Genomic DNA, 69,098 nt, shown 5'->3' with positions numbered 1-69,098 from the left:
CTGTGCAAGGACAGAAGTTGGAACTCTCTGTCCTGGAGGAGGGACGCCTCCTCTTTATCGCTCGCTGAAACCTATGGATAGAGGACAAACTGCACAGATTATCATAATCTTACAGAACAAATGTATGGTATTTTTCACTTTGAATAAAATTGATCTGACAAATAGAGAAAAGCAGATGAGGTGTGAGAGAACAAGGATGTAGATTCAGTGAAGAGGCGCCTGTACAGGACGAGGAAAAGAAATATCATGTGTGTATGTTCTGCTCTGACAGGACTTTCTCCTCCTTCTCGCCACCTGTTCCTCTTTAGTCAATCTAATTAGCAGCATAATGTTAACAGCTTCGATCGTGTCATTTTAATTTGCCTCATGTGCATGTCTCCTTTTCTTTAGCATCAGCTAATACTGTGCGCAGGCATTGTGCAGTGATATTTGATTTAATTTGATCTGAATGCATTGATTTAAGGACGTAAGTAATTGGATATTTTTATAAATATTTACGCACACACACAGAGGGAGAGAGAGAAAGATGGGCGAGGCAGACCGGGCGAAAATGACTCATCCTTGAACTGGGTTGAAATTGATTGTGTCAAACCAAGAGGAAAATGTGCTCTCCCTCAGGAAAGGAGAAGGGCAGAGAGATGAGGCTGGAGGGTCAAAAAGAAGAAAGTTTGAGAGTTCTTACAGAACAAAAGCACAAAAAGGTGCTCAACAATTCAGACACAAAGAAAGACTATAAATATGAGGTGTGTATGGTTTGCATTTACTGCAAGCAGAGAGGTCACAACCTTTACCTCCTGGGGTGAAGAGCTGAGACATGACTTCATGTCTAGTTTTCAGAGAGCAGACGTGCAGCCCAGCCAAGACTCATCCTTTAAGGTCAGTCTGGTTTTTTTTTTTTAGCTCTTCTTTGACCCTTTTCTCTGATAATTTCCAAGATCTGTTTTGCCGACGCTTTCCTCAAAAAGACTGCAAAGAAACAAGAGTCTCATTCAGAAGTTAGCTGTGTCCTCACGCCAACTTTGACTTGCAGTCTCCACCAAACTGTGAAAGCTGATGTCTGAACTGCTGTGAAATCAGCAAATGCTAGAGTGCTTTCACTGATTTTTCTTTTTCCGGCCCTTTCACACACTTAGAGTTAGATTGCAATGATTTAGAGTGTACTCAAGGGAATCTGTGACTCTCTTAGTTTGAAAATGAAGGATGTTTGAAGTTTAAAGGACGGGTCAGAACAATATAAGCACAGAGGTTTTCTCCTTGATAGCTTCATGCAACATGTAGTAGACGGGTGTCACATCATCAGCAAAAAATAAGTAACTACAGTCGACTGCGAGTGTACCCTTCATGGCTGAGGCCAGCTGTCAATCACCGCTACAGCACCAGATGATTGAAAGACGAAGAGACATGTTGACGAGAGCACAAAATAGGAAACACTACCTTACAGTTACCCGACTCCTGAGGCGGAGTTATGATGCCTCTCTTTAGGAAACTGATTACGATCGCAGCAGAAACATTGAACTTTCATACAGCCAAGACATATGTCGTACCTGAGTGGAATATCTGATGTTGGCATTAAAAGATTCCTTTAAAATGTGTGTGTGTGTGTGTTGCTATGTGACTTAAAAGCTGATGAAGTTATGCCCTTTGCTTGACCTGTCATCCATCCAATGGCTTGCAGGTTGTTAATTTTGGTATTTATACACAGATGACATAAGGGCTTCATTCAGACATGTGACCATTTTTTGCTCCTGCAGTGATGTATGTGTGTACTTCACTCAGAACACAAGCTTAAACAAGCCTTATTAACTGAAGGTGAGACCAACCTGCTGGGACACAGCTATTAATGGAAAGCCTTTAGGTAGTGCAGAAGTCAAACCCTTGACCTATCACATATAGGGTGCTGTCTCCTGACGCTGCATCCTGATGCAATAACCTCGGAGGGCATCATTAGCTTTAAAGAGACATATCTTCAGGCCTGGTGTTAATGATTGACAGAGCAGGGATCTGGCCATGGTGGAAGAGGAGAGTGACATTGGCTTTGCTGTATTCGTCCCATTTGAAACCATGATAATGATTCCCCTCTTAGTTTGCTTAATTATAACAGGATTCTCCTCTAAAGGTTTAATTAAAAATCATATGGAAGGAGGGTGGACTGAAAAATCTCAGTTAATGCTCCAACCTTACCTCTGCAGCAATCTTTAATTGTTAACTGGAGAAAGTGTTAGTTTGTTTATCACATCTTTATACGATTAAACAAAGTAAATCATCATTTATCAAAATCTGCAGCTTGATCAGTGGGTCAACAAATCAAAATACAGTGCTTCATTTTGTCAGTCCACTTGCTTATTGTTTGCGTTGAAGTCACGTAAGATAGGAAAGAGCTCAGTGTTGTGGTGAATGGATTGGTTACACTTCCACCAAGCGGCAACCTCCGGCCGCGAGAATTGAAGCCAATGCTGAAGTGTAAAAAACTGCAGTTTCTCTAGTGTCCACTAGAGGCTGGCTATCGGAAGTACCAGAAACCACATACACACCAATTCAAAAAAGCTGATCTTTACAGCAGAAATAAACACGTTTACAACCTGGTAAAAAAATGAGTGTAGTCTGAGTAGCTCATTTTAGATCGGCACACACTGTACGGAGGGTGCATTTTCTCATAACGCAGCAGTTTTGAAGATATTAAGATTACAAGTTTTTCATTATGAGAGGCACAGCTGACTTGATTGACAGGCGGGAACACTGTAACTATTGGCTAGGAGGCTCAAAGCTCGCCTCTTTGACTCCCACCCATTATCTGGGGTTCCATTTCCCTGTTAATTCAGTTTACTGGCACCTAATTTGAAGTCCCTGTATGCCCAAAAAAAAGTCCCAGTATTGCCTGTGTATTGGGAGCAGCCGTCCCACTTAAAGCACTCGTTGTAACAAAACAATCTCAAGTTACATGAGTGGCATGTGCAAGTTAGTACTTATTTAAACTCCAATAAAGATATATTTCCCCCCTGAAGCTCATCAAGTAGCTTTGGTACCCAAACATTGTCAAACTGCTACAGTTGTCTTCCATTTAATACTTGTAAAAATATGTCATATATTTCAAATTGAACACTTTTTCAAGAAACCTCTCTTTAGAAGTTTAATTCAGACATTCTTTTTTTACCTGATGAGCCCTGTACATGCCTGACTAATGCTTAAACCATGCCTAGATGTTCATATTTTGAAGGCAGAGGCCACAGACCAAGACATATTATCAGTTGGAAAAGAGGACTTATTTGGTAATAAAAAAAGAAAAGACAAGATTAGGAAGATGGGTTCACAACATAAAACCTTGTTAATATATTCGTCTTATTAACTCCAAATATAGTAATTTATACATAACCAAGCAAGTGCTTTAAAACATGGAAGTTTAAGTTTTAACTAAGTAAGTTTTAACCAGTCTTCCTCTTTAAAGGAAGAGGAAGACTGTTATATGTGCAATATTAAAGTAAATGCAGGTACCTCAATGGGTTTTCAAAGAAAACAAAACAAAGAAATATAGAATCTAAGAGGCCCCCTAAGATAAGACCTTTGATGATTGATTTCACAGACTGCGGTTTTATCAGGCTAGACTAAACAGTGGTGGTGCGTGCAAATCTTCCTGACAGAAGCCTGAAGTGACCACAACTCCTGAAAGAGGAGAGAGAAAACTTAGACCAACTTGAGAAGATTTTCAGAGCAACTAAGATCTCTGTTTCTTACAGTTTTGGCATCTTGCATCAAGAATCCCTAATTTTTTAAAAAGTTTTTCTGATCTAGAAAAACTGTTAAAATCACTGGGATAAAGAACAAGCCCAGTAATTCACCTTACCACATTGGGCTTCGGCTCCTTCTTCTTCCTCCTCCTCAGGACCTCTGTAATCACATGCCAGCACTAGCACAAAGGTCACAGTGTCATCTTGTGCACTGGAGATTGAGGATTGAACTCTGTGCATGTGTGTCTGTGTGCTGGGAATGGTGGTTGATGTGGAGGTAATGATGTGGATAAATTGATACTGATGCTTTTCCCAACTCAGCCACTTGCTCACGGCCAAACAAGTCCCCAGGCGGGGCAAAAGAGCAAACCTGAGAAGGATGGGAAAGCGAGAGAAAAGAAAAAAACATGAAAATAGACCGCTGCCTTTCATCTCACTCTGTCAATTTCAGTTGTCTTCAATGAGAATTAATCAACCAAAATCTTTTGATTGAGGGATATTTACTTGAACCTCATCTTATTGCTCCCCTTTTATTCCATGTTCAATCATAAATTTATTGGTCTGACAGCATGAAAATCATACAAATGGAAAAGCAAAAGTATTTGACTTTGATGCCTTTGAAGAGAAATGTCTTTGGTCATTCTCAGTTTGATGTTGGTTTGGTTTGATAAGGCTGAGATCCATACCCTGAGGAACTGCCTTTTATATATTTTGATTGTTGAATTTTCCATTAGTGAGCTAAATGTCATGTTTGCTTTCATGTGGAAATAAACATGACATCTTTTAAAGTGTGCAAGGGCCGTGCTTCGCTTCCAAATACTGGGTTTATTGCTTCAGTATCCCTAAAAAAATTATTATAATGTTGATTTATTTAAAAAAGAAGTTGATAGGCTTTAGTACATGAAGGTAACCCTACCTCGTAAAGGAAAAAAGATCCCTCAAAGCCCTGGTTGTAGCTTGTGTGTTGATGTTTTCAGAAATAGCAGAGGCCCAGAAAGTTAAAAAACTGTCAGTATTCCCAACAGCCTCATCTCCTGTAATTATGCTGCCTACTTGTAATTTCATGTTACCCTCTTGCAAACTAGCTAAATCGTTGGCCTACTCAACTTGCATACTGACATCATTGTAATTTAGTTTCCATGTTGTTGTTGCTTGTCAGTAATGTTAATCCCTCCCGCAACCTCCGCTCCACCAACGCCAACCTCCTCACCCCTCTCACCAAACCCAAGCACCGAACCTGGGGGGACAGGGCCTTCTCTGTCGCTGCCCCCACCCTCTGGAACTCTCTCCCCCCAACACCTCAGATTCTCTCCCTCACTCACCAAATTCAAATCCGGACTCAAAAAACACCTATTTAGAAAGGCTTTTAAACTATAATTGATTGATTTTTTTTTTCTTCTTGTTTTTGTTTTATTTTGCTGCCTTGCTTTTCTTTGCTTTTTTTGCACTGTTTTCCTTTTGCTTTCCTATAGTATAATTGTATTTTACTGTAAAGCGCTTGGAGAACCTTTTAAAGCGCTTTTATAAATTAAATGTATTATTATTATTATTATTATTATTATTACCTGACTCTACCACAGGGCTCTCAACTCTCACGCATTGGGCATGAGACACATGCTTTTCAACCTGTTAACACGCTCACACGCCACCCTTTGCATTTCTCACGCAGAGTAATTACTGGGACAAAGCCAACCAAGTTGCACCGCTTTTCCTTAAACTGTGGAAGTAAGTCAGTAAAAATGTATTTTTATAGCACTTTTAAAACGCTCAGTTACAAAGTGCTTCACAGGCCCAAAACAATAACAACAAGCAAGATAGAAACAAAATACATATGCAGAAATAATCAGACACACAAAGCAATAGACAGACAACAGTAGAGGTTAGATGGGAGGTTCTATGAAGGCCTGAGTATACACATGTGTTTTGAGTAATTTTTTGAAGCTATCAACAGACTCAGCAGACCTGATGGCTTCAGGGAGCAAATTCCAGAGGGAGGGGGCGTAGATGGAGAAAGCACGGTCACCTTTTGTTTTATAGTTAGAGCGGGGGATTGAAAGAAGGCCAAGATTAGATGATCTGAGTGGACGAGGGATGGAATAAGGGATGAGGAGTTCGGAGATGTAACTGGGGGCGAGACCATGCAGAGCTTTGTATGTGGTAAGAAGGATCTTGAAATTAATTTGGAATTTAACAGGAAGCCGGTGGAGTGATGCAAGAACAGGGGTGATATGGGACTTGCAGCTGGTGCGAGTAAGTAATCTGGCGGCTGAATTTTGGATTAACTAGAAGCGGTGTAGAGATGATTGACTTAGACAGGTGTAAAGGGAATTCCAATAATCTAAACGGGAGAAAATGAGTGTATGTATTAATGTGTCAAGCTTGGAAAGAGAAAGCATTGATCTGATTTTGGCTGTATTGCGGAGTTGGAGGAACAGGTAGGAATCAAGTGGGTTTCCTGTAGAGTTCAGAATGAGCCTGCCACGAACCAGCTAATCAAAATGAAAGAAAGAACTATAGCTACCCAACAGCCAATCAAAAAATAGCATCACTGTATCCGGGTAAAACTACGCCGCAACGTTACGTTCCAAAGAAAAGGATGCACATGCGCAATGCAGACTGAGCGCAGATTAGAAACACGGTCTGTCTGCCCAGCAAAGTGCAAAAGTTACCCTCTACTGCACATCGACGTAGACGTATTCAACCAATCAATGCAATTTTTTCGCGGCCTTGCAATTTTATACAATCCCCGCAACTTTCCCGCAAATTTGACCAATTACCTCAATCTCAGCCCCTGTACGTCATCGGTTTTATCATCAATTTCACTTCCTTGGAACATAAATGTAAGTCCTCACTTGATCGGCACTTTTCAACAGCAAAATGCATGGAGAACGGGTGAAAAGAGGGGACAGCAGGCAGGACAAGTGACCATGAAAACATTGTTATTTATAGACTGAGGGGCACAGTGTTAGCTTGGTCTCTACCTGCAGCAGGTGTGCTTTGTGAACCAGCTCTCCCCACCTCCATGCATCTGTCTCATCTTCATTGATGATTTTTACCCCCGGTGTGCGTTAGAGACAAAGACACAACCGGGGACGTCTGTTTACTATTTGACGTTTGACGTTGTTGCTGCCATCACTGTAAAAAGCTCCCCGTCTACAGCTTGATTTATTCCAGTTTGGTGAAACATCAGGCACATTTAGTAAGTTTGGATCAACTCCTTGTAGTCAAAGATGCAGATTAATTTCAGAGTGCTGTGAACTGACTGACTGTGCCTCAGTCGCTGTGAGGTGCATTCAGGGACCGTCGTAAATGTGCAATATAGTCCTTTCATGGCATTTTTCTGTGAATCAAGAGAATCAAAAAACAGTCACAGTGGTCACATCAAGAATGTTTTTTTAAAAACAACTGTAATTTAGCGTATTTACTTGCCCCTGAGATGTTATTGGGTGAAAAAAGCAACAAAAAAAAAATCGCAACTTTCAGCGCAATTTAAAAAAAAAGCTGTCGCAAATTCAGGTTTTTTGGGCCGCAACAATCACAAAAAAATCCTGTGAAATCCTGGAGGGACTGCTATTTGAAGGCCAATCAGCTACCCAAAGATACAACTGAGAAATCAACGATGGATGTTAGACATGCTGTGTCCCAATTCAGAGATTGCTACATCCTTTAAAGGAGACATATCATGCAAAATTGACTTTTTAATGGTTCTCTACCTGAAATATGTGTCCCTGGCATGTCTACAAACCCCCCGAAAATGAAAAAAATCCATTCTGCCCCTGTTCTGATTTCTCCACCTTTCTGTAAATGTGTGCTGAAACGAGCCGTTTCAGTTTTCTGTGTTTTTCATACGTCACAACGACATCCTGTCTGTAACGGAAGTCAGAGCTCGGAGCTTGTTCAGCCCATAGACTGTATAAAATACAACTCAACCCCTCCTCCGGTTTTTCATTCCCTGCACACGTGTGCTAACAAGGAGCTTAGGAGGGAGGCATGCTAGTTGTAGGCTGTCTAAATAAACACAAAGGTCGGTTTTACTCCCCACGTCTGCAGATTTGAAAGTCTAGTGGATGATTTTTATTTTTCATGGAAAAGTGCTAGCGCTAGTTAGCATAGCCACATAGCTACATGTTCGTAGCTGTGTACTAAGACACACGTCGACATGCTGACAAATAAAACAACAAGAAACACTAAATCTGTGACCAATCGTTCAGAAAGGTCCTGCTACAGGTGCCTCTCCATCAGGATCAGATTCTGGATCAGATTCAGAGGGTTGAAGTAACGCAGGTCTGTGAGCAGCCGTGTATATTCAGCCAACATGTAAACATTAGATCAACGTGCTGGACAGCCGAGGCCACATCCACTTCCTGAGGGGGCGTGGTCAGAGAGAAAACAGAGTGTTCTGAGCAGGGCTGAAAAAGAGTTTTTTTCAGGCATGCCAAAATCTGATTTCAAATTGTTTTTTTGAGCATAAACTTTAAAGACATGTTTTGGGGACCTCTTAGACCAATATATTTTGATGAAAAAGAGTAATATGTAACCTTTAAAGCGCATTTCAAGATCAATTGCATCACATCAGCATATTAAAGACTGTCCCATTTTAAAGACCGGTCCTTCAAATACAGCCACGGCAGATGCATAAGGTGTATCTATCACGGCCCAATGTTTTTCATGATTCATTGAAACGCTGATTGAGATGGCAGACTCTCAGGTGGCCGAGTCATACACTGTTAATACACTGCATTACAAGTTACGTGACACTAGCCAGCTAACTAACCACTGCTTGGTGACCAGGACAGTACGATGTGACGCAAGAGTAGGGGTGGGAACAGCTTGTGATGCAATCAAGACCATCTCCTTTTAGTTCAAATTAGCAGTCTATGGGGGCAACGAAGGCTGGGTTCTTTGTATGCTGGATCCCATGTAGGCTGCTTCCCCTGAGCTGGGACACAGGTACAGTGAACTGGAACCAGGTACAAATGTTAAGCCAAAAATATGTTATACAGTATCAAAACAGAAAGGTTGGATATCACCTGTTGTGTTTTCCAATCTTGTCTTCCTATTGATCAAAGTTATTTCTTTTGCCTGGAGGCAGGACACATTGACACAACACATGTCACTCACTGTAATGAGCTTAAGATGACATCTTGCCTGGGGCTGAGATGATCAGCATCCATAGCCACGTAGCTGCAGCAGCAGCAGAGGAGGGGGGAGTCGATGGAGAAAATTACATCTGCAGTAAAATATTGAGTTCTTGTTTTGATTGGGACTTGTCGCTGCATACTTGATTCAGATTTTTTATGATTCTTCTAGCTGTAGGCTTTAATGTGCTTTCTGTGACATCTGATACAATGTCGTCCTGCCATACATCTTTCAGCATCAGGAACATCAGAGAAACATCTGAACCAGGATTCATTTGTTCATGCAGCTCTATAAGAAAGCCTGCAGATATATTATTAATGTGAAGAAGTTGCATATCAAAGCTTGGATTTGAAAATAATTATGCCATACGTGAGTCTGTTTTCACACATATTCTCTTTTTGCATTTCCTACATATGGTCTCAATTAGACATAGCATTTTAATAAGCTCTATGCATTAGAGCAGCTCTTTTATACATGGCATGAATTTATATATAAGGGCTTGCAATGAAAACAAACTTGGTTCCATCATTCCTCGCGGTCTTTCTTACACCAGAACAAAAGCACCTCACGTCTCTTTTCAGCGGGATTCAGCTAGTTGGCCGCAAATAAGCCACAAACCTCTTAGGCAAATATCTCCCGCATTGCTGTAGAAACCAACAAGGCTGCAAACATCATTATATGGCTGCTGTGGCCATCCCATTAAGGCATGGGGGTTGTCACTTTTCAGCTCAATTGGCACATGTTCAGACACAGAGAGCTTGGATTACAATCTCATTCAATGCATATGGACAGCAAGGTGTCTGTTTGAATGCTGCCAAGGCCAGCCTCATGCATTAGTACATTCACCTATTCACTCTCCATCTACAATCATTTTCCTCTTTGTTCTTTTGCTTATTTCCATTCTGCCTCTATCGGCTGAAGTCAATGCACCTTAATGGCACAGCTCTTACAGTTGATGAGCAGTGAGTAGTGGCAAAAACTTCAGATGCTAACAGAAAAAGTCAGAACAAATTAATCTACAAAATAAATAAACATGAGATTAAATAGCTGCTTTTAATTATTATTAGCCTTGTTCTGTTTTTAAAACCATGTTTAAAACCTTTGAAAATGTAAAAATCTCCTCCACAAACATTCTTCAAAATATATCTGCTCCTAGCAGAGCGGGAATGAGTCAAAATAAAATAGCATATTTGTCAGAAAAGTTGCAGTATGTTCAAATCAATATAACAACCTTCAGCAATCAAAAGTACTCTGTGTTCACTGCGGGATCAGGTCAAATTTGATACATGATTCAGGAGATCAGATTTAATGAAATCACACAGATTCTCGTCCCAACTTGACCCAGAGATGCCAGCGATGAGCCTCATGAGGCTCTGGGCACATTTTCCACTCACTTCCATCCATAAAATCATCCCATTTCTGGTTTTAGTCGAGTATCAGCGATGCAAGATAAAAGCAAAATCTTCTGTCAAAGGCCTAGGGCTACTTGTCAGGATTTAACATAAAGATTTAGGACCCAAATACAGACTATTAAACATTTTAATGCCATATTTAAGAAACAGAAGGCTTATAATAAACCCAGGAAAATTTTGTAATGCGACGGGTTCAGAAGATATTAAGATTACAAGTTTTTGCCCAAATAAGGACATGACCGACTGGACTCCCGGTCGGGAACACATAGCTATTGGCTAGGAGGCTCAAACTCCGCCCCTTTACGTCACACTCTGCCTGGTTGAGTTCTGCATTTCCAATATGGCTGCCACCGTCGATTGGCTTCCAAACAGCTCTCAGGAACAGATGGGTGACGTCACGGATACTACATCCATATTTTAAACAGTCTATGGTCTTACCCCACCTTAATCCACCATTGCACCTCGCAGTATTTAGCTAGTTACAGTGGCGAGGAAAAACTTCCTTTAACAGGCAGAAACTGCGAGGAGGACCAGACTCATGTTAGACAGCCATCATGCCTCAACTGAGTTGGGTCTGGAAAGAGGGATAGAGGAGTAGTAGAAGCTGTTGGCGCTGGAGTCTGTATCGTCCAGACGTCAGACTGTGAAGCCAAAAGATTTAGAGCTCCCCCTACTGACCGGCTGCAGAATAGGTCATAAACCTGCCTCCTTCATGTTAATAGATGGGATAAGAGTCACACAATAAAACTAAAACACACACCAAATATGTTTCCTCAAACATGGTTTCTGTCATTGAAGCTAGTTCTAATCATGCTGATTTATGTCCAAGTGCTAATTTTTCTGGCAAATTTTAATTTAATTAGTGACTTGATTTAAGAAAGATGATTGATTGACAGCTCTGTGGAGAATTGCAGGCTCCTGCAGTGTTCTGTGCCGGATTACCACAGTAGAGAAAAACACAATCAATGTTAACGCAAGAGTAAATAATCTTTTGATATCCATGAGTGTCTGCTTCAATCAACACAAGAATCTGCAGCTGTGGACTGCACTGCCCTGAGGGATCTTCAGCGTTTTATTGGAAAGTGAAATGCATGATTCAGTAAGTTAAAAGGGTGTGACATCAGCCCTCCAGCTCGACCAGCCAGATTGCTTCCGTGCATGGTTTTGCTGCACCATAAAATATATCAGAACCTATCGAGGCAGCCTTTTGGCCTCACATCTCACAGTAGGCGGTTTACAGTCAATATCAGCCCTCTGGTTTCTTGGGATCCATATATCTGTTTCAGAAGGTGAAAAGAGGGAAATTCAATTCATCTGTGACTTGTTGGGGTTTAGCTTTTAGAAAGCAGATAAGTCGGGTTGGGAGGTGAAATGAGGTTGGATGTCACACTGATTCTGACTTGAAGCTTTGATGATTTTCTTTGAATGTAAACAAACTGTATGCTCGCCCACTTCTTCTTCTTCTTGTTGTTTTTTTTAGTAGAAAAGCTCGTCTGTGCTTTCTGCTTATTGTGGATTTCACTTGACGTAATGAGACTTGCCTTCTAAATAACTTTACTGCTGTGATCTGAATGATATGCATGAATACACATAAAGCCAATCAGTGAGAAGGTCCACGTGGAAAAAATCACAAGAGCCTCTTTAAAAATCAGGACAACATTGTAGATTAATTGACATTTCACAAATAGCTTAGTTGCAATCGATTGCACAATACAACATTACATAGGTATCACTAACAGATGTGTGATGTGTTATACTTCTGTGTCGACTCTACGCTGTAGCTACACCATAGTGGCCAATGCCATCATGAGTGCTGCATACTTATGCATTGGAATTTTCGCATCACACTGCAATACTATCAGTGTTGCCAAACTCCTCAGTGAGGAAGATAGCTATTGGCTGTCCTAAAAGTTGCTAGAAGTTGCTAAATGAAGTCATCACTTAATTTGCATAACTTGAATTGTGATGGACGCTGTAGGAGAGACGTGTAACTTTGATGAAGAGACAAAAAGAGGTTTTTCAGTTTTTCAATTGAGTTATTATTATTCATTTTTCTTCATCCCCTTTGGTCTTAGAGTTATTTTACTTATTGATTACTCTTATTATGCTATATTGCCATATTACTACTCTGGTTGATTGCTAATGTTATTTTTTTTTCTTTCCTTTTTTGTTCTCTGTTTTTTCTGTTTGTTTGTTTTGGGTTCCTTTTTCCCCCTCTCTTCTCTTCTGTCCTCTCTCTCTTCACAAGTGTATAAATATGTCCTTCCATGTTTTGTAATGTTTGTACTTGTTAGTATGTCTGTATGGACTACATGTATATACACTAATAACTTCACTTAGGAGTCTACAACTGTGGTAGGGTGACCCAGCAGTGAGGCGATCGTCCAGCGGAGCAGTGACCAGAAATGAGGCTTCGAATTCAGTATCAAAGTTTACACACAAAGTTTATTCATGCAGCATGAGAGAGAAGTTACAGCATACTCAAGAGCATCTGAAGTTTTCCGCCGAATGACAGAGATGCTCAATACTTTATAGTTCTTCAAACATAAGGGAGGAGAAAGGGAGGGGGAAACATGTGTACATGTCATCTTAATACAGTTGTTCATAAAGAAAAACAAAGGGAGGGGGAGAAAGGAGGGGGGGGGTAACAGGTGTGGGTGAGTTGCAGTCAAGGGTGAGCAAAGGGTCATGTCAGGTGAACATGGTACCCTGGAAACAACAGAGACATTACCTCAGTCTAGTGGTTTACAAAAAGCACACGTCTACACATATCCTATTCGCCTTACGACACTTGCGGTTATCAAAAGCATATATCAAAAATTCTTAAGAAAGCGTACATCGGTATCACTTGAATATTTATGTAATCATAAGGCACTCATTCATCATAGTACAAACCGTTTATCATCATGTTACAAAAAAAATCCCCTCAGCTCACATTCAACCACAACCTGAGACTAGGGTGGGCTTCTCTGCCTTTTGCGAGGCGGCTGGCTGAAGATGTGAGACCACATCCGGGCTAAATCTACCTTGAGCTGCAAGCGGAGGTTCTGTCCTCGATTTCACCTTTGTGCAGATATTTGCACAGGTCTCTGGCCTTATGCTTTTACTATTTGCTGGCTACTTCAATAAATCATATATAATGAAAAACATATGGATACAATTGTTAAAAAAGAATACATGAGTAAAGAATACATGAACATAATAAGAAGCACATGATTATCTTTAAGAAAAATGCATGATTATAATAGAGGATATTAATCAAGATTCCACAACAACAAATCAAAGTAAAACATTATATATTTCAACCATAACATTTTCAACATGTTTATTGTATATAATCTACATTAACTATCTAAATACAGCCCAGAATTTACTCATTCACTACTTAAATGTCAAATTTGAGAAAAGTTTAAATTTGCAATGGTTAAATGTACTGTGTACAATTTGTTCTCAACAGAAAGTAATGTGAAATCGCACCTCCATAAAAAACACAAAGAAGTGACTTGTTGGCACTTTGAGGTCGTTATATTTTTTTGGTTTAATTTCTTATCAGCTAACCGATAACCACTTTCTCTAACCGTCTACAACTTGTTTGGATCATTTTACTGTTCAACCTCAGCTCTGAAACTCTTACATGAATGATACAGAGATAAGGATTTACCGACTCCAATTTTAACGTTGGAGCTGTGAGAACATCTTCCTGCATATCCTTGGATCATAAAAATGTGAGAAGAACCAGTCGATGGCTTTATTCTGAAGAAATGACTCAGTTTATGCTGCATAAGAGGATTATCAAACTGACCTTTCAACTTTTACAAGTAAAACTCTGTCTGTAAGCTTTAAAGAAAAAAATATGGAGTACTACATCTGAAAGGTAATTTGACCCAGTAAGACAGCACGGCTAGGAAGCTGGCGTAAGGAAGCAGCAATACAAGCAGACCCAAATCACACACTTTTTCCAGCCACAACTTCCCTAAGTCTTAGGTCAATACGGCCAGATTGCATGCCAAAGATATCTAGAATAAACAAAGTGTGAAACCCAACAGCTTTGCTCTCCTGTCTAAACAGACACATGGCACTCTATCCAGTTTTTTCAGTCTTTTTTTAATTGATGTGCCTTTAATTTGTGCATCTTTTGAAAATAAAATACTTTGTTTTAGGCGTCAGCAGGACTCCATACAGTGGCGGAGCCAGACAGTTTTGATTTGGGTGGCCAAACTGGAGCACTGACTGTTGAAGGGGTGTGAAAGGGCCAGGTGTGGAAAACATTAGGGGCTTACCCCAAACCTAGGAGGATTACTTCCAATAATCACATCTACTTTAACTTCTTTTATAAAATAATTCAACAAATGTTATATTTTTGTAGATTTCTAACATTAACATTAAAAATATAACTCGACAGATTATCAACATTTAAATCTGCTGGACTCTTTATGGACTCAAAGTGAAGATGATTGTCCAAAGTCAAAGCACCAACAAAAACAATATTCAAATGCAAAGAAACTACTGTCTCTGCAGCTTGTTGAAACAACAACACAATAGCTGATTTCAATATAAGTACTTCTGACATGGCAAATAGCCAATCATGTTTAAGAATTTCAGGGTGGCCACAGGGGTGGCCAATCATTTTTCAGAGGTGGCCATGGCCACCAATGGCTCCATAACGCCCATGAAGTGACTCACACAAAAGATCTCAGATATCTGTAGTTCTCAAAGTGGGATGCATATATCTATCCACACAGTGGGCCAAGTCTTTTCTCTCTTGGGTCAACATTTTGAGCACCATGGAGATTGCCAAAAAAGTGACCACCACAACCTATCGCAAAAAAGATTTTAAAAAAGTGATCCCATGGATTTCTTACAAAAAGTGTTGGAGAAGTGATCACCCCCACCTGGCAAGAAAATCATCCTCGAAGTGACCACACTGATAAATCACTAACATGGTTGCACCAAGTGACTAACACAGACCTGTTGTGAAAAAAATGACCTCTACGACCTGGCATGAAAATCATCCAAAAGTGACCTGCCATGCACGAAAACTGTCGACACAAGTAACCTCCACTTGTAAAGTAGAGATGCAAACCCCCCACTAAATAACCTTTTGTTAAGTTCATGCAGAACAGTAGAGTTCATGTTTTAGGTGAGGACTTGCTCTGACTTGTAGGTGCATAGGAAGGATCAGATCTATACACAACTTTTCCCCCTTTTTTTCTGATCTTAAAACTGCAAAGCAAGCATCAACTCCCTCCTTTAAGTGTCTGTATCTGTATGCTCAGTCAGACACAGAGGGAAGAAATCGTGGTCAACACGTGCTGATGAAGAAGAGAAAGAAGCTGGAGCAACAGGATAACTTATACAGGGTAGGGATGGATGAGGATGGAGATAGTGGCATTGATTTCCATTGTTTAGTTAGTTAATTACATTCCCTAACCCCTCCACCCAGATGTGACCCAATCAACCCTTAAACCACCCACTCTGAAAACTAGACCTGAGCTCCTGTTTTCTTAAATTCAAATAAAGATTATCCCCCAAGTGAAACCAGACTGATCTCTTCCTTATTCGCAGCTCAACGTTGATCTCTATCGAATCGTGTTCAAATCAATCCTGAAGGCTTTCTCATGTTAATGTGAGCGAAGTGGAGTCCTGCTCTGTACATGCAACCATCACACCGCTTTTAATTCCCTCCGTGTTCTGCAGTGTTTTTTTAGTTCTCTGAAACATTGTTATGCAATGAAGAAGGTTTGAGACTACACACATGCATGCTCACTCACACACACACACATACACACACACACACACACACACACACACACACACACACACCGCAGCCTCACATTGAGGGTTTGTGTCCCTCAGCGCGTAAAAGGCGCTGCGGGTGATAAAAGCTCACGCGCACTAAGCGCTGCTCTGGTGGCCGTCACAGAGTACGAGCGCACATCTGCGGACCGGGAGCGCACAGCAGAGGGGAAGATACGACACTTCAATCTGCTCTTTAAATCGTCTCTCATTTGCAAAGTCGCTCTCTTGGACTCTGAAGTGGAGCAGTTAATTTTTTTTTTACTAACTGAAAGCTGCCACATGCGCGTGCAGTGCAACACAGTGCTCCCTCGTGCGCTTTTGCCTCTTCAGATGGGTTGACCGAAAGAGCAGCACCGGTACCGGGTGGTCGGTGCAAACTTTAGGGGCTGGTCCAAACTTTTAGCCCGGAATGATCGTTTGCAACGTGAGCCTGAGCTGTGTGCACTGTACCGGGGGAGGTGGAGCTGGCGGCACGGCAGCGACGGCAGCAGCAGCAGCGGCGGATGCGTACGAGCAGGTGCCCGGGTCTCTGCCTCCTCAGACCCTGAGCCCGAGAGGGCACCTGGTGGTGGCGGTGTGCCTCGGCTTCATCGGCACCTTTGGCTTCCTCACTAACTTCCTCGTGCTCACGCTTTTCTGCCGGTACCGGGCACTGCGCACGCCCATGAACCTCCTGCTAGTGAGCATCTCTGTGAGCGACCTGCTGGTCAGCGTGCTGGGCACCCCGTTCAGCTTCGCGGCCAGCACCCAGGGGCGGTGGCTGATCGGACGCGCTGGGTGCGTTTGGTACGGGTTCGTGAACGCATGTTTGGGTAAGCAGCTGTTTTCTTTTTGTGTAGCACGTGTCACAGAGACCTAATGACCTATAAGCACATGCTTGATTATTTTGTAGTAAATCACACCTCTCAAATCTAAATTAAATCCTGTTTCTTTTTCTTATGTTCACTTCAAACTGTTTAAAACATCTTAGACATCAGTCACTCCTGCTACCAATCAGACCTTGATCCTGTAATCCCTTGGGTTGCGTATTGATATAACTATTGATCATATAAATATGGAGATGTGGTCTCCTTCCTCTGGCATTAGAAACAGGTCGCTTCTTCCACTCTGTTCCAGAGGAGGAGAGAAAATGTTCCATATGTGATCTGGAGGAAGTTGAAAATGAAATGCACTTTTTATTCTACTGTCCTTCATATCATGAGCTCAGGTGCCTCCTTTTCAAAAAAAAATATCAGGAAGCTGTCCTGATTTGTTTTGCATGTCTGATGAAGATAGACTTCAGTTCCTGTTTACTCACAAAGTGTTCCAGTTTGCTCAGTTTGTGTTAAATGCTGTTCAGCAGTGTAAGGAGCACACTCTATGTCTGATTTAGTTGTTGTCACTGCCAAATGTCTGAAGTGTACCACTGTGCTTTCGAATTACTTTAGGTCATTGTTAGACATGTGCAGTATTGTAACGGCTCTTCTTTCTTCTATTGTTCTTTTTCTTCTTATGTTGTTGCTCCTATTTTGTTTTGTTTTTGTAGTGTCTTGTCCACATGGGCTGGACACCTTAAGGTGCACGACACGATGAATAATAAATAAACTAAACTAAACTATAAACTTTAAATGACGCTAAAAGTGTTAACATCTTGTGTCCATTGAATGTTGCCACAGTACATGAGTTTATCTAAAACGATTTTACAAAGCATAAAAAGTCTCTTCGTTCCTGCAGATGCTCTTTGAAGCATGAAGAAAATCTGCAGTCAATGCCTGTAAACATTAACATGATTAAAACCCTGTTAACCCGTTTCATTCAGCAGTTAATTACAATTAAAATCCCATTAAGTTCTGCAAGCAATGTGCTGTTCACTGCTGATAATGCTCATTCACTGTAAGCCTGTAAAATGACTTTCCTTCAGGGACAGAATGATCTGATACTGTGGCGTGTTCAATTTTATAACAGTGGTAACTTTGATGCATCCTCAAAAACATTCAGGAATGGAATTACTGTTTGTATTACATAATGAAACTGCACATAATCAGCTCAAATGAAGACCCTTTGTGGTTGTACAAATTGGTGCACACAGGATTCTTGACAGAGCTCCTCACCAGACTCAAACCTGTGACCTCTTAGTCATGGTGATATCACTTTAAACACCTCCAGGGATCAATATATCTAACACCTCGGCAGAGGAGAAGGTCCTCATTTCCTTGCCATTGGAACCACAAAACCAGAAAGAGAGAAATAATGATCAGGGTGTCAACATTTAGTGACCTCTCTTTTTATTTAGGAACCCTGTGATTGACTGCATGAGTCAGTAAACAATCTATCTGTTAATAAAATAAAGAACAGCGTCTTTTCTCCCTCATCGACCTCGTCCAGAGTTATTTTGGTCACATTTACTGCTCTCTGGAGTGATTTTATAGCTCTTCAATCTTTAGTTTTCTCTGTGAAGTCAGGACTTACAGTATTAAAGCATCAGGAACTCTCTGTTGATCTTCAATTTTTTGCTTCCTCTTTAGAGTCAGGACTAGAAGTACTCGCAGGTGCACTAAAGTGTTGATGATGTTGCTCTTAAATCAGCTGTTTTTTCTCTGGAGTCTGGTCTCTAAGAGCTCCGAGGTGCAGTTGGGTGTTCATGCCCTTAAATCAGTTGTTTCCTCCTTGGATTCAGGCAGTACGGTTTGGACTTGCAGATGTACATTGCTGATCTTAAATCGGTGCTCTCAGGCATGAAGTTAGGGGTTTCAGTGAAATATTACTGCACTCCCATGTGTTGTTTTGTGGGTCTGAACTCAGAGGAAGGTGCAGTTAAGTGCTGTTGTTTGCTCCATGGAGTTTGAACTTTGCAGAAATGCATTGCTGCACTCAAATCAGTGCTTTCCTCTTTGGGGTCTGAGGTTCAAATAAGAGTTGTTGATGCTCCTAAATCAGTTGTTTTCTCTATGAAGTCTGGACTTAAAGTGCTCCCAGGTGCGATCAGGTGTTCTCACCTTTAAAGCAGTTGTTTCCTCATGAGAGTCAGTCAGTGAAGTGTCCTTAAATTTGATTTTAAATCTTTTGTTTTCTCAGTGAAGTTTGGACTTGAAGGAACTACACTTTAAATCAGTGCTCTTTATATTTGGAGTCCGGGGTTCAAGTAAGGTGATGTTAAAGCTCCCCTCCATAGATTCTGGATGTCTGGACTAGCAGTACAGTGGTTTTCCTCTTAAATTTTGAATCAGAGTGGAGGATTCTAGCACAACTTCATCAGCTTCCAAGGTGCACGGTGAGGAAAAGGAAGTCTAAACACTTTTAGGATAAATAACAACTTTATTCTAAGACCACAAGCCGTAACGCGTTGATCTAAGAATAAAGTTGTTCTTTAACCTAAAAGTGTTGCTTGAGTTTTGACCCCTTCTAGAATTTTGAACAACAGTCGGGTGAAAGTTGTTGCATTTATTTCTCATATAAATCTGGACCAGCAAAGAGGTATGGATGTTCTTAAATCTGTAGATTTATCTGATTTGACATGCTGTCCTTTAAAGCTCCTGTGAGAAACTTGTGTTGTGTTGATTTTTGCGCCCCCTGTGGACAAAGCAGTTTGTGCTGATTTTGTCCTGGTGATGTATAGTTAGTGTTTCTTGACAAAAATCTCATCCGGCTCTCTTTTATCACTCAACTGAATCACAGATTGAAAACCCTTGTGGTAGAGATGGCAACAAAAAGGCTGTACGTACAGCAGTGTGCAGATCATCACTTGGTCTGACACCTACCCCCGACAGTTGTTTGTATATTAAAAAATAAGGATGTAGAAATAGTAACTGATCCTGTTGATGGTCTTCTTTGCTTTTGTAGGTCATAAAGAGGTGTCAGTATTTATTTCAGTTTGTTTCATAACTACCTTAACTAAAAATAATCCTTACTGGAGCTTTAATGACTCCATTTCTGTCAGGGTGAAAGTTTTAAAACTTTTTCATATAAAAATTAAAATTCATTGAGTGTTGCTGCTTTTAGAAATCATTGGTTTTCTCAATGGGATACTGCATGTCAAAATGTTGCTGCTCTGGAATCAATTATTGTGTCTTGGGCTTGATCTTTAACATGTTTATTGAGGGTTTATCATTTTCTTCATGGAGTTTTGGCTTGCATTAATGCATCACTGCTATTAAAAAAGTGCTCTTCTTCCTGGAATCTGGGGTTTGATCAAAGTGCTGATACTCTTAAATCAGCTGTTCTCCATCTGGAGTCTGGACTCAGTTTTATTTATTCTAAATCGAAGTGTTTATTCGCATGGAAGTGGAGAAAAACAATTTCCCCAAAGCATCCAGTTACAAATAAATCAAAGGTTGTTAGACTTGTTTTCAGTTTGAGTCTTGGTTGTGTCTGTTGCTGCTTTTTAATCAGTACTTTCCGCTCTTGAATCTAGACTTTCTGTTTCATTAAAATCAAATGTTTTCTTGGCGTGAAAAATTTCCCTCCAAGTCTCTGGGCACGGATTGGTCAGGTGTTACTGCACTTGAAAAATGTGTTTCCCCTCTCTTGAGTCTGGACTGGCTATGAGGAGCTGCTGCTCTTAAATCATTTCTCTCACTCTCTAGAGTCAGGACTAACAGTACCATGCACTAAAGTGTCATTGTTGTTGCTCTTAAATAAGTTGTTTCCTCTCTGGAGTCTGAATCAGCAGGGAAGTGCAGTAAGGTGTTGGTGTTGCTTTTAAATCTGTTGTTTTCTCTACGGAGGAAAGGCTTGCTGGAATGTGTTGCTGCTCTTAAATGAGAACTTTTCTGGTTGTTTTCAGGAGTTCAAGCCGGGTGATTTTGCTGCACTTAAAAATAATGTGTTTTCTGTGGAGTCCAGACTCTGAGGGGGACAGTGAGATGATAATTTGTTGCTCCTGTATTGTAGCTGTTTTTTTTACAGAGTCTGGAATTGCAGAAAATGTTACTCTGGAATCTGTGTTCTGTCATTTATGAGTCTGGACTCACAGTAAAGAGTTTTTGAAGTCTTGTCTTGCTGTAAGCTGTCGCTCTTTTTACTGTGGAATCTTAAAAAGTTGTGAATTATTATTGTTCTTCAAAGAGTTGTCTTCTTATGGAGTCATGAATTGCAGAAAATGTTGCTTTTCAACAAATTTTTTGTTCTTGAATCAGCAGTTTTTCATATCACAGTGACCACCCCCTCTCCTTAGACCACTTTGACCTGGATTGTTTTCTATCTTCCCCCCATCAAATTGAAGGATTCTGACTAAATCCCTCTCTAACTCCCCTTTGCAGCTTCTGATGGCACCAACAGCTTGCCAACACAACCATGTACATGCCAGAAGCACATCTTCCAAAAAGCTGACATTTACTCTGTAATGAGTCATACACGATTTTGATCTCATTTGCAGTTTATACCATGACCTGCAAACTTCTCACTGTTAGCTTTCCACTTTCCAGAGTGCTGAATGTTCAGAAGCGTCTGCAGAATAAAACAAGAAACAATCAATAACATCAAAAGTGTGTGTGAGAGAAGATTTGAGGCCTCATTATTTGAAGAGATCTGAATAAGAAGTTTTTAGAGATTGGATTTTGTACCGGAGCCGGTCACTGGCTCCCTGAAACGACCAGAGAGCAGAGATGGGAACCCGAGCATCAAAGATTTATGTGAGTAGTGAATGATTCATGACAGCTTGGTCAGGACTGATCAGCTAGAGGAAGGACAGGAAGAGATGCAAGCCAGTTTGAAAATTTCCAGAAATAACCTAAAGGGTCAAGTTATTTCAGCTTGTGTTCTGGCTGATGGAAAGCTTTAAAGCTCTGATAGAAAACATACAGGTTTAATATGCAAGAATTCAGATTTATCAAGCCATAAAGTGAGCTATGCACACAAAAGTAACTACTTCCTGAACCAATATATAATTAAAATCTGAATTTTGTGATTTTACATGTGTTTTTTTTATTGTAAATAGAAGTTATTTGTGTTTTATAAAACAGTTCAACCAAAAAAATTACTTACTGGAGTCAGGTTTGAGCATGAATGGCTTCTTCTGTCTTTTTTTGTTACCCTTTAAAAATTATTCCATTAGAAAATTGTCGTCAGATTCACGGATAACAAAAATAATTGTTAGTGTCAGCTCTCTCGTAATCTGTGCAAACCTATGATAATAAGTTATTGGGAGTGATGAATGTGATCCCTGTGCATTCATTGGATCAAAACCTGCAGAGTCTGAACTAAAAAAAAAAAAAAAAGCTGCCTGAGGAGTTTTAGCTTGAGTTGCTTTCCCTCTTCAGATATTTATCCATGGTTTCTTTGTGCTAAGAGCATTAAATTGCAATAACTGAGCAAAAGCTGTGCGTGCCAGCGCCCTCACAGTGTTCCTTTTTGTCTCAAAAGTTTGTTAAAGCTTAAAAAAAGAGACAGGCAGCAAAGTGCACTCAGTAAATTTCTCTTCATCAGCGGTGTTTGATTATATCTCTTAATCAAATACAAACACACTGGGTTAAAAGTGAAATTGTAGTGTTGAAGTGCTTCAATCAGGACTTTTTTTAAAACTGAAATGATCACTTCAAGGCCCCTGCAGAGCTCACAAAGTTAACTTTAAGTCTTTTAATACCACACAGGATTCAACTGAATACTTTTTGTCACAGTCATACTCTAAAACCTCAAAGGGAAACCAGTGGAGAGAATAATGACACAGAATCAGAAACTTTTATTTCATTGTATAAGTGTCATAAAACAAGGTGTTTAAAATTTCTTTTTGACACCTTCATCTAAAAAGTGACACCATAATGCTGTAAAATGCAGTCAGGGGTTTTTTACCGTGTCTTGGTATTTTATCCAGAAAACAGCGTTATGATCTACCTCAGGCTTTGTCAGGAAGAAGCCCTCTCATGGGGGCTAGTGCAACCACCACCATAACCCACCGCACGCTACATGACGTGACTGAAAATTCACCCTCATTCACTGTGTACTGCAGGCGACCCCTTTGCTGTGCAAACACTCCAGGCTACATAGCAACGTGGACCAGGTCTGAGGCAGCACATTTTAACAGCTTTCTCCCCCCCTCATGGGGTCATAAAAACTATGTATTTACAGAAAACTTTGTTACACTGTTACGTAAATAAACCCTGTGGAGTGATTGAAAAGACTCCTCAATTCAAGACGTATGAAGTAAGAAGGGGAGGTTGGTGGTGACTCTTGGTCGCAGGCAGTTGGTCCCTACTTCACAGCTTTTAAAGTTACCACAGGCTGACTTTAACAACCCTAATGGAAGCTAGTAAGAGAGAAAATAGATGGTATTAGAAAGAGCTACACAGCTGCACAGAAACGGCACATTGTGGACTGAGATACCCCTAAAACAGACTGCATTACATACACCAAGGCCATTTTCTAGGTTTTAGGGTGTGTTATTCCTAAAGATAAAATTGATAGTCTTGCAAGATGCTCATTTGACATGTTATCAGATGATTAAAAAGCCTGTTAAAAGTTCTTATCACCATTAAGATGCTTGCTTGACATGCATCCAGTTGTGTTTATTGTGTGGCCATAAGGCACATAATCATCTTTATAAGTGAACAGCAAGGGGGCCCGAGGATGGAGCCCTGTGGTACACCAGCAAACTGGATCGCTGATCCAGCAGGTCGGAGCCCTCCGGATTAGAGACGCATCACTTTGATTTTTGTCGGATGCCGGAGCACGATGCATCAATCTCAACAGCGAAGATTGAGCGGGACAGGAAGTCAGGCACCAAAATAAAATGAAAAAATGCGGTTAATTTTCAGAATAAAACACTCTGTGTTATCACCAGATCGTATTTCACTTAACTACAACAACAAACCGTCATGATGAGGCCTGGAGTGAACAGGTCAGAGGTTTTCAGAGGACAATCCTGCTCCGTGCTGCATTCCAAAAACACAACCGGTGGGTGTTGACAGATGAGAGAGCACGGAGCCAGACTGCAGCGAATGTGAGATGGACCAGGACACGGATCTGGTGAAAGTCCACTGTTAGAGACTCCTGTAGTAGCTTTGCCTGCTCTTAAAGTACCTCATCGGACCTCTTCCAATGCTTTACTCCTGATGTAACTACTGCTGCCCCTCAGAGCTGGTGCATAATGTTAATACAGGTTGTCCAAAATGACGCATTCCAGTTTTTAGATAACCTAAACAGCTCGTTATGAGAACAGAGTAGGTATCACTCTGTTTCACATCTATGCTCTTTTGAAGACAAAAGAACCAGCTGGATGAGCAGCAAAAATATGCTTAGAGTGCCCAATCAAATTTAATGAAGCTGTTCATTTAAATTCATTGAAGTGTTTTTCTTAAATCGGTAGCTGTGGATTTGAAGCTTCCTTCTCAAACTGTCTGAGAGGTGAGTTTGTAGCAGGTCTGATTGAAACTCCAAAGAAAAGATCAAACTGCCTCCTGCAGCAGAAATCATGGTTGAAAACGTACTTTCAGACGCAATCAAAGATAATCAGTACATTTTTCAATGATGAGTGAATACGAAGCAGAAGTAAATACAGCTTTTATGACCTGAATTCAGCTTTTCATGTTAAACATCAGAAGCCTTCCCATTACTCTTTAATCAACACTTTGCAGTTGATCAATAACTCACTTGAAACACCTGTTACTCATTGTAGGAGAGAAACTAGGGCACTTACAGCCCAGTGAACATAAATGGATCTTTCTCAGGTCATCAGGTCTTGAGTGAGACAAAAAACAGCTGGAACCTCTTGTTTCAACGTCAGCCTATCTAAGTTGGAATCCAGTTCATCTGATAATTAACTAATGAGACATTGTTCTCTCGCCTGTAATTATCCAGACAACATCAGAGCGACTGCAGCGTGCACTCAGGGGCTGTTAGCAGGAACGTAATCAAACCTCATCATGTCACTTTGGCTGGGACATGAGTCCCTTTCTCCCTCTTTCATTTACTCCAGCTCTCTTTTTGTTTTATTGTGTTTCTTGGCTGTGGCTGACAGGTGTGAGGGGGGCTGGGCATCAAATCAGGCTCAATGTAAAACCATCAAACAAGCAGCAGGTTAGTTTAAAGAGTTCACCTCTGCATGGACTTTTATCTAAGCTTTAGCTTAAATATTGTTCAGGTGACACAAGAGCAACTTCTTTGGAGGACTGTTCTGCCCTAAAGCACAAACATGACTTCACTGAATTATTCAGGCTGATAGAGGATACTGATAGAGGAGGTTACTTGGAGTGAAGTGATGTGAATACAGAGATGAAGAGTTAAAAGTTGCTTTCATTATTAGATCAGTAATATCATTATCTGCAACTACTTTGCAAATTATCTTTGCTCCTTAGTTTTGATGATATTAAAATTATGAGGATTACATCATTAGGGGCAGGGCTGACCACTAGATCTGTTTTGGGTTGTCTCCGATACGCTGTGGCTCCTGCGCCTATTCTCTTGTCCGTCAACAGCCACCGGTTGCGTATTCAGAACGCAGGACAGAGCAGGACCGCTGGACAGCTGGAGTCATGTGACCGAGGTTTTCCCGCTGTATTTACTGAATCAATGATTCTCCTCCTCCTCTCTTCATCCATGTTGTCTTTCTGGTCCTCTGAAAACCTCCGACCTGTTGACTCCAGGCCTGGCTCTGCTCATCTTGACGGTTTGTTGTTGTAGTTAAGTGAAATATGATCTGGTGATAACACAGAGTTTTATTCTGAAAATGAACCGGATATTTCGGACCTGCCAGGTCAGAAATGCACCCGGAACACAATGGAGTGGAGCCAGTGGAAGTTAACACATTGACTAGAATAGAAACCTATCAGATCTTGCCTCAACTCTACCACTTTGCAGCTGGCTTGATTGACTGAAGTTTGATTGAGTCAGCATTTCCAATATGAGGACTTCCATCATTGGGCTTCAAAACTAATGTAAAGTTGGCATCCAATCCCACAGGCACATATCACATAGCGCCGTAAGATGATAATAGAAGGCAAGGCAACTTTATTTGTATAGCACATTTCATACACGAGGGCAACTCAATGTGCTTTACATTAAAACATTAAAAGCATTGGAAACATTCAGACAAGCAGAAAATAACAATTAAAATGACAAATAAAATAAAACTGAAAAGAAAAGGAAAATTAGAAATATATTAAAAGTAAATTTCAAATTTGCATTTAAAGTGAGTTAAAATGAGCTAAGATAGGAAGGCAGTGGCAAATTAAAAAGTCTTAATCTTTGATTCAAAAGAGGTGAGAGTTGGAGCAGACCTACAGTTTTCAAGGAGTGTGTTCCAGATATGTGGTGCATAATGACTAAACGCTGCTTCACCATGTTTCATTCTGACTCTCGGGACTGAAAGCAGACCAGTACCTGATGACCTCAGAGGTTGAGATGGTTCATAAAGTAGCAGCAGATCAGCAATGTAGAAGATGGAAGATGATTGCTGATAGTTTCTGATATTGTTTCAATTATTGCAGCAAATCTCACATGTGATGTAACTTCAGACTTCAAACAAACTTTGGGAAACTGGAATCTCAAAGTTGAACATGAAGCTCCTGTTGGCTGAAAAAAAGAACCATTGTGCAAATCTTTGTTTTGAGTGAGAAAATCCTGTTTGACTGAGTCGGGCATGGCGCTTATTAGTTGCACGTGTGAAATTTTATTCCCTTTCATCCAATCACTGTGTTGTTCAGGTCATGTTTTCTTTTGACGCTCTTGAATGCAGACTCATAGAAACCCAAAACTTCTTCTTTCTCCCAGACAAATCTAGCTCAGGAAAATCCCTCTCTTGGGGTCATGAACATTATTTTTTCAATGTATCACATTTCTTTAAAAAGACAGCATTAACATGTCCACTTTCTTACTGGTCACTGCATGTTGAACTCAATCTTAGTGTGCTGAAAGTGTTGCTGAGTGAGCAGCCTCTTGGCAGCGGTTTGAGAAATGGTTTACTTGGCATCAGTATTTCTGCTTTGCCATCAGTTGGACCTGAAACAAGAAAGAAGAAAATAGGGGAACAAAGAAAGGACAGAGAGATACAAAAGAGAAAGAGGGTGACACAAATTAGAAAAGACAGAAAAAGAGAGAGGGGATAAGGGTGAGATGAGATGGAGAAAGAGAGCGCAAAAGAATGAAACAATAAAAGATGATTAGCTCCTGTGCTGACTCAGGTTGAGGACAAGAGGTCATTCATTTTACCATTAATTTATTTGGCTCCACGGAAGAGCTGGGTGAGGACAAACCGGGCCTTAGGTGAAAAAGCCATTAAAATGCATGCTGGAGAATCAAAGTGGGCCATGTTTGAGCCAAAGCCAGCGTTAGGGACTGATACCGGTCCCCCTGAATCCCGCCAGGCTCAAAGTACAGACTGTTCAATCAGGACAGGAAATGAATGTAAAAATGGTCGCTGTTGAGAGGAGATGTCGTGTTGCTGAGGAAGCAGACCAATTGTGTTAAATCAACCAACCGTACCAGGCCGAGGACACAGCTGTCGATATTCTTTTGACTTGTTTACCCACAGTTTTCCTTTTGTCACATGAATTCCAAATATTTCATCAGGGTTTAGTTTGATGCTTTAGAAGTACTTTTCCAAAACTTGATGCAATTAGTTTTTTCTTTTCTTATCAGAAAATGCTACCATGGCATACAAAGGGGTGCCGGTGACCTAGCAGTCTAAGCACGCCCCATGTACAGAGGCAATAGTTCTCATCGCAGAGGTCAACTACCAGCCTTGACTGTTTGCTTCATGTCCTCCCTCACATTTCTCTCCACTGTTTCCCTTCAGCTGTTCTATCAATACAGGCAAAAATGCCAAAAAATGTAACTTAAAAAAAAGAAATAAAGATGTCCACAGGGGGCGCCAAAATCAACACAAACAAAGTTCCTCACTGCAGCTTTAACGTGAAGACACAATAATTGGGATTTCAGACAGTTAAATAATGACTGGTGCACTTGCTAACTGTGTTGTTATTCTGTTAATGGTTAAAGAGGCAGTTACATGATTTTTTGCGCAATTTAGAAAACCATTTGCTAAGGAGGTAAACATATCATCTTTCTAAGATTGTATTATGTAAACCGTGAAGTGTTCTGGTTCTCCTGCTTGCACACAAGTCGAACAAAGTTGTCTGAAGCATGTTTTTTAATGCAATTATAGTGGCAACTTTTAGCAAAAACCTTCTTGGTCACTTCTGCAGGACATGATAGTTCTGATTTGTGTTTTCTAAAACAGGTTTACTCAAAAATGAAATGGATGCCGTGTGAAATTAAACAAACTGAGAATTTATTCAAAAATATCAACAAACAAAAATCACTTTTCTCGTCGCTAATAGCTTTCATTTCAACAAAAGCGACAAAACTATATTAAAAAAAAAACAAAGCTACGGTTAGAAAATATGTTGCTCCTTGTCCTGCTCAGATCAAGCACACATTGCAGCGCACATGCTCAGTTGCTCCGTTGCTCCCATTTAGCAGCACCAATTACCTGCAGCATGACAGTCAAAGGCACATATACTCAAATTACTCTATGGCTCTAACAGCAATGCAATAGCTTTTTGTTACATTGATGTGTAACTGCAGATTCTACTGCCAGTATGACGACATTTCATTTCTACTTTGCTCACCTGAGATACTAAACCTATCCGACTTATATTTTCTCTATATTATAAGCACATTTTCTTTGCATTTGACCCTAATATATTTCACATATATTCATTTCCATTAGTATATTGCACATGCATGTATTTTGTACAGTATTTCTGATCTGGAACTAGACTTTCCTTCAGGATGAATTAAGTCCCATCCTCTACTTATCTTATGTGCAGGACTTAACCTCTTAGGGAAGGTACTTTCTAGAGTGCAAAATTCAAAATTCACCTTTTCAAATTCAACAATTGTGTAACTTTGCCCTTATTCTTCTTTAATTTAAATATTTTTTTCACATCATTTAACATCCACATGTTGAATGTGAAAGTATCTTGATTTTGGCGACTCTTAGTGGGAGTAATAGAAATTGTAAGCTGTATCAATTAATTTAACAAACTGAATATTTATGACAAAGAACAATTTGGTAGTTAAATTAAAATTAGATAGTTTTTAAGTCTTTATCACTGTCAGTTTGACCTAAAAGCCTCATTGGATTCTTTGTTTTAATTACTTAACACATAATATGTAAATGAAGCCTCTCTCTGACCTTAAAGGGTAGACTTGTGAAGTCCCCCTGCTTCATCAAACTAGAGTACTCCGCTAATGAATAAAGAGTGCTCTTATCCCCTCTTCATCTACCTGCAAACATGCACACATACACCCATTATTAATTCTATTATTCTCAAGACTCTTACTCTTACTCGTCCGCACCAAACACGCCGTGGTGTCAGCCAATCAGACACCCTCATTCCACACGGAGATGCTCTGATTGTCTATAATCAAAAGCTCTGAACCTGAGAGACCCAGAGATGATGGAGGTGAAGAGCCTCTGGACCAGCACTTTCCCTTCTGTGTGCACTGATTAGCTCTGATTTCAGACTTAGCCACTTTGGGAGCAATTTACTGCAACAGAAGACCTTCACCTATCGGACAATTAACATGTAGATGAAGCCTGCTGCTCAGGTTAATCACTGTTTTTGTGCATGTATGTTTCAGTGTGAGCAGACTTTGACAGATGAGAGTGTAATGATGATTAGCTTATTGAATGTCGCAACAAAAACAGGCATTTCAATGAAAAGAAACATTAAGTCTACTGCAAAACAACTTGCAACTACACCGCAAATCCTTCACCTATTGTAGTAATTTGACCCTGTTTTAAAAAAGTACTAAGAAAGTATCAAGAAAGCATGTAGCCCCTTAAGGTGGTAATTATTATCTTGTGTGCATGAAAAAAACGGACTTGTGCAGACCAATGCAGAAAATGTACTTCAGTCTTTGTTTTAGTCCAGTTTTCTAACTATCTTGGAGCGAAAACAGAACAGATGCTCAAATTAGAAGAAAAGCGGCTCTTTGGTTCTCCACATGTCCTCCTCCAATCCAATATTGATACTTTGAGATTTACTCAACATTGTGTCCCTTTTTTCAGACTCTATTTGTGCCACAATATGCCAAAGTATGTTGTTACACACCTGCTGGTTGTTTCTTCCTCCCCAGGCATCGTCTCCCTGATCTCCCTCGCCGTTCTGTCCTATGAGCGTTACTGCACCATGATGGCGACCACCATAGCCGATGGCCGAAACTTCCGCCCGGCGCTAGGAGGAATCTGCTTCTCGTGGATGTACTCGGTGGTCTGGACTGTACCTCCGCTGCTGGGCTGGAGCAGATATGGGCCCGAGGGTCCCGGCACAACCTGTTCGGTGGACTGGAGGACCCAGACGGCAAACAATATCTCCTACATCATCTGCCTGTTCACCTTTTGCCTGGTCCTGCCGTTCTGCGTCATCCTGTACTCCTATGGCAGGCTGCTGCGCGCCATCAGACAGGTGGGAGTCTGCGAATGAAAGTAGGAATATTAGAAAAACTAAAACTGTCTTTTTAATGTGTTTAGATATCAGATATTTTGCATGTGCCTGCAGATGCACTACACCAGTGATTTTCAACCACTGTGCCATGGCACACTAGTGGGCCGTGACAGATCGTCAGGTGTGCTGTGGGACACTATCAAATTTCACTTAATTAGCCCAAAAAATATTATTTATATACTGCAAATATTTTGCCATGTAGTGTGTCTGTGCCTGCAGTGTAGTGACTGGCGGAGTAATCAAATACTTGTCCATGTACTGACCTGTGCTACCCATCCACTGGGTGGCAATAAAGCGCACTTATGACCTTGTTAATTTAAGACAATAGAATTAATGATGCGCGGGAGATGTGTATGTGACAAGACGTAGGCGTATAACAGTGATGGATCAATGTTCAAAAAGGAAAAATAAAAACTCCAAACTGGGCCCTGGACAAATTTCTAACCCGGATGAAGAGAGTAATATGGGTGGATGAAAAGGCAACTTTTATGAGAAAAAATTACAACAATGACTGCGAGAGCTCTCAAAGCTAGCTACTTAGTAGCTGAACTTGTAGTCAAATCAAAATAGCCACACATTATGGCAGAGACATTAATACTACCTGCAAAAGCCATTGTAAATAAGATGCTTTGCCCTGACACAGTTAAAGAAGTAGCCAAAGCCCCCCTCTCAGATAATTAGATTCATAAATTGAGAGGCTAAATGTGTCATTTTATAAAACTTTTGGTTGTTGGTGTGCCTCAGGATTTTTTTAATGTATGAAATGTGCCTTGGCTCAAAAAAGGTTGAAAAACACTGCACTACACAATGTATTTGAAATAGACCTGACCTCTTACATCCAATCAAACTGTTGTCAGGGAAAAGTCTAACAAAAAAGTCTCCTGGTATTAATGGTGGGTCTGTGAGACCAATTTCTGGTGTTGGCAATTAGTGGTTACTTAACAAGCTAGTAACCAGCTACAAACTAGCCTGGATGTCAAGGAACAAACAGCTATGGTGAGATGTTTCATAGGTGTCTAGAGCCTTTTCCCAGAGTAACTTGACACCTTTATCCACCAACAAAAGCCACAAGGGAGAGCAGGACATCCTCCATCTATCCTGGTATTATTGCTTATCTTGTACAGTATAATCCTGCTCCTCTGGTGTATTCCTAAAAGTTAAGTGTACTGAAAAAGCCTCATTATGAAATAAACAAGTTATTTGAAGCTTTAATGTTTCACCAGAGTGAAGAGGGGTGTGAATGAAAGTTTTTGAAATATTTGATGATGCAGTGTGTTTGCCTGCTTAGAAATAATGCATGTTTTGGTTCAGGTTTGATCTCTCTTCTTAATCCTCCTCTTTTCTGATTCATCCACAGACTAGTTAAAATTTGGGATTTTGTTTGAAAAAGGCTTAGAAAATAAAAATCCAAAAAGAAAGAGTCAGCAGCAAAGTGAAGAAAAATCATTTTCACTTTCACATCACAGAGACGCAGTGATCAAGGGGTCAAACTTGTTACCTTTACTCACCTCTTGTTTCCATTTACATATAAGACCACAAAAGTAAGCAGTAAGTTACAGCAAACACATGCTCTGCCTCTTTTAAGTAGAGATCGGGGGATGATACTAATACCTTGGCTTGTATTACTAATGTGGAAAACACAGCCTCTGTGTTAGGGCTTCTATGGAAGATGAATTGTTGTGTGTTCAGTGACGTTTGAAGCTTTAAACGTCACTAATGCTTTAGACATAAGACTTTAAATGGATATTTCAGTTTTTTTGAAGTGGGGTCGTATGAGTTACAGTACACTATTGCTCCTGCTAGCCACAATGCGTGCCGGTGAGCTCTTCCCCTTTAATGAGAAAATTCCCAGTGGACCGGCCGGTAAGCTAGGCTACAATTCTCTGCGGACGGGGCCTCCTATTTCGTGTAATTTCACCAAAGTTAAGAAATTATGGTCCAGGTACTCATCACGGTGCAAATGCATGAACCAGTAGAAAAATTGGAGCTATTCAGTTTGCCGTCAGAAACCTCCTTTGTTTTGGCACTATTTTCAGACGCGCCACACAGAACGGTGTTCTTCCGCTGCTTGAGCACGGATACACGCCGATCAGCTGTTTGGATCAACAAGCAAGTTTTAAAGGTGACATATTGCGTTCTTTTTCATCAAAATATATTGGTCTAAGAGGTCCCCAAAACATGTCTTTGAAGTTTATGCTCAAAAAAACACTTTGAAATCAGATTTTGGCATGCCTGAAAAACCCTCTTTTTCAGCCCTGCTCAGAACACTCTGTTTTGTGTGTCTGTGCCTTTAAATGAGAATGAGCTCTCTGACCACGCCCCCTCAGGAATTGGATGTGGCCTCGACTCTCCAGCACGTTGATCTAATGTTTACATGTTGGCTGAATATACACGGCTGCTCACAGATCCGCGTTACTTCAACCCTCTGAATCTGATCCAGAGTCTGATCTTGACGGAGAGGCGCCTGCAGCAGGACCTTTCTGAACCATTGGTCACAGATTTAGTGTTTCTTGTTGTTTTATTTGTCAGTATGTAGACGTGTGTCTTGGTACACAGCTACGAACATGTAGCTATGTGGCTATGCTAACTAGCGCTAGCACTTTTGCATGAAAAATAAAAATCATCCACTAGATCTTCAAATCTGCAGACGTGGGGAGTAAAACCGACCTTTGTGTTTATTAAGACAGCCTACAACTAGCATGCCTCCCTCCTAAGCTCCTTGTTAGTACACGTGTGCAGGTAGTGAAAACCTGAGGAGGGGTTGAGTTGTATTTTATACAGTCTATGGGCTGAACAAGCTCCGAGCTCTGACTTCTGTTACAGACCGGATGGTGTTATCACGTATGAAAAACACTGAAAACTGAAACGGCTCGTTTCAGCACACATTTACAGAAAGGTGGAGAAATCAGAACAGGGGCAGAATAATTTTTTTTATTTTCGGGGGGTTTGTAGACATGCCAGGGAGGCATATTTCAAGTAGAGAACCATTAAAAAGTCGATTTTGCATGATATGTCACCTTTAAGTGAAGTAAGTAACCAGTACATAAATACTCTTCTCTGGGATGCTGGAAGTCTGCTGATTTTGCACATGTCCTTGACACTCACTATTCCACAACGATACATAACAGCTGTGATTTGTCGCTTCATAACCTTCTAACTCTGTGCACGTTTAAAAGCAAACAAAGTGCTACACTGCCCTTTTATAGGGGATATGTAAATGGTAAATGGACTTGTACTTATAACTTTCCTTCTAGTCTTTCTGACCACTCAAAGCGCTTTTACACTACTGGCCACATTCACCCAACATTCACTCACTGATAGTAGAGGCTGCTCTAGTACGGGGCCATTAGCTGAGGCCGACTCCACCCACCGAGCCACAGCCGCCAGCGTAGTCCATGCATAGATCATTTCACAAGTTTTAATTATGGCGCTGTCTGCTTTGATTGCACTTCAAGGCGTTTTACTCCAACTCAGATAAGCCTTCAAAACTTTTTGTTGATATTTAGACTTTTTATTAAATTTCAGCTTCAGATTTGATAAATGCAAATTGAAAAAAGTATTAAGAAAGAGAACTGAAAATGAACTCTCTAACAAAAACGCCATGAATAAATTAGAGCCGGGATCCTAATAGATTTGAGTGTGCTCGTTCTTCTTTTCTTTCTTGTGCTTTTTCTTGTGGGCACTTTTCCCCACAGGTCAAACCATAAAAGGTGTATGAGACACATTCCACATTTAAATGTAGATGATTAACTCAACATAATGATGAAACATGATATTCTCTCCCTTTTAAGCCTGGTGGAAATGGTACTTTAATAGGTCTATTGATCATATACACTCTTTAAAAGCTGAGAAAAAGGAAAGTAGCTTTTTTCTTGCTTCAATTAAAATTTCTGGCAGATAGAAAACAATTTTAAGGCAGGAAATATAAAGAAACAGTAACTTTACTCTCTTCTGAATTTCCTTCCACCACCCCAACCACTTTCTTTAAACCAACATTAAGTGGATTTCACTGAAAATTAAAGTTTATGTCAAGTTGTTGCTGCTGAGAGAGCTCTTCCACAAATCAAACCTGTTAACTTTTACCTTTAAATGATCAATTATTCTTTATACTTTATATCAGACCCATAGGTCCATATCAGCGTGACACTAGAAATAAACAATAACAAATACAACACAGGGCCAGCAAGAAACAAAGATCATATAATACAGTTAAAGCATAAAACAACATTTGTTCCAGTATTTCCAAAAACAAGGAAAATACCATGTGTCACTAAATGTGGGCTGAGTCATCTCCCTTAAATTTGTATTTCTTGAATCAACTAAGTGACACATTAATTTATATATAACATTCCTTAGCACAGCATGAAATGTTGATACATTATTAGAAACAAACATAAAGCTTGCACTCATCCATCTTGGTAATTTGAGAAAGATTCTGTCTGCATCCTTATATGCTACCTGAAGCTTTTCTACTTTAGCTCTACTGTAACTGCACCACAAATGAGCAGTAGAAAGAGTACAATCAATCATCAATCAATCAATCTTTATTTCAATCAGGAGAGAGACAGTTTGAAGATTAAATGTTATTTATTACAACTTAATGAATAATGAAACTTGACAGAAATATTTGGCGTAAGGACTCTATGAGGATAGTTTTGTGAGCATCAGCAGAAGAAATCCCTCTAGAGTCCAGACACTGGTGGTGGTTGATGAATCCTAGGAATTGAAGACTTGCAGAGACCAATTGGAGATGGTGAGGTGGAGGGGTGCGCACCATTAATGCATGAAGGAACTAGCAGGAGAGAGAGACACATTTAAAAAGACAGCAGAAAGTTGATAGGCTGACAATAAGGGCGTGCCACTGAGCTATTGGACGACAGCCACCTCTGATTAACCAATGACAGCTCCGGAGTGTGCAGCTGGAAGCTGGTGAGCTATTGAATGAGGGAGAGGAGAGTTAAACAACTGCTGTGATTGCTTTTATAGTCTTCCTGTCTGAACTTTCGCTAGAGCTACATTTTTATTGCGCCAAATCACAACAAATGTTATCTCAAGATGCTTTACAAACAGAGCAGGTCTAGACCGTACTCTATGTTATAACATTAACAAAGACCCAACATCAAGACAGGATATGATCCAGTCCCATTTTACAGACAGGACTCAGTCTGATCTCATCTTAATCCACCATGAGCAGAGCACGTTGCAGCATTTAGCAAGTTATAGAGGCAAGGACAAACTTCCTTTAACAGGCATAAACCTCCAGCAGGACCAGACTCATGTTAGATAGACATCTGCTGAGACCAAATTGGCGTTGGAAAGAGGGATAGAGGAGAATAAGAGAGAGAGAGCAATGATAGTGATGAGACGGATAGTAGTAGTAGTTGATGCTGTTGCCTATGGAGTCTTGAACGTCAACAGCAGCGACTCGACTGCAAGCTCTAAAAAGCTCTGTTTTAACATTATCTGTGCACATTGGAAATTTACGTCCCAGCCTACAACTTGTGCATTTAGTTTACAGCACTTAATTACTTCACCTATCCAACCAAAAAGTTCTGCTTTTTCTTGACTGAATGCTTCTGGTCCAATCTTGACTTCTTTGTCCAGTAGACATGTTAAAAAAACACTTTCAAACGTTCAACAAACTTGGAGAAAACAAGCAGGTTAGAGAAAAGTAATGAGTGAAACCTCCTGGTGAAGTGAGAGAAGGTTAACTAGTTGAACTAACAAGCAGAAAGTAATGCAGAGAGGTTTTTTCTACAGTGTGGCGTTAATGATACGATTAAGGACCACTGTCTTCATCACACTCTGCAGAGACCATCCATTAACCCTGAAAGCTGCAGACCTTCACCCACTCCCAGCTCATCACAAAGAACCAAAACTCCCCATTTAGCTGTGTGTGTGTGTGCGTCTGTACATGTGTGTCAGTGTGATGTACGATAACACCTGGAGCATGCTGAATATTGTCTCTGGTGCTCTAATAGTCGACAATTACACCCAGATTATGCAGTGTGGGTTCTTAATGCTGATTATGATATATTTAGAATGAGCTGTATATCTGTGTGTTGGTGTGTGTGTAGACTTTAAGGTGGCAGAAGTTGAAGGTTGACCTAGTTTCCCCTCCACAGGGTAAATCACGTCTCTTTCGTGAGTCGACCCGGGCAGCTTCATGCATGTGGAGTGTCTCTAAGAATTAGTCTTCCTTAAATGTTTGGCTGTGCGTCACATTTCCTCTCCTAACTTTGTGTGGGATCCTTAAATGTGTTTGTTCGGGGTCATGAACCCCTCTCTCTGTGAGCTCCGCGTGTTACGGCGTTGATGCTGTTTGCACAAGAATTTAATTTGCCACACCATTTGCTGGTTCATGTACCATGCCTCTGTGGGCCCCTGCGATGCCTGCAAGCACACTGAACTCATATGTGTTGCTCTTTGGTGGAGAGGCTTCTGAAGGTGTCATTTCTATCAGATTATAATGAAAGGTGAAAGATTTGTTTCATTTTTCCTATTGATATAACATAATGCTAATTGGCGGACAAGTGGAAATTGGATGTTGTTGAAGTTTGACCTTCTTTTGATGCTACTGTTATGAAAGCCTGAACTCACATCAGCTATTAACCCCTCTTACATCACTTATTTTGTCTGGGTGGATGAACTCTGTGGATGACAACGTTGGTCTTCCCTGTGCTCCACTTTGATTCGGCTTGAAAGTAGCACGGCAACCGTTAGCTCAATTACTGTATATCAGAAAGATCTATGTGGACCTGGAGGTAAATTCCTCTAACTTTAGAGCTGTCCTGATTTTTTATCAAGCATCACCAGCTCAATAGATTAATCATGTATCATATGAAATATTGCCACTTTCAAAAGATAGATTGATAAAAAAAAAAAAAAAAAGGTAGACATCATCAGCCCCGAAGGATGAATCTTTCTCACTGTGCTGACCTAATTCTTCCTCTAGCTGCAGGTTGAGATTCTTGTGTTGATTCGTGAAATTTCTCAGAAGTGAATTAAATGGTTGCGAAGAAATCTGGAACACAATCTTTGTCTTCCTGAGAACCAACTGTAACAAATACAGGGGTTGGATTACAGTGAATCAATTATCTGACTTCAATCAATCAATCACAACAAATTTTATGTAAAGACGTTTTTCAAACCCAGCTTTTCTAGACCGTACTCTATGTTATATTATTAACAAAGACCCAACATCAAGACAGGCTAAAATCCAGTCTCATCTTACAGACAGGACTCGGTCTTATCTCATCTTAATCCACCATGAGCAGAGCACTTTGCATCATTTAGCAAGTTACAGCGGCAAGGACAAACTCCCTTTAACAGGCAGAAACCTCCAGCAGGACCAGACTCATGTTAGACACATCTGGGGTTGGAAAGAGGGAGATGAAGAGAGACGTAACATCTAAGGGTCAAAGTTAAGACATTAAGTGCATGCATGCTAACATGTTAAATATAAGATGTATTCACACATGCACAAAACTCCTTTAAACTCAACAACATTTTTGGAGTGAGCTGAGGTGATGTAAGAACATAGCAGGACATATTTGGGAACATTCAGTGCAGGCAAGCAGCTGAGGTGATGACTCTGTGCCTGGTGCAAACCTGGAAGAGTGACAGGATGAATATTAACATCAAAGGTTGAAGAAGGAGAATCATTTTCAAAACCAGAATAGCCAAGGTGTCTGCACATCCGTGAGTTTATACACAGCATTCATATAAATGCAAACGCTGGCACCATAGTGTAGGTCCCTCTATTGCTTCGTTCGCAGTGTAAGCATGCTCTTGATTTCATGTCCTACCTCCTGGGACTCAACCCCCACCAACCACCCATCACCCACCACCTCCCTCGCTGCCTAACAGGGAGGACTTCACACTGTGAGGGACATGTTTCAACAAGCAGCTTTTGAAATATTTCCTGGTAATTTCAGGAACATTTCAGGAGTGCATTTGAGAAAGAGGCTTGAGATGGTGCACCTCGAAGACACTTTTAAATCCTTGGAGCTACCTTTTGAGGGAAACATGTTTGAGTTATGATTAAAACAAAGATAGTGCCATACAAAGCCATGTTAGGCGTCATTATTGGCGTCAAAATGCAGAAGGAATAAACTGGACTGACAGAAAACCTTTCATCTACAGTAGGATCCTGTTGGAGGTTACTTGATGATTCTCTTGCACTGGTGTTTGATGAAACTCCTCTGCAGTTGGGTTTATGTTTGACCTGTCAAGGTTCATGTCAGGGTCTGTTGTAGATTTTCTTGCTCTGGGGATTAAGTTTACAGCAGTGAAAGTGATGTCCTCTTGCACTGGGGTAACACACTTCTCCACATTTGGATTTGGACTTGAGCATAAAGGGTCATTAGGGTCTGACTTTGTCATCAGACGCCTGTAATATGACTTCATAAGTGAGTGAAGCAAAATAAACTAATTAAAATACTGGTTTATGGCCTCAGATTGTTTAAAATGGTGAAAAATAATAATATTCTGCTCATGTATTTTGAATGTTCAGCACTGTGAGAGTTTCTGTGCTTTTGGAAACTGATATCTCCTAATCAGGGATTAAAATAAATACATATCGAACTCAATTTCAACCCTAGGTCCTCCAAAGGATTCTACTTTCTGCAGCTTGTTTCTTGCACGACTTTAAATGCATCATGTTTGACAGATGGAACAGACTCCAAAACATGAGTCAAGTTCAGATCACCTCGAGGAAAACATCTGTTAGGAGAGCAGAAGACAGAGCTCTGAAGCACATAGTTCATGTGGCCCAACAAGGATTAAGAAGGAAACGCATGAGCTGCAGATTCAACCGGCGGGGTTGATTTTGTCTGATGTGAGACTATACGAGAACATTAAAGTTCAGTCGTCAATTCTTGTGTCCAAAACGATTTCCCATCAGTGCCCTGGCCAAAAATTTGAACGAATCTGGGCAGTTTTCTCTCTGCAGATCAGTCATTCCTCTCCATCACTGCCTGAATTTAACCTTTAGACTAAAGAGATGGCTGTATTCCCTCACTCCATGCTGTTTTTTCAGAGCCGCACATGTTTTCACATCTGCTCAATGTTGTCATGAAACACTTTAAGACTGAAGGAATGGGAACAGAACGAGGAGGAGTCTCTTCAGGCTCAGTCATTTAGCTGCTGATGCTTCTTGAATTCATCACACAGAGGGAGCAATGAAAACAGGTCCAGATGTAGTGAGAAGTCTCTCAGCGTCATGAGTCCTGTCAGTGTCAGATTGGGACGGGTGGCAGGTAGTGTGTGGATCCTTGTGGGTGTAGAAAAGAGGAGATAGAGACGTAAACAGAGAGAAAGGACAGTGGTGAGAAGAGAGGCTGATAGTTATGGCTGTGAGTTCTGTGTTTCTTATGCTGGCAGATAGACAGCTTCCTGTTTTATGACTTCGGAACAGACTTGGATACACTCTCAACAGTCTCTCTGAGCTTTAATAATCTATATCAACATTTAATCTGTAAATTCTTTTAATCTTTCCATGTAAGGTTTATTTAAGGTGAATGGTTTTACTCTGGTTTGAAAGATCTTACTGTTCAAATAGGTTTGAAAGTTATCGGCAATAACTTAGAGCGCTTTTTAAAATGCCTGTAGAGAGGTTTTAGGCCGTTACTGGAAGAACTTTTGGATTAACAGATTGAAAAATATTGAGTTTATTTCACTTTTTTGCATTTTAATTTTTGCTATCTAGAATTTGGCCCCAATCCATTAATTATTTAATAATTACTACAGTTTTTTAATCACTGAAAACAACTGCATTCATTATTTTATATCTCAAAGCCCATTGGCTTTCGACTGACAGCGCTATATGCCTCTAAGGGCATGATCAATTATGTCACGTCTGATGTAGCCAGAAGTATGCATTTAAGATGAGATAAGATATTCCATTATTCGTCCCACAACGGGGAAATTAAAAGTGTTACAGCAGCAAGTAGATAGTGCAAAACAGTATAAAGTAAGTAAGAGCATATATAGCAATTGTTAAAAAGTTATTAGCAATTCAAATTAAAAAGTAAAATAAGCATATCTTACGACCGTATATACACAACTAAATAAGTACATTTACAAATATTTACAAAACCAGTGACGCAGTGAAAAATGTGCACAGACTTGTAGTATAGTTATAAAACAATGTACAGAACCGAGAAGATGGGTAGAAAATAAAAAAGTGTTGCACATGTAAGAAGATAGGAATGAGTAGTTATTGCACGTTTATAATTAGATTGGGTAGATATTGCACATGAGTTCATTTTGGTGAGGTTATTGTCGTTGACTTTCGGTGTACTGTATTATTTACAGCCGAGTTAGCAACTGGTGAAGCCACTGTGTGTTTAGATCAAGTGGCAGACCTCCTGTCTTTAGAAATGGAACCAATGTGGAAGTGCTAAAAACTGCAGTTCCTCAAGTGTCCACTTGAGGCTGGCTCCAAAAGCTTTGAAAGCCACATTTACACCCATGTTTAAATATTGAGTTTTGGAGCAGGAACAAACACATTTACAGCCTGGTATAAAAGTACTAACTCTGTCTCTACTGTGTCCTACTATTTCTACTGTCGTGGCTCTAAAAACAAAGAAATCAAAAGACATCTTTAAAAATAGATTGATTTCATCGTATTGATTTATATTCAAAATTCACTTTTGTCTCTGCATTTCCTGTTTTCTGGCTTTGTAACTTTCTCTAAAAAAGTTTCACATATTTTCCTGTAAAAACATATTTTGAACGAAGTTATCAGTACTTGTTTTGTTTCTTTGAATTGTACTAAATTGACAAAGAATCAATAACTAGATGGAAAGAGTGTTGGTCGTAGCAACTAAAAACAATAGCCAACCCTTCATTTGTTCTCAAAACTATTGAGCAATTCACAATCTATTAATTTATTTTAATTACTCCTTTTCTGACTTCACATTGGAGATCTTATTAGCAGGAAAGTTGCAGACTGAGGACATATCCAATTAGTTGCAGAAGACAGTGAAATTTAACTGCTAAAGGTAGAGAAATGTACCTCAGAGGCTGTTAAAGACTCATTTTTAGATTTACTGTACATCCATCTGTTGCATATTTCAGCTAAAAAGCACATGTTTACTGCCTCGTCTCTGGAATTTGGCAGGTGATTAAATTAGTTCAGTGACATTTCTGTCATTTCTTCTGACCAAATCAGAGAAACTGTTTATCAAATCCAACAGATTGGAGTAGTGGGCAGGATTGGTGACACATACTAATGACAGTGAAGGGAATTTGAGAAAGCTGTTCTGATTGAGCTGATTGATAACAAACACTTTTTGTCAGCTTGCCTGAAGACGAACAGATAACTGTTTTTGTCTCACATACTAGTTTGGCATTTTACGAATGTTTACCTGGTGTTGAATGTAGCACAGTCCACAACACAAAACTGATCCACATCTGAAAGTCATAGGGACTGGCGATCCACTCCAGGTTATTACACTATCATCCAAATTACCAAGCTGATAAGTGATTCAGCTCATTAAAACAAACATGTTACCAGAATATGAAAACAAGAAGTGTGCAGATAACCGTTTCCGCGAATAAGCTGATATCAATCCTAATTATTTCACAGCTTTGTTATGATGTGACGATTTTATAATCCAATGTTGTGCAAAGATCTCTGCCAAAATTGTTAATTAACCGCAACAAAATGCAGCTTTCTGCTGAGAATCACAGGAGGAGATGCCCAAGGTGATAGAGATTGGTATCCAGCAGGGGGGATGGGTTTAATTTTGCCCGTCTGTCTGAGAGTGTGTGTGAGTGTTTAGGTGGGAATGTGTGTACTGTTGTCTCTTAGCAGCCTAGGTGTAAGGTTACTGGGGAGAGGAGATAATCCCCTGCTTACACAGCATGCTTTTTTTTCTCACTTGCAGGACACACACATGAAGTCATTTGCAGAGATTTGCAGAATGTGATCACATCTTTGGTGTGTGTGTGTGCTTTGTTTTGTATATACTTGTGAGGACCAACTCTTGATGGACAACCTTTCTTTTGGGGACATTTTTGCTTGTGTGGACATTTTGCAGAGTCCTCAAAAATAAGATGCTTGGATGAGCTCTTTTTGCCCTAATGATGTTCTGTATTCTATGGTTCTTTGGACGAGACCAAAGTTATCTTCATTTACTGTAGATGTGACAGAGACGCATGGACAATGCGTTTGTTGTTGTGATGCATGAGCTCAATCACTTTGTGCATTTTGTGTTGAGCTGCTTAAAAAAACAGGATGTTCAGTTAGTTGGATATTACATGGTGGTAGTGTAACGCCGTAACTTGTTTAATCTCTTCGGAACTGTTAAACTTCAAAAGCGTTAACTAGAAACTTAATTAATTATACTTCAGGGCTGTGGGGAAGAAAGAGCACGGGACAACTTCTGCTGTGCGTCGTGATGCCTTTAATGACTCTTCCTCAACACAGGACAACAGCACATCGAACTCATGTGACACCTTCACTTCAACTCAAAACCATATCACCCTGAGCAACCTTAAAGAGGCAGTGCAATATATGAAATAGAAGTATTTCGAACTTCATTAAAGAACTCAATGATACAAATACTTAGACCAAAATAAATCTCATCTTACAGTAGTATTACTAAGTAATGTTACATTCAGGTCAGAATACCCTTTCAGCATATTTTTTGAGCATGCAGTACCTTTAATGTTGTCTGGCGATTGTTCTGGACAGTATTTATCATTGTTTTGGATTGCTGCAATAATAATAAACATCCATTTGCATAAAGCAAGCATATTTGTCCACTCCCATGTTGATAAGAGTATTAAAAACTTGAAAATGATCCCTTTAAGGTACATTTAGAACAGATAACAAAATGTGCGATCAATTTGAGATTAATCGCCAGTTAACTATGGACATCATACGATTAATTGCGATTAAATATTTTAATCGATTGACAGCCCTAGAAATAACATTTAACTCTCTCCACCTCTCTGAAGGCATGTTCAGTTTTGCATTTTGGAAGTCCACACAACAGAACGTTCTCCTCACAAAGTACTGAAGACATGTAGCTGTGTGTGTGTTTATGTGTGTACAGTATCTTGAAACCTGAGACCTGTGCAAAAGAAAGATTAATATTCGGGGGAGTTGAGTTTCATCACGCTTAAGCAGTTTTCCTCTCACTGCAAATTTTATTGATAGGAAGTATGCAGTATGTTTAGATTATTTTTAGCAGTGATAATGCTCATTATAATGAAGTTGTGCACCCATCTGCGTATTTTTTTATCTGCCTGGATGGTATCATTAGTTTCCTTTTTTCATATCACAGTTATTAGTCTAATAGCTTACATTCATGATAGTGATTACATCTGCGTCAGTGCTTGCAACACAGCTGCAACGTGTTTAGCTCCATAATAGGTTTTTTACAGAGCCTAATAAAGAGAGTAAATGAGCCACAGTATTAACCATTTGTTGCCCACGAAAAATGGATTCGTTCCCACGCAAAACACTTAAACATGCAGAGAAACATAGACCTCAAACATGCATTTGAACGTTTGTAATGCTGGGTGGAGGATCGCTGTTTTGGGGGGTTTGGCGACAAATCAGATCCACCCACCTCTGAGCGGTCATGTCAGGACACGGCCCTTTAAAAGTTGGGAGCACTTAATAACTGCAAGAGTTTAACTAGTATGAAAATCTCACTTTCAGTGCAGCTGACACCTTCCCTCATCGTGGGACCTCCACTGCTATCAGTAACTGTCCCTCAGGCTTACACCAATATTTGTTAAAGCTGACTGCAGTAACAACACTCACTCCTACCTGCATAGTTATTTCTCCGGTGGGTAGAATTGGCTCATCTTTGTGAAAAGAAGAGTAGCTGCCCTCTGACTCTCCTGGTGCATAGAAAATATGTTCAGGGAGGTACAGGTGTACCCAATGCATAATGATATCATAAAAAAAGTTCTTTTTTCAAGAAATGTAATTATAAAAAGTAAACTTTTATGTACTCTGTATTCATTGCATGTAAATTGAAATGTTTCAAGCCTTTTGTTATTATGAATTTTGATTATTTTTGCTCATCACTCATGAAAATCCGAAATCCAGCAGCTCAAGTTCTTAAAATGGATCAAAAAAGGATTGAAAATACAGAAATGTTCAGCTTCCTTTATACTCTCGGTACTTGGTTGGGGCTCCTTTACCTTGAAGTGCTGCATCAATGTGGCATGGCATGGAGATGATCAGTCTGTGGCACTGCTGAGGTGTTATTGAAGTCCAGGCTGCTTTGGAAGCTCCCTTCAGCTCGTCTGTAAATTTAAGTTGGATGTTTCTCATCTTCCTCCTGACAGATTCTCTCTGGGGTTCAGGTCAGGCCAGTTGGCTGACCAACCAAGCACAGTAGCATCATGGTCCATCACATGTGTAAATGAAGCACCCAAGTACTGGTATAGAAACACTAATAATTAAAGTAACCTGCAGTCTATTAGAGTCTATTTCCAGTCATGTACTCACAGGCATATTTTAAGACTGTCTTTACATGACCCTCATCATCGGACGTTACACTACAGGTCACTGTATCTCTTTGCAGTCTGACAGTTGTGTAATGTCTGCGGCATTGATCACAACTCCACCTCAATCATCAGTTAACTTGTCCTACCTTTGTGCTTCTTTGCTCTGGTGCCACGTCTCTCCATCTCTCATCCTCCTGGTGATGTAGAGGTAAATGACGTCTGGTGTCAGTCATGAAAGGCACACTCACTGGACAGATAAGAGGGGCATTCATTGTCTTGGAACTTCATTATTAAATCCGAAATATAAGAGGATCCTACTTTTGTCAGATGTATTTCAAGTGGAGAAAAGCACGTTTTATATTTGGGTTAATACGGTATTAACAGAATATCAAAAAACATGGATTAACCAATATGGGCGAGATCCCGTTGATGTCTGTAAAATTTGTCAAATATCTTTTCCTCTTTTTTTGTCCAATCCAAAAAATGAACCAAACCGTGACCCTTGACCCTTGACTCTTGAGATCTATGATCTGTTGCACCCAAGCAGCAACCTCCGGTCTTATAATATGAAGCCCATGTGGAAGTGCTAAAAACTGCAGTTCATCGAGCGTCCACTTGAGGCTGGCTGCAGAAAGATCAGAAACCACATACACACCCATTCAAAAAAGATGATTTTTACAGCAGAAATAATCATGTTTACAGCCTGGTACAAAAAACAGTTTAGGTCTGAATAGCTAATTTCTCTATCGGCACACACTGTGCAGGGTGTGAAATTTCTTACAACTCATCCATTTTGAAAATATTAAACTTACAAGTTTTGCCCAAATAAGGGCATGGCTGATTTGATTGACAGGCGGGCACCCTGTAGCTGTTAGTGAAAAGGCTAAAAGCCCGCCTCTGTACCTCACACTAGCTCGGCAGATTTTAGGTTGAGTTCAGCATTTCCAATATGGCTCCTGCTGCAATTGACAAAACCTCCAACATACTAACTTTAATGTAACAACCATTCTTGGTAATATCGAACACACAGCATTTGTTTTAATGCACCAAATACTCACTGATCTCACTCAGGAGAACATGTTATCAAGTTACCTCGTAATTCCTTTATTTTATGACTTCAGTACATTTGTAAATCAATAAGCTGAAGGTAAAATCCACTGTGTATCTGGGTTTGGTTTCTGGCACAATCCAAAATACTGATTCATAGCGGCTGCCTCGTAAAATGTAACGCCTACCCTCCTTTCCCATAATCCTGCCTCCAGGTATGTTCTCATCTAACGCTCAGCATGACATCAAATCAGTATTTTGCACATTTTCCAAACTATTCATTTAACAGACTGTCGTTTTCCAATATTACACTTGTTGGTTTGTGTTGTCTGCACAAGTACAACACTCTGTCTGCTTGGATTGTCACTCTCTCTAACACCTATCCTCCTCATTAACTCTTGGTGATGGAGCATGTCCTTGATCTTGTGACAGTGTCTGGTCCAATATTGACCTGTTACTGTCACATGTCGTAACATATTACAGTTTTGCACACATCATCTGTACTCTGCCAACAAGAATGAGTTCGGGCAGTCGTGGCTGGGATGTGAAATGTTATTTTTCTCCATCCCTCACATCCTTGAGTCGAGGAACGGGAGATTTCAGTTTGCTCACAGGGATAAGTAGGGGATGAATTAGGCTGGCAAATGATTGTTTTAAATGATGGAAGATTGAAGATTGAACCCAAATTGAAAAACTGTCTGTTTGACCACATTAAAGCCCTCCTGTGAGTTTAAAAGGACATTCAGGACATTTTTAAATTGGCTTCCTTTAAGTTTCTCTCAAACTCCACAAAGAAAAGTTTCATCAAGGGTTAAGCAATCATCTTTAGTTCACATCCCACACTTCTCTCTGTCCTCTCTCTGAAACTAGTTTTGTAATTAAGGGTTTAAAATTCACTCTGTCTGATTAACAGCACTGAGTGGTAAACAAGCAGCTCCATCAGAAACATCTCTGAACACAGCAGGGTGCAGATTTAAGAGATTAGTTTCAAACATCTCGCTCATGCCCCTCAGAAACACCCACTTGGTGCAAACTTAAGTGCTTCAAGTCTCTAAGCCGAGCTGCTAGGATGGGAAGTTACATGTCCAACATCGACTCCAAGTTCAAGATAAAACTCTGCTACGTCGACGATGGTAGAGCCTCAGGGAGTGTTGGCCAAGTCCTGCCAGGACTTATTTCCTAAATTAGCCTTTTTTTCTGTGTTGCCGTCACTTAAAGTCTGGCAAGCAAGTTGAGAAGCAACAGTGGTGTCAGTTTTGGGAACACTAAGAGTTGATTGTTGGCGGCACTTGTGCACAGCTTTCATTAAGATTCTGTGTTCCCATCAGCCTTAAAGTGTTTAATGACAACATTAAGTAAGAGATTATGAACAGTGAACTGGTGGTTAAGCAAATTAGACTCCACAGAGGGAGAGCAGGACACTTCCACAATGTTACCTTCAATTTCCATTCAGCTACGTTGGTTGGACAAGGTGAATGTCCTTATTCAGCTCTCCTTCTTCTCAGAGCTTAAACACAAATGTATGAGGCAAATGTCACATCTGAACACAGCAAATATACAGCGGTAATGCAGATGTTTTAGTCCTTGTGACTGGTTTGACTCCTGGCCATGACCCCTTCCTGCATGTTTGTCCCCGCTCTCTCTTCCCAACAGTTTCTGTCCCTCTTCAGCCATTCTGTCCAAGAGAGGAATTAAAGCCTTCCAAAAACTTAATATGGAAGGGTGTGTGTGCTTTAAGACTGGTTTATACTTTTGCGTTGACCCTACGCAGCAGTGGCCAACGCAGACGTAAGCACCACATACTTGTGCGTCATTGTGACCATGTCATGTAGCAATAATCCGCGAAACGCTTGTGGGCAGTGCAGTCTTTTCTGATAACTTTTTCCCAGCTACTAGAACGCATTGTGTTCATTTACAGCTGATATATGTTACTGTTTATCATACAGCAGGGATTACAGGGAAGAATCATAGACTGTATATATAATGGACAGCGTTGCTCCACCTTTGAAGCCAAAACATCCCGTTCCAGAACTCAGACATCTTGTATATTTTCTGCAGCCAGAGTCTGCGCAGTAGGGAATTTGTGTTTCCACAGTAACAAGCTCCACCCTGCAGTGTACCGTCCCGAGGTCCTACAGAGTTTCTCTCTACGACAGCTGTCAATCAAAGCAAACACGGATTTAAAACCCTGTTTTTTAACCTCTGATAACTAATGGAAAACAAACTTTACAGAAAAAAGAGGCCTTGAACACAGAACAGTCAAATAGTAACTACATATCACCACAGCATACTGATGTGAGAAACATTCGTATGACGTGTTTTTATTTTTTAAAGTTTGACCGCAGCCCAATTCAAATGAATGGGGGCGACAGAGGTTTTTACCTATACTGCAACCAGCCACTAGGGGGAGCAGTTTTTGTGGCAGCCTCACTTTGAGCCGAGCGAGATGACGTCCATTTTATAAACAGTCTATGGGAAGAATAGAGAGGAGGCGTCGGAGGAGATGAAATATACGGGTGATGCGGTAGTGCTGTGAATGCAGGAAATAAAATGCCATCAAGTGGACCAATCACAGGGCTCGGCGCGTTGTTACATTTTGGAGGAGGTGAGCGTCGGCTACGTGTGTAGGCCTCTGCGTAGGTACGGGGGCTACGCAGACCTACAAGCTTAAATGGTAAATGTTCTTGTACTTGTATAGGGCTTTTCTGTCTGACCACTCAAATTGCTTTATACACACTACTCGTCACATTCACCCATTCACACCACATTCACTCACTGATGGCAGAGGCTGCTGAACAACAGCTGGAGCAATTTGGGACAATTTAGTGTCTTGCCTAAGGACACTTTTGCATGTGACTGCTAGCTGGGAACAAACCGCCAACCCTCCCATTGATGGATGACCGACTCTACCCAATGAGCCACAGATGCCGCTTAGGCTACAGTGGCGATTGGACACAGAAGTATTCACTTTACCAGGATTTACTGTGAAACTTTTAGTCTCAGTTGTACGGATGTCTACATTGTGGACTGCTCGTTTGTTAGTCCTGTGATATAAACTGTGAGGACGTTTCATGAATTCAGAGTTGTAGCACTGTAAAATGTGGAGCAATGTCAAAGTAGCAGGACAAATGGTTGTGATTTGCCTGACCTAAATTTGGTTGGATGAAAATCAGTCTAATTGTAAGGGGATGCCAGGACAAGTAAGGCATGAGCTTTCTGATTTATCTGTTTTTTTAGGGCTCAGAAGCTTGTTCTCACTTTCTAGAAACGGCACTGGAAAGAACTACCAGCAAATAGCTAGTAAAGGGAAATTAAATTTGCAGTTATATTGTGTTCCAATCAATAGAAAATGTGTGTCTTTATCACAGAAGACAGCACACACAGATGCACGCCACAATGTTACGACTAAAAAATGAGCAACCATGTGAGAAAAATAACAAAGTGCTGTGACAGTCCACACTCTCCTCACAGAGGAGCTGGCAACAGTTGCGCTGAGTACGTCTCTTCTTGTAACACTGAATGTGACACTAATGTATGAGTCAGTATTAACCTTTCTTAAAACCAGAGTCTGAACCTCTCTCACTCGTCCTCTCCTCTGTTGTATTGTGACTTCACATCAAACGTTTTGTTTTAAATATTTAAGAGTCTCAATGCAACATGTACGTTGGCTGAAGATGATCTGATTGTCTGGGTTAAAAAATGCCACTCGAGCTTTTGAAGCTTCTGGAAATGAAATTTTCATTCAGCTCCAGGGATTCTGTGAGACGTGTCTGTGCTGAATGATGGATTGATTGTGTCTCTGTCTTCTCAGATTAGCGTTATAACAAGCATCTGTTTCCAGCAGAGGCACAAATTCCCAACTCCTCTGTCTCATTCTGAGTCCCAGAGACATTTTCACCAAATCAGCTGTAGTGCAGAGTAACACCCAGGAACAAACACGGCTGCTCAGACTGTTTCAGGTTGGACTCGCTGTGGAGAACAACACGATAACAAGAATAAGAACAGCAGGGATTGAGGTGGGGGGCAAGTTTGATTGAAGCAGAGCCGGTGTTAAATTTACTGCATCGCCCACGGTGTCTTCCTGAGAAGCCAACGTGATTGAAGAAGAAGAAGAAGAAGAAGAAGAGAAAGTGGTGGGAGGGTGAAAATCGTGCGGCTCTGGACCACACAGCGTGAGACTTCTGCCTTTGACTTTTCTGAGAAGTCTGTGCAGAAACATCCATGAGACTAATTTGGATTTTACCCTCAGATACAGGCCTTGTTGATTTAGTTCATCGCCCTTTTCTAGGTCAAATCTCAAATCATACCTGCTGTGAAGAGCTTCAGATCTCTGTTCAGTATGACTTCAGTAGCTGGTTTCAAAAAGATGACTCATGTTGGGTCTCCTTTTGCTCAAGAAGTAATGTACTGACCATTACATGACAACAACACAATACAGAGAAAGGAAACAGCACAATAACTTGGGGAAAGTATGCAGCAGCACCAACTTCCTAACTCTATGTCATGTTCCTGCAGCTGCAAGTCAGTGAGGTTGACCTAAAGCAAATCAAATGCCAACTAGTTCCCCAATGTTAATGCTTGATTGTGTTGTTGCCCTCAGGCCCATGACTCAGACTCAAGCCCGGCTCGACTCCTGATTTTAAGGACTTGACTCAGTAATCTGCAGCAGCATCGATTCTCTTGCTCTCATGCTTCTCTTCATTAAGAGAGGCGTGTTGCACATTTACACACGACACAGGGTGTCAGAATATGATGTGATAAATGCCAAAGAGTCCCACACAGTCAGCCGAGGTTCCTATCATGAAGAGTTTTGTGTGAACAATCAGCTCTCCTTTTAAATCTTTAGGTAACAGGGACTTTAGTTTGTACTATATTGTTGTTTTTTTCTTGGGAAATGTCCTTGCAGCTGTTTAAGTCTTATGAACAGCAGACAGTCTCTGCTCGTGATTAGAGCTCATGGGTTTTACTGTCAGCTGCGTTATCAGAGGACTTAATTTACCCAAAATACTTCGTACATTATAACTGACAAACTAGAACAGATTAGTTTCAGTTGTTCAGTGTCTGCTTGAAGCCTTTTAGTGTGATCCAAACCACAGTTGGAAATGATCTTTGTGAAACCATCAGATACTTCTTCATAATCATTATGAAACTCTTTCAGTTTTAAGAGTAACACAGTCATTGTGGTATCTACAGCTATGAGAGTGCAACCAAGAACTACAGTTAGCGGTTCCCTCTAAAGTTCTGGACAGAGAGCTTTCTTTTTTAAAACCTTTAAACTTTGAACTTTCAGCCTCTGGACATTAAACTGGAAGCCCTCTGGGAGTCGTTTCTTTGTAGCCCTGGACTGCATTATAGCCATTATTACCACTGCTTTAACATCATTTGTATTTTTATTTTATCTATCTTATTTTATTCTATCTTATCTTATTTTATATTTTTTCTGATTTTTATCAGATTTAAGTGTAATGATTTTATATGATCTGTCTGATATTTATTTGATTTTAGTTTAATGATTTTATTGCAATATTTTTTTTATTTTATTTTCTGGTATTTATCTGATTTTATCTTATTGATTTTATTTTAAGTTATTTTATTTTTATTGTATTTTTCTGGTATTTATCAGATTTTATTGTAATGATTTATTTTAATTTATTGTATTTATCTGATTGTACCTTATTGATTTTATTTTTATGTTTTTTATTTTTATTTTATTTTTCTGATATTTATCTGATTTTAGTTCATTGATTTTAATCTAATGATTTATTTTGATTTCTGGTATTTATCTGATTTTATCTTATTGATTTTATTTTATTTTTCTGGCATTTACCTGATTTGATTTGTTGAACTTATTGTGTTGATTTTATTTTATTTTTCTGGAATTTAGCTGATTTATTTAACTGATTTATTTAATTATTTTGTTTTGTTTTTCTGGTATTTATCTGATTTGATTTGATTTTAATTGTAATGAATTTATTTATTATTCTGGTATTTATCTGATTTTTTAAAAACTGATTTAATTGTAATTTTTTTAATCTTATTTCTACTTTTAAGTATTTCTTATTGCTTTCCTCTATCTTGTTTTAGTCTTGTATCATTTTACCTATTACTGTTGTTTTCTTTCTCTCTGTATTTTTGTGAAGCACTTTGGTCTGCATTCTTGAATGTATGAAAGGTGATATATAAATAAAAATGAGTTGGGTTGAGTAACAAGTAATCAAAACTTAATGAGCTCAGTCATTATGCAGAGTAGGAAGTAAGTGGGTGTAAAGAGGCTCTATAAGGACCAGAATATATACGGTGCTCACAGAGATGGAGGAACTTGTCAAACTGTCTTTGTTTCAAATAAAGCGTAAAGATGGTGGAGAGGCTGAGACAACTAATTCCTCTCTAACACGCCATATGACCACCCAGAGTGAGAAGTATTTAATGACTGTAGGGGCTTTGGGATTTGGAGATGGTTTATAGGTTTCTAGCAGAGAAAACGCATGCAGGCGTCTGCTCAGCTAGTGACCAAATCCAAAGTTTCTATCGATTTGACCCATATTTTTGTGACAGATTTAAAAATAAGCTTCAGCTAGAAAGATATTTATGTGCTTTTGGTTACACTGTAGCTGTTGTCAGCAGGATTATGTGAAAACTTATGGAGAGAAACCTGGTTGCAGTTTCGGCAAGCCAAGGATGCTACAAAAGAAATGCACAGCTGAGATGATTATGCTGCGGCAGACCAAACCATATTTTCGCATAATTTGAAGCTTTTGAAGCTTCGGGAAAATATCCAGACATATAAAGTGGTTGATTTTGCAGATCTGCATATCATAGGAGACTGGAGTGTTGGCCTGAGCAGATGTCTTCACTGTTTGAGTGCCCTTCATGCAGATAAATGGAAAAATAACTGCAGTCTGTGTCAGCGCAGACTCCCGTTCACGTGGATTTATATTCAACATGCTCTCCCTTCCACTTCACCCCACTGAACTGAATGAGCAGACGAAAGAGAATGGATGGAGGCTAAACTTTCTGGGAGAAGTTGAGAGTAATATTGCTGGCTCACTAACAGTGGGATTATTTGGAGCCAGCTTCTATTAGATGCTGCAGTTTTTTGGCTGTTCCACTTTGGCATTTAGCTTTGGCACACAGAGGGAAAATACAGTGAAGAGGCACGACTAATAAACTCTCGAATCATGAAATCCCAGGACAAAAATGAGAGCCACTGTGGGAAAACTTTGAGAGTAAAGCTGCACATTTGAAGAAGTATTTTAGTAGGAAGTCTTTATTAATGAAGATTTAAGATTCAGTCTAGTTAATTGCATGTGTGCAGTAATGCATCTGAGCACTAGAGAGCTAAAAAGAAGTGCAGGAGCATTCATCTTGAGATGAGGTGTTAGGAAATAAGAGGGGGCAGCACTGGGAGGTCGTTCAGAGTCCTGACAGCTTTGGGGAAGAGGCTACTGCTCAGTCTGGCACACCTCATCCATGGAGGGTAGAGACACATCTGATTTTTTCTGCTGCTCTCTGGTGTTCTGCAGGGATTCGTAGTTAGTGGATTTGCTGCTCCCTTACCAAACAGTGATGCAGTGGGTTAGGATTCCCTTAATGGTTCCTCTGCACAATGCTGACGTGATTTGCGCTGCAGTGTTCACTTTTCAAAGTCTCTGCAGGAAGCACAAGCAATGCTTTCTTGCATCAACAAAGCACACACACCCCAAAAATGTACCTCTGATGGTCAGAGGAGGATGCAAGCTGTCCTCTTTTTTCCTGAAACCAACAACTATCTCCTTGGTTTTCTCCACATTCAAGGAGAGGGTTGTCGAGGTTACACCCTGCGACCTCGTGCTTCACCTCTTTGCTGTATGTGTCATCATCGTTCGTGATGAGGCCACAGCTGTGTCATCTGCGAACTTAATGATGTGGTTGGAGCTGGAGCCAGCTGTGCGGTCATGCATCAGCATCAGCATGACCGCACGTTCCAAGGAGAGCTGGTGCTCAGTGTGATAGTGCTTAAGGTCAGGTTTCACACTTCAGTGTTGTGCATCCAAAAATGGCCCCAGATATGGGGTGACTGTTAGACCTTGCAGTTTAAGCTTGCACCCCATATTCAGAGGCTATAGTCCTTGTTGCAGTGGTCACTGGTTCGACCTCAAGCCTTGTTACTTTGCTGCATGTCTTCCCTCAGCTGTCCAATCAGTAAAGGATGAAATTGCAAGAAAAAAGAACTTAAAGAAAAAAAAATGCAGATTCTGTGTGTGTCTTAAAAGAGAGGAACAAGGATCAGTTATCAGTATCATTTAAAAGACCTATAAGCTTCTTCCTGTCTTCATACCTCTTATATTTTGTGTTTGTTTCAAGCCATGATGAAACACCAATATTTTTCTCCCTCCCTCAGGTCCGCAGTGTGAGTTCGGTGGTGACCCGGCGCAGAGAGCAGCGGGTGCTGCTGATGGTCATCACCATGGTGGTGTGCTACCTGGTCTGCTGGCTTCCCTACGGCGTGGCAGCCCTGCTTGCAACCTTTGGCCACAGTGAAATTCTGACCCCAGAAGCGACCATCACGCCATCTCTTCTGGCCAAGTTCTCCACGGTCATCAACCCTTTCATCTACATTTTCATGAACAAGCAGGTGAGCGTGTTCTCTGTCAGTGTTTTGCTCTCTTCTTTGTTCTTTTTCTTCTCTGATTGCTGTGATTCTCTCTTAATTGTTCTCCAGTGTTTCTTCTTGTTTTGCAGCTGGACTTATTTCTAACATGTTTGGATTTTTCTGTCTATCTTGGACTTTTGAGTGTTTGTAGGAGGGATAATACTAGATTCGCTAATGACTAAGCCCCAAAGAAAGATGTGCTGAGAGTGTGAACATTTTAAAATTCTGTACATCTGGTTTTAGCTGCTGCTCACATTGAGTTAACCTAACTCTTGCTCTATCTAAGGTTACTGTTACCTTGAATCTTTGAGTCTCTTCTGTGTCACAATGGGGTAAATGGAGGAGGAGGACAAATGTGCAGATTAGTGAATTTAATTATCAAATAACAAAAATGGCAAACGTTTCAAACTTACTTAAAGAGTCCAAAAACTAAATCCAAAACGTCCAAAAGACAACAAGGGGAGAACAAAGTAAAACACAAGGAACATGAGAATCAACTTAATGAAACAACACAGGAGACAGGAAACAGAGAAATGAAATACACACAGGGTAACAAGCAACAGGTGTGGACACAGGACACAGGTGATGAGTGCAAGCAAAAAGGAAGGAAACACACGAGCAGGAAGTAAAATCAAACCATTCACACAGGCACAATAGCTACAGAATAAAACAGGAGACACACTAGACTAGAAACAAGTGAAAATACACACACAAGGAATACAACACAAGACATGGATCAATGAGGAACATACTACACAAGGTAAATCTACAAAATAAAACCTGAAATCACAGACAGATTACAACAAAGAAAACAGAACACAAAACAATCCTCTTCTTTTCAAGGTTTCTCTCTTATTTCCGTTCAGATCTTGCAGGATTTTGAATTTTCTAATTTCAAGACTTTCTGTCATTTGATCTACAGATGTATCATTAAAGTCTAGAGCCTGTCCTCAAGGGTTATTTATTCAGCTCATTTTAGGAAACTCCAACCAAAGCACTATTCTCATTGTAGGTGTACATTCTATATAGACATTTTAGACTTTTTTTATTCCATTATGAATCAAGAAGGACAGGGTTTATTTTGCAGACATATCTGGAGCGGCAGACTTCCTGTCCCTTTTGATTTAAAACACACGGTCACTTTTCATGTTGTTAATTGGACTGTTGCTGGCAGTCAATTATCGCTACCTGTCGCCTACAATAGAAATAGAAAGGAGTTGATGGGCGATGAGTTCCGATACTTTGTTTTCGCTCAGTTCTTCCGTGATCCTCATGACCAGGACTGAAAAATATCTTCAAATGTTGGTGGAAATAGATTTTTTGTGTAGGCTGCAGGGCTGGGGTCTGGTCTCAAGTTAGGAAAAAAATACTGATTTGTTGGGTTTGTAGCCTCAAGAACTTTTCATTGAACCAGTTTTTTTGTCTTTAGGTGTTTTTATTTTTGATAAAGAACAGGAAGCAGCCTCTCATCTTCAGCTGGCAGTGACCTTTACTTTATCTGGTTGGAATGAAAGTACAAGCAGCAGAGTCTGAATCAATATCAGGGTTTTTGTTTTTTTTGTTGCCAAGTAGGTTCTCACACAGGAAAGGAAACTGCTTTGGTGTTTGTTGTATAACAGTCATAACACATGGTGAGAGAACAGAAGAAAGGTCTGCAGAAGTAAACGATCTTGTTTGTAAAACAGAGAGCAGAAATATTTGGAATAAAAGCTGTTCATAGAAATTAAAGCGCCCCAAAGGGTTTTAATGAAAGAGTCTGAAATGTTCAAAACATCACTGGACAAAGATAAATCAGCTACTAATTAATGTGGCTCATTAATGTTAATTTAATAAGTGAACTGTCTGAAGGCCATAATGGGAGCTAAGTGTTGCTTAATGAATGGGAGTCCTGCAGGCTAAGGTCTGGACTTTGCCGAAACTATTTATCAGAGACCGAGACGGCTGTGAGATTACTGCTCAGGTGTTTGTAGTTCAACAAGTTTGATCTTATCCTTTTAAAAAGCTGATCAAATTCACCTTTTTCCTGGATTATATTACTTTTATTGGTTTATAGTTTTTCATAATTGTAATCTACATGTCAGAAAGTATTAGTTTTTTTCTCAACAAAGGTAACACTTGATTTTTTGTACATATTTTTGCATTATTTGGAATCATCGTTATTGTTAGAAACAACTAATGGTAAAAAATAGGAAAGTTGTATTAATTAAAACATTGCATTTATTTATTTATTCATTCATTTATTTATTCATTCATTTATTTAGAGATTATTTGGGGATTTTTTGCCTTTATTTAATACAAGAGCTCTAATGAGACAGGAACCACAGGGAGATAGAGACGGGGTGACATGCACCAAACCATGCCAGAACCAGGAATTGATCCTACCACCAGTGTGAAGGGGACTGTAGCCTTTGTACATGGAACGCCTGCTCCTTCAACTGAAACCAGCACCCCATAAAACGATTATTTTATGGAAAATTGACACACACTGTATAGTCTAAACATTAGAAATGTCCTTTTATTTGCCTGTTATTAAATTATCTCGCTACAGCCATACTAGATTTGCTCAATTCATGACATCACTGATTGAATCTCCTTAAAAGACGAAATAAATATCAAACTTAAGCCTGATTTACACTTTTGCGTCCAATTGATGGCGTAGCCTACGCCGGAGGTCCGCGTAGCTCCCGTACCTACGCAGAGGCCTACGCACGTAGCTGACGTGTACAGCACTTCCGGGATCCCCGCTCATCAGCCGTGTATTTCATCTCCTCCTCTCTATTCTTCATGTAATCATGTCTGTATGATAAACAGCAACATGTATCAGCTGTAGATTAACATAACACGCTCTGAATCACTGTGGAAAAGTAAACAGAGATCATAGCGGGGCCGGAAACATGCGACCGGCTATCAGAGAGACCACGCTGCCCTCAAGCGTTTCGGCAGAGGATTGCTGAGCGACACGGACACATCGACGCACAAGTATGTGGTGCTCATGTCCACGTCAGCTCCTGCTGTGTAGGGGAGATGCAGAAGTATAAATCAGCCTTTACTTGAGGCTGGGGTTGGTAGTCTCGGAAAACTGGCATGAATTTGAATGTAGCATTTCCTCATGTCTCCGTCTAACTCCTCCTCTCCTCCCTCGGAGCTCCTTCAAAACGACGCCCCCACCGCTAGTATGCACGAGCCCAGCTGACTTGCGACCATATGATCGTGACTGATTCAAAACCGGTCCTCACCAAAACATTATCATAGTGAAAGTTAAAAACACAAACAAACATGGCTGCTGTTAGTACTCACAACTGTCATGCTAGCATTATCCAGTTGTACCGGTGACACGATATCAGGAGAAAAGTTATAACACATATATAATACTGTAACAGCTCTACTGTTTGTTAAACCTGTTCAGTGTAGATGTTCTTAATTCCTACAGTGTTGACAGTCAGTGAAGGCATCAGGAGAGGTGTAGAGAGTGCGAGTGGGAGAGAGGAGAGACAAGAGGAGAAGTTCTTCATTCATTCAAACATTGATTGTTGCTTTGTTGGTTGGCGTGATCACAATGGCGGCACCCAGGAGGGGGATTTTTTGGCTTCAGAACTGTACAACAGGAGGAGGCGGAGCAACGCTGTCCTTTTTTATTTACAGTCTATGTCTACGGCGGCTGTGAATCAAAGGAAACCCGGAAGTAAAACCCCGTTTTTTAAACTCTAATAACTAATAAAAAAAGAAACTTTTCAGAAAAAAGAGGCCTTGGACACAAAACAGTCAAATAATAACTCCATATCACCACAGCATACGGATGTGAGAAACATTCGTACAACGTGTATTTATTTTTTAAAGTTTGACTGCTCCCCCATTCAAATGAATGGGGGAGACAGATTTTTTAACCTATACTGCAGCCAGCCACCAGGGGGCTGACGCTCTGCTGAAAGCTTCACCTCTAGCCAGGCGAGCTGAACCCCTGGTCATGACGTCCAATTTACGTGACCGTTTCTCCCAGGGGCGTTAGCGCAAACTTTCCCTCACAACAACAACGATGGCGGACAACATAGCATTCTTGTTCCCTCATCTGACCACTGCTTTGACTTGGAATCCATTAGTCTCTTTTATGTTTTTCGCTGCAGGACAATGGCGGAAACACGGTTTGGTTTATGTTTTTGATCACGGCAACCCCGCCCCCCGCCCCTGACGTAAGCGGTTTGGGGTTCTAGACCAGCAAAGAGTTGGAGCCGCTCTGGAACCAGTTTTCCTGTCCGGGAGCCGGTTCACTAGCAGTCGAAACACGAAAAAATGGTTCTCAATTGAGCGCCGGCTCCGGCCCTGAAACTGCCTTGGTCAAAAAGGGGTATTTGAGACCTTAAAGAGATATGAAGCTACTACAGAGCAACAGAAATAATAATATCAATCCTGAGAATGAACATAAGACCCGCTCTCTAACAGCTGTAGATAAGCTGTGCTCTGTCTAACAGCAGGTCTAATTAAGCATCTGATTGTCTACTCGGCTGTATTTAAGGACAGAGTCAGACACCCAGCCTGCTGAATTATGTGAGATTCACACCCAGGGGGGAAATCGTGTGGGAGAAGTCAGACCCTCACTCTGCATCTGCTGGCTCCTCATTTACACCTTCAGGCAGAGGACATACTCCCACACCCAGCTTAAAACACACTCGCAAAAATATATTAACACACACACACACACATGCACAGATAAAAGACTGAGGTGGTACATTATTAGCATGGTGTCAGAGCCATAACAGCATGACACCTGCCACCGTAATGCTAAAATAATACAAAAGAAAGATCCAAAGAGAACTTAATTTAAAAAGAAACAATAGAGACTGTGATGAAATATTTAAAGAATGAAAGAAGAAAGGAACTAAGGAGAGTGAAATGAAAGATGAAAAAGAAGCAGGAAAGACATTAAATTGGGTTGAATAGAGGGATGAAGGTCTGAGAAAAGTTGCCGCCACAAAACAGAGAACAAGAACTGACAGATTAAGAAATAATTAGAAGAACAAAAAACAGGCGTTTCAAATGTGACTGGACGACCTTTGGCCCAGAGGACGGACATTACGGTGAAAGACAGGTGGAGAAAAGTTGAACGGTGAAGATGAAAGAGAGAAGGTGACAGGTGAGACGTGTGTTAGAGGAAAGCTGCTTTAATCTAGGAAAGGTAACTTTGATTAGCATGCCATGTTACTATCAGGGAGCTACAGTGAAACGCTGACCTTTCCTTCTTCTGTCACACTCTCATTATCTGTCTCTGCCTTTTTTTTTTAATCTGCTTCCCCCTCAGTTCTGTCTGTCAGGAGTTTTCCTGTTTGACTGCTGGTCTTTTTTGTACTCAGGAGACATTTCGCGGTCTTTGATGACTGATTCTGTCTCGTAGTGCTGCTGGAGTGACGTGTTATCGCTGCTAACAGGACTTTTCAGGGCCGCGGATGAACGTTCAGGAGGTCGCACTGTGTGGCGCTTTCAGTCTTCAGTTCCTCCCAGCCCATACCTATGGCAGCAGTGTGTTGAGGCGAGTTGAAGACTTAAAGCGCTGCACAGATTCATGCCGCAGACCTGAGCTGCTGTCATGGGAATTACACCTTTTCAGTGTCTGCATAATGTGTAAAAAAAAAAGCGGATGTATTTCTGTAGATGTATTTTTTTAATTTCACAGTGTTTGTATTAACAACTGGACACCATCTCTCTGTTTCTGTTAAATTGTCACACAGATTTGGAACAATTTATTTTAAAATCCTTCAAATTAAGTGTGAATCATTGCATGAGTGAAAGGACTATAAGGGCCTGTGTACTTCAGGGACCCTGAGGCAAGCAATAAAGTTCATAGCCAACATGTCTGACCCAGGACACAGACTCTTTAAAGCACTCTCCTCTGACAGGAAGAGGCAGCGGTCTATCAAAACCAAAACCTCACACCACAGGAACAGTTTCTTCCTAGCTGTTTCTAGCCTCAATCACACAGGACACACAACGTTAACACAACTTCTGCATGTCTGGATCATAATGTTACAGTAAAGATGTAATCCTGGAGATAGGCTGATTCACAGAATGAACCCTTCACTGTAGCTCCTTTCAGGAGGCTCCCTGGGAAAAGACTAGAGAACAACTGGGATATAAAGCATGCTTGCTACCTTAGGGTATCTCAATAAGGAGGATTGTGTCACTACATAGTGTAGTTAAGTGAAGAAACAGAGCAACTAATGCCACCATGGAGCGATCTCCACGTCAAACTTAAGGCCTTTGAACTCTCTGTTGTGTCAATGTTCCTGGAAGTCCTCACAGATTTTTAAAGTTAGATTTTTGGGGCATTTTCTCAGTTATTGGAGAGGACAGCTGAAGAGAGACAGGAAATGTGGGGAGCAGAGAGAGTTGGAAGTGATGCAGTAAATGGTCGAGGCCGGGAGTCAAACCTGCGACCGCTGCGACAAGGACTATAGCCTCTGTATATAGGGCGGACGCTTAGACTGCTAGGCCAACTTCTGTCCTCACAGATTTTAAAGCATTTCTTCAACTTTGCCTGATCACAACCTTCTCTTTCAGTTTCTGCTATTCTGACAGAACAGCATACCCTACATTTAACACATCTTCTGTATTAATATATCTACACTAGGCCTGTGAGCTTTAACCAACCAATCCTGATGCAAATCAGGTCAAGAATCAACACGTTTGTTTGTTTTTTATCACATGCTATTTTGTCCCTTCTGGCACACCATAGTTAAGATGCTCAACTGATGCTGTTATGATGCAGAATAACACCACTTTTATGCTTTTTTTATTGAGGAAGAGCAATCACTTTACAGTCAGTAGTTATTCTACTGCAGAATGTAACTATGTAACTTGATAGTTCTACAGCAATTTAGCTCTTCAATTATTTTTCTTTTAGGGAACTTAAGACATACAACAGAACATGGGAAGATTACATTTTAAATGTATAGATGGAGGAGATTGGGAAAATCAAATAAAGAGCAAGCCAAAAATAAAATAGAAATGAACCATATCTTCACTTCTTCACTACATTCAGTCAGGTGAAACCTGGCCTTACAGGTTTAACATATTCTGCCCATTTGGACCAGATTCTTTAAAATCTTTCCTTTTGAACCTTAAGGGAGAATGAAAGCCTTTCCAGAGTATACATTTGATATATTATTTCAATCCAATCATCAATAGTAAGGGGATCAGGTTTCACCACTGTGCTTTTTAATGTCACTTTAAGTCAAAAGTAGTTTGTGTCAAACAGATGTAACATAACTTGGAGTTTGAGTGATCACTTACTAGCTAAGCATGCAGGTGCAGCAAGCAGCCACTTCACAAGAAGCAGGCAGAGCACTATTCTGGAGTATGTGAATCCCCAGACCAGTGGATAAAACTAAGCTAGAAGTTACTTGCACTGTTTGCTAGACTGGTGCCAAGTGACTGTAGGTCAGTCAACTTTGTAGAAGACTCTGGTTTAAGGGCAATCTCAGGTTAGCATGTTAGGACCGGTCATATACCTTACTGTCATAGGAGCAATAGTTTGATTTCCTGGTGTAGCAGTGCAGCATCTATTCATCTTAAAGTCAAAATCGTAATATAAATGTCATTACTTTCATTTGAACCCAAAATCAAGACACTGGTAAGAATTGTTTTACATTGTTAATTTTGACTGTTTGAGGGGGTGCTGTCGGCCTAGAGGTTTAAGCGTGCGCCCCATGTACAGATGCTATTATCCTATTATGCTGGTTCGACTCCTGGCCTTGACTATTTGCTGCATGTCTTCCCCAACTCTCTGCTCCCCACATTCCGTCTCACTTCAGCTGACTCATGTCCCATTTGTTAGATCGAAGGAGGAACTTTATGACAGAGTGTACTGCAGCCAGTCACCAGTGGGAGCACATACTGTATGTTTCAAACACGACCTTCAAGCTCATAAGAGGAGTTTTTGTTTGGTTGCTCCATTCTTTTTGATTGGTGGAGGGTTAGCTGAAAAGCTAATATTGGCTTAATTATTGCACATAGTTGCACAAAAAAGTAATTTCTTTATAATCCCACTACTCTATTTGTAACTTACATCACATGTAAGCTAAACTTTTGCTACAGCTCTGAACACACCATGACATGTTTTGTGTTATGTTGAGTTTTTTTTCCACTTTCATACGTTGTCATATTTTGTCAGACACTGCGCTGACAGGTGATGTGTTGACAGGTGATGTGTTGACATGCGGCGCTTTTCTGACAGGAACTTAGATCATAGTGATTTAGAAACCCCTTTCTTTATGTTGGAGGAGGGACCTATAGCAGTGAGCGGCAGCATGACAGGAAAGCTTTATTTACAGTAGAAGAAGAAGAGGCAGCAATGTGTGAAAATCTGCCAGCATTTTTTACACCCTGTCTAAACTGATTTCCTCTTCAGCCTCACCAAAAGCTTCTCTGTACTTACATTTGAAACGTTCTATCAGTGCGAAGCTTTTTGGCATACAATAGCACCCATGGGCGTATTGGTCTTCAAAAGAGGTGTGGTCAGGTGCAAAGTTGGGGTTTCCCAATGCAGAGGAGTCATTTCAGTTGATATAACAACTCACAAGGTAACTTGTGTGTGTTTTTTATGTGTTTAGTGGCACAATGGAGGGGGGGAAGTTTGATTTGCCTACTAATGCTTGGTCTACTAAATTATGGCAGGGAGAAGTTGGCAGTATACTCACCTGCCTGCAGGCGCACCTGGTTCTAAAAGGGAATGAGAGCAGACGCAGTGATTGATGTGAGGTGATTAGGGTTGCAAAATTCCGGGAAATTAAAAAGTTGGAAACTTTCCATGGGATTTAACGGGAATTTATGGGATTAAACCAGGAATTTAATAAATTAAAGGTTGGCTCTTAATAGGGAACTTAAATATAGTTGGATAGTTAGATAGTTAGTTAGATTTCATGCAAGTACAGTTGAATATTTATGCTATTCCTCCATCACATGCACATAGCACACTGCTTACTGCAGGGCTATTGAGACCACGCTCCCTACATGCACTGTGCATTCCTCCATCACATGCACAGATGATTTCTAGAATCCTGCAGAGGCTAGGCTTGAGAAGCTTGAGGGAAGAGGTGTTTTTATTTGCATGTTGAATGGGACTTTGTTGGAGGGAGAGGGACTCTTTGCATTTAATATTTTGAATGGGACTTTGTTGGGATTGCATTTTTGTTAATTTTTGAATGCGTTGGGTCGGGGGATGAGTAATATTTAACTCAGCATTCATGTTTTTGTTCTTCAATAAAATAACTGATGGTTCAACAAAATATTTAACACTTGATAAAGTTCTACTTACAAATAAATCTGTTTTAATTGTATTATTTTGGATGGATGTCTGCTTATAACATGACAAATATTTATGCTTGGATATGATACCTTTCCATTATATGACCCTCAATTCCCAGTTAATTCCCATAAATTCCCATTATTTCAAATTTGGAATATTTCCAAAATTCCTGAGCTTAACTTCCCATGGAAATTTTCGTTGGCCTCAAACACACCTCTGAAAAATCAAGGAACTTAATCTTACCTCTTTGTACCCTGCACCTAAATAACGCCCAGAATGTAGTCTAGCACGGCATAATTCACCTTGCACCTCGCTTTTTAGATCCTATGAATAGAGCCCAAAGTCTTTGTTAGAGTTTAAAAAATGTGATGTCATTACAAAGAATACTGAGACAGCAGAGTGCAGTTTGTGTCTATATAAGTGCTTAAAGCAGTAAACTGTAGAGTAAGGTCATATAATGTTATATAATATATAGAATAAACAGCAGGGGGTGAATATAACTGTGCACCTGAATGAATTTGCAATGTGTCAGCAGTCAGAGCATGACTCAGGTATAAATCTTAAACACAAAGTAGAGCTGCAGGATCAACTAAAAGTTAGACACACTGTTCAGTATAAACTTCTGGATGCACAGCCAGAAGGTATAGGAAGCTGCACAAATATGTACAGAACAGCATACTGTATATAGGACAGGTAGAGATTATAAATGTCTACAAAAGGAGTTGGATCCAAACCACTGGAGGTGTTTTTAGAAAGTTTACTGCAGACATACAATCATTGCACACAATCAGTTCCTCAGTTCCAGTCTTTAAAACACACACACACAACACAGACACACACACACACACACACACAACACAGACACACACACACGACAGATTTAGAGTGGCAGTTGAGGATTTGGTCACTCCCCAGTCCTAAGATCCCAATCTGTGTCTGATTTGAGCTGTAATCCGTCATGACGTCAGTTTGTCCTCCTGCTCCTCCACCTCAGACATCTCTTTCTCCTTCATACTTCACTCTTAACACATCCAGCCTTCTCTGTCCCCTGAGGTCTTACTTTTTTAACTTCCAACCCCCCCTCCCCTCTACAGCATGCACATCTCTCTGGTATATGAATACATTAGGATTTGAGAAGATTTTAAATTGAGCTCATTTTGAAAGTGGCATCATTTCCGCTGGGGGGCGAACAAAAACTTAATTGGGTCATATACAATAAATTGTCAGCCAAGTGCACGAGTATCTCACTCCAAAAAAGCAGGAGAAACTGTTTCAAGCGGCGCGCCTGTTTGGTATGCGGCGCCCTGGGGAAATGTAGTAGACTTAAAGTATACGTGTGGAAGCAGAGAGTATACTAAGTACACTACGTTTATCCAGGGGGGCCTGCTGCCTTCTGGACCGGAAACAGACATGGAGGAGAGGAAAAGATGACTGATCTACAGCTAAATGATGTTGATCTGTTCATGCATGTGTCCTAATACTTTGTGGAGTGACTGATTTGTGAAGAAGCTGTGAACACAAGTGCATCCAGTACAAACACTACCACTGGTACTGCTACTACTAAAACAACAACAACTAACACTACAACAACAACTAACACTACAACTGTTATGATATCATTCCAATAAATACTACTACACATTCTCTGCTTCTTCCAATACCTCTATGAATTACAGTTTGCAATACAGCTACTACTCCTACTCCTACTGCTGCTTCTTGTTGCTAAACTTTGAAACTAATGTGTGTACTGTGACAGCCCCATTAAAATCACTGGATTAAAACTCAAACCAGTGTGTGTTCATCCTTGACCCAGTATCACTGTGGTGTTTTGACCCAGAATGAGTCTTATTTTTGCATCTCTGTTGGTTCACTGGATGGAAATGTCTGCAGTCTGTTTGCTGCATGTGTGCTTATTGGTTCAGGGTGAGATGTACACCAAAACACTGACACATGGTTAAAACATCTCATTACTCTAAATCAGTTTAATGTGGATTTGCATTGGTACCCTTTGAGTTTGTGTTAGGTGCTTTTTAACTCACAAATGTAAGATGTGTATTTCTGATGTATTTTTATTTTCATTTCACTGATGAAAGCTACAGGGAGACATTTTTAGCTGGTTATAAAACTTGAAATTAATAGCAATACCTCTTTTCAACCTACGAAAGCCACTATGAGCAAAGAGATTGATCTTATCTTTGTATTTTTTAATGCTTGTAACCAGGGTTAGGTAAGTTACTGAAAATGAGTAATTAGTTGCAATTACTACTACTAACAAAAACTGAATTACTAACCAAGTTACTGCTTTATAAAAGTAGTTACTTTAGAAAGTAACTTAAGTGTTACTTCTTTTTGCTTCAATCCTTTTTATTAATGTTCCCTGCCTCTCGTCCCACTGGTGTTTTGCTAGCTAGTTCAACAGACTCAACAGTTGATATGTGAAGCATGTCCTCCAGAACATATCTTACAAACAGTCTGTTAAAGCTGCTGCTGGTAGGAATGGTGTAAAAAACGTTACTTTTTTTCTGCTGGGTTTGGAGAAAAGGTCATAGTACTCATCGGTAAGTGGAGTAATTTGAGACTATTGCGAAATCTCTGCGTTTTCCAATGCCTTTGTATCAAACAATGTTATTATTCCCCCTCGCTCCAATTATGACGGACCAATCATAGCTAATCTCCAATCCTCTGTCCTGATTGGTTAAGGGGCAGCCCCTACTACATCCTCCGATTGGTTATGAGTCCGGCACTATCATGACTGCACACACCGATCTGTGTTAGGGGGATAAGGGGAAATCTGTGGGAGGGATAGTGTTGACATTCAAAGTCCCTCTCTCTGAACAGATGTTTACTCTGTGACTACCAACAGCAGCTTTAAGTCCATCCTGGCTTACAGATTTTGGAGCAGTCAGTGATTTAAAACGGCTCCTTCTTGGTCTACTAAGCTAACGTGACCTGCACCTGAGTCAGCAGTGTTTGCAGCTAGCTAGCTTAGTAGAAACCTGTTAGTTGGCGAGGTGCTTTGTGAGATTAGAACTACTGGTCTTGGCAGTAGATAAAGTTTCCTACCTGCACACAACAACTACAACACACCAAAATATTCTAAAATATAATGAATTATCTTCATCCATTGTGTGAGTTTAATGTGTGAGATATTCTCTCTCCTAGGATGCTATGAAGCAGCAGTTACCTCGCCATCTAGTAGGATAATTGACCTTACGTAGATGAGATAAAGGAATGAGTAATGAGTCCTTAGATGTCAGACAAAGTGAGATACAGTACCTTGCAGAAACAGCCTTTTTTCCACATCAAAAATTCACTGTAAGTAGGACCAGAAAAGAAAAAATAATTACCACTTTGTCCACAGGGGGCGCCAAAATCAACACAAACTCAAAGGTCCACACAGGAGCTTTAATGTGTGTTATTATTAAAGATGATTTGTTTGATAATTTGATTTTAAGTTCTTATTTAACTATTCATTCTACAAGAACTGCTGTTTGTGTACTGTGTAGCGCTGCTTTTATCACTGCCCTCTTAATAATATTAGTAATCCAGTGTGTGTTTGTCTGTGTGTGAAGTTCTACAGGTGTTTCAGGGCATTCCTTAAATGCTCCACCCCTGAGCGAGGCTCCACCTTAAAGACTTTTTCACGGGCGACAAAGACGCTCCGCACCTTCCGCCAGGAGAAGGAACCACCCGTGTGCGCTCCCGTGCCCTCCTCCCGTCCCGCACCGAACTCCTCACAGCTCGCCAGTCAGGGGGCTCCATCTCCATCGATTCACAACTCCACTGCGTCCCCCCCGCCTGCTGCTGCTGCTGCTGCTGCTGCTGCTGCTAACAAACCCAAACCCAAACTCGTTCTGGTGGCTTACTACAGGGAATAAAGTCAGAGAAAACAACAACAGCGATGGGAGGTGAACGTTTACAGAAAAGAGAAGGAGCTACGAGTCGGGGTGCAGCTCTCCAATTAAGAAGCAAATCCTCTTAATAGTAGAAAAGAGCAAGCGCAAAGTGAGCTCAGTGGGAATCTTAAATACAAGCAGGGACGTTTTAATCCCAGAGCAGGTTATCATTGCTCTGTGAAGTTGGCAAACAGGGATTCACACAAAATGCCAGTCTGATCCTGCTTACCAGAGGCTCTGTATACAAAGCAGGGGACTAGGGCTAAGCAAAGTGCTTCATGTTAAGTCTACAGACTTCTTAGGAGACAAAAAATCCACATAAATAGGTCGAGGTATCTTTGTTACGTCACTAAATCGTGTTCTTTCCTATTCAGAGGAATCATTCAGGAACATTTTGGAGAAGCACAGCGTTCTTTGGCGGAGATTTCATAAACTGTTTGATGGTTTTGGGGTTGGATTGAGTGTGTAGCTACTAGCAGGATTATTCTTTCTCTTTGTGACAATAATTTGGTTGAAGAAGCGGGTAAGGATTTTTCAATGACCCCATTTCCATGCCTGATATTTGAGGATTTAATACAGACTATTAAAGATTTGTTTAACAATTTTATGCAATTAAGAACGGAGAAGGTTTCTATTTTATGCCTTTATTTACACTCTGCTGCATACAGACTCTCTGTCTTCAGTGCTGGGATCCTTTAAAGGGACATTTCATCATGTTATGAGGGACATGTAAAGATTTCACTGTTTTAGGTTGTCTTGATGTTTCTCTTTGCAAAGTGGAAACGTGGTTTTGTGTTGTCTCTTGATGTTTTTTCCTTTGCTTATGTAACATAAATGAAATCATGTCACCAACAGGTCTGAATGTCTCACTTTTCTTCTGTTTAGTTCGCCCACAGTATGTGTGTGTTTCAGTGTGTGGTTCTTCCCTCAGAAACAGCAGCTCTTTCCTCTTAGCCGTATCTTTATGTGTTGATCAGTCCATGAATTTTTAACGCTGGTGTTATTTACAGGGGATGCAGCAAATGAACGCTCCAAATTACAGTCTCCGTCTCAGTGAAACAAACAATCGACACTTTCGGAGTAGAAATACAACAACTGGTGTCCATGAATATGGCAAGTTGAAGGCTGCAAACAAGCACACAAAAAGAAAAAGCCAAGAAGTGTCTGGCTGCACATTTGGGAGCAGCTCATGATTAACTTTTTATCAAGTTACTTCTTCAGGTTCACGGGATAATTTTTAGTTTCCTGTTTGTTG

The 69,098-nt window shown here is 40.4% G+C and overlaps 1 protein-coding gene across 1 annotated transcript; it reads left to right on the top strand.

The window, feature by feature from the left end:
• The first annotated feature begins 16,188 nt into the window (after positions 1-16,188).
• On the top strand, positions 16,189-68,695 carry tmtopsb (teleost multiple tissue opsin b). Its single transcript, XM_034705953.1, has 4 exons — positions 16,189-16,884; positions 30,128-30,456; positions 54,401-54,634; positions 67,520-68,695. The coding sequence occupies exons 1-4, from the start codon at positions 16,482-16,484 to the stop codon at positions 67,823-67,825; spliced, it is 1,272 nt and encodes a 423-aa protein (XP_034561844.1). The 5' UTR covers positions 16,189-16,481; the 3' UTR covers positions 67,826-68,695.
• The last annotated feature ends 403 nt before the right edge of the window (positions 68,696-69,098 follow it).

Source organism: Notolabrus celidotus, chromosome 17, assembly GCF_009762535.1.
Source record: "Notolabrus celidotus isolate fNotCel1 chromosome 17, fNotCel1.pri, whole genome shotgun sequence".
Classification (NCBI taxonomy): domain Eukaryota; kingdom Metazoa; phylum Chordata; class Actinopteri; order Labriformes; family Labridae; genus Notolabrus; species Notolabrus celidotus.
The sequence above is the reverse complement of the archived record's forward strand: the minus strand, read 5'-3'. Positions and strand labels throughout refer to the sequence as shown.

What these genes read in the sequence shown, in the direction of transcription:
- tmtopsb (XM_034705953.1), top strand. Translation starts at nt 16,482, where the DNA reads ATGATCGTTTGCAACGTGAGCCTGAGCTGTGTGCACTGTACCGGGGGA. An exon ending in GTTCGTGAACGCATGTTTGG is followed by an intron (nt 16,885 to 30,127) that starts GTAAGCAGCTGT and finishes CTTCCTCCCCAG; the next exon opens with GCATCGTCTCCCTGATCTCC. An exon ending in TGCTGCGCGCCATCAGACAG is followed by an intron (nt 30,457 to 54,400) that starts GTGGGAGTCTGC and finishes TCCCTCCCTCAG; the next exon opens with GTCCGCAGTGTGAGTTCGGT.